Source organism: Lepidochelys olivacea (genome assembly GCF_965140295.1).
Source record: "Lepidochelys olivacea isolate rLepOli2 genome assembly, chromosome: 1".
Classification (NCBI taxonomy): domain Eukaryota; kingdom Metazoa; phylum Chordata; order Testudines; family Cheloniidae; genus Lepidochelys; species Lepidochelys olivacea.
Genome location: NC_140411.1, coordinates 48,835,560 through 48,906,739, shown reverse-complemented (window position 1 = coordinate 48,906,739; position 71,180 = coordinate 48,835,560). Strand labels below are relative to the sequence as shown.

The window sequence follows — 71,180 nt, the reverse complement described above, 5'->3', positions numbered from 1 at the left end:
GTGGGCAGGTGCCAGGCAGTGGCCGATTCCGTGTTGCCTCTGCTGCCCACCCACCGGCCCTTTACGTGCTCCCCCTCTTGCTGTCCTCTCCCTGCTTTGCCCCTTCACTCCCCCAGCCCCACTGCTCCCCCATATTCTGCCCTCCTACCCCCCAGCAGGCTGCATCCCATTCCCAGCACTGTGCGGAGAACCAGCCCCTGGTCGGAGCGCTCAGCTCACCAAGAGTCTGGCCAGCCCGCTCCTTCCTTCCCCCCACTGCCTCTGGCTGGGCTGGCACCCTGGGAAAGCCCAAGACCCTCCAGCCCAGGGCGCTGGCCAGGAGAATCAAAGCCCTGCGTATGCCAACGCCCATGCAGCGCTGGCATGGGGAAGCTCTTCGCCCCCCAGCTAAGCTCTGGAGTGGTGGGCGGGGGGAGTGATTTACAGCTTCTTCATGTCCTGACCCTGCAGGTGCCATAGCAGCCCCCCGGACAGGGTCTTAGCACCCTCTTCACCTGCCTCCCCCCGCCCTGGGTCCTGTCCCCAGGGAACACGGGGCTGCTCCGTCCCCTAGGCACCCTCTGCTGCTGAGTCACCTGTCTGGCTGCGTTCACTGAAGCCCCTGCAGTCTGCTTCCCTGAGCCCTGGTGCACAATGCATCCTTAGGGCTTAACCCCTTCCTGCCCGTGCTGTAGCCAGAGGCAGCTGGGTTATGTCAGTGGCCAGCAGCAGCCTGGAGGTGTTAGCTGCCTTTCAACACTGTGCGGTCAGGAAGGGACAAGCTGCTTCCAGCCATGGGGCGGGGTTGCGGGGAAAAGATGAGCTCTGCAAAGACACTGGCCAGGTCATCCCTCCCGCCCCCTCCCTCCCCGCCCGCTGCATCTGGAATCAGCTCCCATCTCTTCCCTCCCACACTGTGTGGAAAAGTTTCTGCTGGCAACATTCTGGTGTGAACCCTGCCAGAAATCTGGGGAGGGGGGCATGTGACCCTGCATGCCCCCCCACGTGTTGCCTTGGGAAGACATGGCGCCAGGTACCAGGAGAGGTGGGTCTGTCTTGGGGGCCCAGCCATGCATGGAGGTTGGAGAACACTGGGCAGGGAGGGTTGGGTTGGTCGGTCATCCCCCCACCCCCGCCACGTAAGAGAGGTGTACAGGAGTGTGCGTGTATCACCTCTCCCCGTATGAACCCTAAAGCCTTAAAGATAAGAAGGTAAATAAAAAGAATCCAACTACACAGTATTTCTTTTTAACAGGGGCTCAATCAACTTGATGTTAATTTGAATGTTTGTATTGCATAGGGTTGTGTTGCTTTTTAATTGCAATTAGTTCTGCAGAACCAATACATAAGAAACAGAGGAAGTTGGTTCTGCATCATCATCATCAGAATTATTTATGAAGTTCCAGTCAGCTTCACTTATGGAACTGTACTGAAGATCATGAGTCTGCACAGATGTTGCTATGACCATAATTGGAAGACAGTGGGGTTGCTCAGGTGTAACTGGATGTACTTTGGTTTGCAGAACTTTTTGTTCTGAACAGTTTGTTCAGAACTGGTGATGATATGGGAGAAGGACAGAACCCGACTGGTCTCTCAGATCTCAGGTTTAATTTGCAGGGCCAGCAGTTAGAAAAAACAATCATTTTACTCGTACACTGAGCACAACTGATATCGAAGTCATTGGGAAACAATAAACATGAAACCCCCAATGCTATTTTTGCAGAGTCACTTTTCAGATTAGAACAGCACTATAAGTAAACAACACAATTTAGAAATTCTCTGTGGGGTACAGTGTAGGAGAGAGGGCTCTTTTATTTTAGCGAGGTCTCAGTAAGTTGCGTAAAGATGGGAAATTTTCAGATGGGAATGAGGTGGCTTGATTGTACAGCTTCATATATTCTGTGATTTATAATGTAATGCCCCACTTTGAACTTCTCAGTATTCTCCATTATATTTTGATTGGCTGGCAGCCTACATTTGTGCACTCTTCTCTTGCCATTCTCTTTAATGAGCATGAATGCTTTAAGGATGACAGCAGTACTGGCCTCTTCTTGTCTGACTCTGTTCCATTTGTGGATCAAACATTTACAAAATATTATCTAATTGCATGCAAAGAACGGGGGAAGGGCTGTTCAAGGAAGTACTATAAAATTTTCCACTTAAGATAACGCGATCCAAACGTTTTTAGAGTAAAATATCTGACTATGAGAAGACCTAAAAAGTAGGGCAGGTTTGTAACAGTATTTTTAATCAGTAAGCAGTAGGTTAATAATTCTGTTCTTTCTGCAACGTATCACTTAATTTCCCTTGATTTGTAGCACATAGAATTTTAGTGCAAATGCTGTAGAATTTAAAGTCAGAGCAAGAACATTTAACTTGCAATTTTAAAAAGCCCACAAGTCTGTATGGGCAGTAACATGATTTACTGGATAGGGCACTGCACAGAGAGTCAGATGACCAGATTTTTCTTTCCAGTTCTGCACTGGCTTGCAGTGTGACCTTGGGCAAGTCACTTCACCTCTCTGTGCCTCAATTTCTGCATCTGGAAAACGGAAATGACACTCATCCTCCTTTTAAAAGTGCTTGGAAATCTAGGATGAAAAGCACTATAAGAAGCGGTAATTATAATCTATAAATCACAGTGGGACCCCAAAACTAACATAATGTAAATAATTCTCACTGTCAGTGATACTCGTACATACTGCTGGTAACCAAAGTATGCATGTATCGCTGGTGCCCTCCCATGCTGCCTCACAAACTTATCTGCCATCAACCATAGCTGTTCCTGGGATGGGGGAAGACATCATCTGCCTCACCCCACTCAAATATCTGGTTCCCCAGAACTGGTTATGTGCATGATGGGCAAGCAAATTAACCCAGATCAAACCAAAGGCAGTTCTGACTGAAGTGAGAACTAATTTTATTTTAACATTCTTTTTTTTTTAATTACTGATGTAAAATATGTGTAGATCAAACGATATGATCTTGCTCTCTTTTTGATTTCAGTAGGACTACTTACGGAGTAAGGAGTCACTCAATATGAGAATTGAACCCCAGGGATCTGATCCCATTGGAGTCAAAGACAAAGCTACTGGCTTCAATGGCTGGAGAGTGGACCTGTAGGGCTGTGTAGTGCCTTAACCAGCTCTCACTGAAGTCAATGGGAGTCCCAAAACCTGAAAGGAGCTGAGCACCATAACTCCCATGAAAGTCAATGACAGTGGCAGTGCTCAGCACCTCCAGATTTGACCCTAGTTCCCTAGTTCCATTGCTTAGGGACAGAGAGGAATTAGTGTAACCAGCCCTCGCCGCTGACAATAGCAGCACATAGGATAGGATCCTCTTATAACCAGTAAGAATCAGGAGTAACTCCAATGAATCAGTGGAATTACTCTAGCATGACACTGGAGCAAGGGAGTGAAGATTCAGTCCCACTATCTCTGAGAACTAGTTTCACAGGCATGTTATAATTATAGCTACTTAAAAAAATCCAGATCAGAAACAGTTTAATCATTAAAACATTATCCGGAATGGGTGACAAGCTGTATTATAAACGGTTAGCTGGTTAAATGATCAAGTTGAATTAGAAAAAATAATAATGTTCACTTGACTTCCTTCCTAGTGATCAAATCAAACATAAGGGTTTTAAAAGTTCAAAAAGTGTTTGACTTGTTTACACCAAGGTAAATGTGAGGGCAAAATGCAAAGCTAATCAGAGCTACTTGACTGTGTCTGTGTGTTTTGCTTCTTTTCCCTCACCCTCATCCTCCCCCAAGTAAGGCAGAATAATTTCCACATTTTTATTCTAAATTTCTCCAACCGCGCACCTATTTAAAATTATCTCATTCATAGGACGTTAGAGCAACTAGGTCTGTGCAAAATAATACAGTTTCAGTTACAGGTGCATAGTATTTTCAGTGCAACATCCATTTCCGTCCTGCATACAGTAACGGTAATGCTCTTTTTCTAACTTGTTTTGAGTTATTACTCCCATTCAAAATGGTACTGAAATGGCTCGCTTTGTACTCCTGAGAATATAAACTTGTCTGGGGAAAGGCCTCTTTCTGTGTATTTGTACAGAACTTAGCACAACAGGACTCCCATCTTGACTGAGGCCTCTGGGTGCTATGGTAAAATAAATAAGTAATAAAGCACTAGGGGCTAGAGCATTGGGACCTCTGAAGCAGCTTTGTTCTACAGTGACCGTGCTAAGCAGCCTTAAAGGCAGTGTGACAGGTGTACCCTGGCTTGGAGGCAAGTGCTGATGGCTTTTGTAGGTGCTAGCCCTGGTGGGTCCCACCCAGTAACACTCAGACACATGAAAGGATATTTGACTAGGGCTGGCAAGAGAGGGAAGGTTGCAGATATCCTAGGTGTAAAGGCTTAAACAGATACAGTTCTTGCTTTGGCCTTTGGGAGCAGTCCAACTGAGGGTTAGGATTCTTCAGGCCTAGTGCCTGGGGTGCCCTATCCAACCCAGTCTCTATTCCCAGCAAATAGGAGTTTGTAGGTTTCAAGGACAGGGTCAGTTAGTGGTGTCTCTCTCCCTGGGCCCCCTCTGCATCAGCTCCCTGCCCAGCCTCTGCTCTTCCCCGTAAGTCAGTCCCAGCTGCATGTCCAACAATCACACCCTGCTCCACAGTGGTTCCCTGGTTTCTGCTGCATACGACTCCTTTCATTGGTTTCTCTCCGCATCTATCTTCCCTGCAGCTCCTGCCTAGCCATGCTGCTGCTGCTGCTTCCCAAATGTGCCCGGTCACTTCCAATTGCAAGTTCATTGAGTTTCTGTCCCCTCCTCCTACCTGGCTAGGAGGAAGGGGATGTGTGTGGCGGGGTGGGTGGGGGTGATTGGGAATCATAGTCTCCTGGTTAGCAGATCCATTACAGTAGGTCCATCCTATTGGCTCCAAAGCCACCTTCCCTCCTGATCCTTTACATAGGGTACGTGCCTGGGGAAAGGTGCCTTGGCTTTGGTGATTTACACCTACCAGAATGGCCCTTTGGGGCCATGAGCAGCTGAACATGAAGTAGAGTAGCCCTGAGTCTGTGTTTCTGTGCTCTGGGGACCAGACCAACAGTCAGGCTGCCCCAGGATCAGGGGTCACAAAGGTGACAACTTTGCACCTGTACCTCTCCTGAGTTACATTGAACTTGGATGCAGCCCAGGCCCTTACTGCAGATTTGCAGAGAAAATAAGATTATGTAAACATATGCAACACTGTCAAATTGAATTTGGCAGGATATAAGAAAGTTGATTCTGTGCAGATTCTTCATGAAGGAACTCTAAGCTGAGATTCATGTTTAGAAATTCTTGTAAGGGTGTGTCTGCTTCAGATTATGTCAATTTATCCTTCTTGGAGAGTTTTCATTAAATGAGAACATGCTGAGCAGCTTATTGCAGATGTACCGTGGAGCAGAAAGTCTCTTTCCACAGTCAGGAGGATTCTGTTTACACTGAAGAGTAAAAAAAAGAGTGGGGCATTGTGGGGACATTCCCATATGTTTACTATCATCCTAAACTCAACTCTGCCAGAAATCACAGAAGAAAAATGTTTGGAAGTGGAGAAAATGTTGGCATTACTCATTTATTTTCATCCCACAGGAATTAGTCACCATGGAGACTCCTGTTTTCAAGGATGACTCACAAGCTTCACTGGTGGGAAATATGCAATGGAAGCAAAACAACATCATGAGGAATTCACAGAAAAACATTTTAAAAATAAGTGTTTGAGCACTGACCAACACACAGAGAAAGGAAATTTTACACGAGTCTTGCAACTAGGATCCTTTCTTCTCTGAAGAGCTTTTATTTTCTGATGTAAGGCCAATGACATTTTCATTTCTATGTTAGACTGTACTGTAAAGTGGATTTTAAGAAACACAGATACAGCACTGTAGCTAAAGTTTTTGTGCCTTCAGTTGACTGGATCTATATACACTGAAGTATAGCTTCGAAGTCTTTTATGAAGCTGGAGCTGCATGTCTCTGACTTTCAGGAAGTCATACAGCTGAAACCCTCTGAAACTTAAGAGTCTAATAAAATTGTGCAGATAACACAAATTACATGTGTTAGGTTCAATCTGGAGAAAACCAAAGTGAGTGTGGGACTGAGCCAACAGCAAAGAAACAGAAAACTATATGTGCTCCGTGCATATAAGAATGAGCTTAAGTGTGAAAATTGCTCCACCGACTTCACAGGAGACTGAAGTCCTCTCTCCAGACTGACAAAGCATGGGCAATTGCTATCAGTGATCGGGACATGGACCGTCACACCCTGTGGTTAGAACAGGAATCAGGAATCAGAGACAGAGGCCAGATACCAGAGACAAGAATCAGAGCCAAAGGTCAGGACCAGGTTATCTGGAGTGAGGCTAGACAGAGGCCAAACTGGGTACAAGCAAGCAGAGTCAAGAATGAATGCTTCAAGTAGCCACTGAAAGGCTGCTGCTGCTAGGCTTAAAAGCCACTCTGCTGACTTTGGCAACCAGTCAGGCAGGGAGGCAATTAGGCAGCTTTCTATAGGCCAGCTGCACTCGTTAGGTTGCTTGGAGACTCTTTCTGCTGCGGGCCCTGATTCCTGACACCTATTGAATCGCCAGGGATGGGCAGGTGCAAGCCAGCCCACATCTAAACCTCCCCCGCCAAGCCTAAGGGGAGAAGCCACTGGAATGAGGCGTCAAAAGAATTTGGGGGGCAACAAATGAGAAAATGGTGAGGAGTGAGGTCATAGGGTTAAAATCAGGGAACCAGAGAGTATGTTACCTGTACAATTTAAGGATCCCCCCCACTCTTTCTCATTGGCACTCAGAGAGTAAGGGACCCAACTCTACTCCCTCCGTGGGCTCAGGCTAACACCCATTCCCGGTGGACTCAGGGCTCTATGGGTCTGTGGGACCATTTCCCAGAGAAAGAGCCTTACACAGTAATATCCTGTGACATTCTATACCTTGGGGGAGCGTACTGTAACACCCATATTTCTTATTTTCATATAATCATGATCTTACATATAAAGCATGCCTTGTAAGGTATCAGGGGAAAGGTTATGATCTGCTGAAAGTCATTTCTCTATCCATACACGTGTATCATTAATGCATATGAAGTTATGAGAATTGTGTTGTATGGTGGTCACTAAAGCATGCTGTAAATGGGGAATCAGCCAGATATAGCTCCCCAAAGGCAACAGCAAGGAAAGTAATCAACGTCTGGGTGGGGTGTCAAACAACCCATCAACAGCCATTGTCCAGCAAGGGAGCTACATTGCAATGACTCACCTGCATGAGACCACACCAGGGGAATTGCTCAACCTTGCTTGGAGAGACTCAGCAATGCCCCACAAACATGTCTGGACTTGTGTTTTACAAGCACATGGACTGAGGGTATGAAACAGACAGTGTGAACACATACTGGGCCCTTCTCCTGACCCCACCTATGCTGCAAGCAACCAAGACACTGAGAAGAAGACAAGACTCCAACACAGGAGATTGGCCCAGGTTTAAAGGACAAACCTGTATATTAAGGACTGCAATATCTAGTGGGGTGAGAAAAACTGCTTAATCTAGTTGCTGCCCAATCTAATAGGGTTGAGAGTTTAGACTGCGTGCTTATATTTTATTTTATTTTGGTAACCCCTCTGACTTGTTATGCTTTGACTTATAATCACTTAAAATCTACCTTTATAGTTAATAAATTTGTTTGTTGAATCTACCTGAAGCAGTGCGTTTGGTTTGAAGTGTGTCAGAGGCTCGCCTTGGAATAACAAGCCTGGTACAAATCAATTTATTTGTTAAATTGATGAACTCATATAAGCTTGCAGTGTCCAGTGGGCATAACTGAACACTGCAAGACGGAGGTTCCTAGGGTTGTGTCTGGGACTGGAAATATTGGCTAGTGTCATTCGCTTGCAAGTAGCTGGGAGCAGTTTACATGCCAGAGGCTGTGCGTGATCAGCCCAGGAGTGGGGGTTCTCACAGCAGAGCAGGGTAAGGCTGGCTCCCAAAGTCAAGGATTGGAGTGGCCTACCAGACCACCGATGTCCAGATAACACCAGAGGGGACCGTCACATATCCTTAACCTCTATTTATTAACAATTGATCAACAGAATACACATGCTAAGCATACAATGCTCACCATTCCCAATAATGCAGATGAACTTTTCATGATGGCCAGTCAAGATTAGATCATCTGGGGACTCTGGCTTCTGTACAGTATGGTTGGCAGCTTGTTGAGGTCTGGCAGCTTTGATCTTGGGCTGTCCTGGAGTTAGGTTCCAAAGAACTTCCTTTTGGAGCGCAGTTTATATAGTTAAAACTTGGGTCCTACTTAGCTATACCTTAACCAATAATTTTAAACTAAAGTATTATGAAACAATATTTTAACCAATCCTAGCACATTATGAAACAATTCTTTAACCAATCATACCCCATTACCTTAGTTGATTCAAATCGTGCAAAATTAGTTATGCAACAGACAGAAACAATTAAAGAATCAAACAGAGACCATACAGATAAACAACAGAGACATAGGACCATAAAGGCAAAACAATTGAAAAGTATAGATTTCACAATCACAACTGTTGATAAGTGGTTTCTTGCCACACAGAATGTTATCAACATTTTCTTTAAAACATCTTAAGATCTGTTTCTTTATCTGGGGATGGTGGGTGCTATTAGGACAGGAGTGCCTTCTTGACAGACCGATATTACATTGTTTTGGTGCAATTTAGATGGAACGTGAAGATGTGACTCTGCAACTTAGCTCATGGCTGCTGTTTTTACTGCAGAAAAAAGGCCCCAGACCTTACAGGGATACTGAGCAGAGAACCCTGGACAGCGCCCACTGCTCCTCAAAGGCATCCAGAGGGAGCCAGTGGACATGGCCCACAGGAACTCTGCCCAGAGACGTAACCTAAGGGAGGAGCAGAAATAGGCCCCAGAGTTGTAGAGCACCTCGCCTTCCAGCTTCTTCCTCCTGGTATGGTGGATGGCCACCTTGGTCAGTGCCAGGAGGAGGCTAATGAGGAGGTCTTGTGACTTCGTGGGGCCATGGATGGGGTGTGCGTAGATCAGGAGGCACAGGGAGAAGTGCAGCCAGAACCTGAGGAGAAGGTTCTGGAGGAGCTGAAAAACGGGCTGCAACCTGGCGCAGTTGAGGTAGATGTGTGCCACGGTCTCCCTCACCACGCAGAAGGGGCAAGTGTCGGGGAGGGGGATGAACTGTGCCAGGTACACATCTGTGCTCACGGCTCTGCCCTGATTCCTGACAGCTGCTGCGCATGCTTCCCCACACTGCTTTTCTACTGTGCCTCACTTTCTGACTCCCTCTACAGAGCAGAGTGTAATTCAGCCGCCAAACTCGCCAACTCTCTTGCTGAGACTACCACTATGGGGTTCAATTCATGCTAATTTCAGTGGGACTGCTCACGGAGTAAGGGACTTCTCATGGTGTGTCAGGGCAGCAGAGTCAGGTCCTTCATGCTAGATTCTGGTTGGCTCTTGTGTGGGAGCACAGCTGAGAGGGAAGGAAGGAGTGTTTCGTCCCCTGCAAAGCTAGAATGCACAAGTGGGAACCCAGGGCTGCTAATGGGATACTTTCCAAGGGGTAAAAAGAAAAGGAGTACTGGTGGCACCTTAGAGACTAACAAATTTATTTGAGCATAAGCTTTCGTGAGCTACAGCTCACTTCAGCTCACGAAAGCTTATGCTCAAATAAATTGGTTAGTCTCTAAGGTGCCACAAGTCCTCCTTTTCTTTTTTCGAATACAGACTAACACGGCTACTACTCTGAAACCTTTCCAAGGGGTGTGTGTTGCCCCCAGTGAAGTGGAAAAGGGCAAGGATCAGGCTCTGATCCCAATATTCCTTAGTCATTGGAGCTGGTCTAGCCACCTTTGGAGGGGTAGGAGAGCCTGTGCACCCTTCAAAATGTTGTAGCAGTTTGTGCATTTCACCCACACACCAGCAATGTCCAGGAGGCAGCCTAGCCTCTCTGGGTATGTCTACGCTGCAGCTAGATACCTCTGACAGGCCTATGCCAGCTACCCGGGGTAAGGGGCTGTTTAATTGTGGTGTAGAAGGGCTAGGACTGCAGCCTGAGCTCTGGGACCTTCCCACCTCTCAGGGTCCTAGAGCCCTGGCTTCAGTCTGAGCCCAAACTTCTGCACTGCAATTAAATAGCCCCCTAGCCCAAGCCCCATGAGCCCAAGTCAGCTGGCACTGGCCAACTGCGGGTGTCTAATTGCAGTGTAGACATACCCTCTGAGACAGAATGTCTCTGGTGTTCCCCTGGGGCAATGCGACTCTGGCCAGTCCCAGCTGTTCCTAATTGGGACCATCAATCTGGTAGCTAGTGGTGGAGGGAAGTAAAGATAATTTGTGAAATGAATAAACCAAAAAGAGGCAGTAGTTTCTACCTGAAGATTAAAAAAATCATAATTAATGTGATCACCAGCCACTAACTGGAGGCTGAAGCCTGGTCTCTCAGCTGGCTGGTGTGAGGAACTAGTAACCTGTGTGACTATGGAGAAGGGCAGCCATTTTAGCACTCTCGTGGCTCAGAGCAGTGTGACTCCTCTCCCTGGCTAGACTGGGCAGATCTGTCTGGTGGAGAAGGCAGAGAAACACCAAAGTTCTTCTGCTTTTCCCTTCTTCTGCTGCATTCACTTTCACCCCCAACATGCTTCAGAGTAGCAGCCATGTTAGTCTGTATTCGCAAAAAGAAAAGGAGGACTTGTGGCACCTTAGAGACTAACCAATTTATTTGAGCATAAGCTTTCGTGAGCTATCCCCAACATGGCCACTCACCTCCCTATCCTCCAGCATCTCTACCCCCCACCAGCCCCGCATGCCCTCAGGCACATCCTCCTGTTCCCCACATCACCATTTTCCCTCCCATGCTCCTTCCATATCTCTGCTCCCTCACATTCCTGTTCAGTGCACACACACCCCACAATGCTCAGGGTGGTTGCTCAGATATTGTGACATCAAAGAATCAACAGCCTTCCTGTAGAATGCTTGTATGTCTGCATGCCTGAGTGGTCATAAACCCTCATATTCACAGGAAGATTAAAAACCGCAAGAAGTCCGGTGTCCCGTCCTGCAAGGCACCGAGTTGGGATGGCTCAGCATCTTACAGAAGGCAAAGGTGCTCAGATTCTTGAAGAACATAATCTTTCATGTGTACGACATGACCTTATTTCCGCCGACAGATGCTCTTTCAGTTCAGTTTATGGTGGGCAACAGTGACATCTAGTGGTCTGTTTGTACGCACACCTGCTAGAGCGGGGCAGAAAATACAAATCATTTCAAAATTTCAACAAAGAATGGGAACAAAATTAGATGAAAATGGGTGTGCAAAATGTTTTACTCTGTTCTTTTATTATCTCCATTCTCCGTTTAAGCATATCTCTGCTACCCCCCTCTCCTGTTTAAAAGTGGCTGCCAGTGGTGAAAGTGTGTGTCTACTAGGGCTCGTTTCTATTTTTCTCTGGCATGTGTGTTCAAAACCACATGTAAAACATTACGATTATTACTAATAAATAGCAATAACATTGTTGACCACCAGCAATATGCACAGCCCTGTACAAGCCACAAAATATCAGTAGTCCTTGTCCCAAAAAGCTTTACAATCTAGAGAACAGACATAGGAAAATAATAGAGATGAGGATAATCCAACAGCATACTCATAGGAGTTTTCAAAGACTAACTAAGATATGAAGCATCATTAAACAGAAAATAATGAAATAGCCCACCTATGTAAAAAAAAGTCATTTAGCTCTTTGTTTTCATACTATGCACACTCGTTTTTAAAATGCAGATGTGTCAAACCAGCTGTTTTTGAAGACACCCTGATGACATTTAATTACTTGCATATCTAAAATGCCCATATTGTAAATATAATCTGCAGAGATTTAAAATATGTCTTGATAGATGTTAGGATATAGATATTCAGGCCTGACTGTAAAGGCCTATACTCTAAGAATTTAGGTGTATTTTTATCACTTCGCTAGTTATAGAGGTATAAAAGAAAGAATCAAAATCACTGTCTGCTGGTGTAAGGGCCTTCTCTTACTGTGACAGTCTGAGGCACTGTGCTTAGGCTAAGATCTTTGGCTAAGCAGCAGAGGCAGCCATAAGCCTGGAAGCGAACAGTCACGTCCTCACATTCCAACCTAGTCACATTGAAAGAAGGTGCTATTGGGCTGTTAGGAATACAGTCCTGTCCTGATAATGCCTATCGCCTCCAGAGAAAGGGAAGTGCCTAGAAGATGTAAAAGGAAACTTAGTTTGATAGCATCCTGTCTGGCAAGCACTCACTTATCAATAGCTGGGATGTGAAATCCTCATTTCTGTGTTTGTTCTACAACTGTAGTCCCCATTTCCCCATTGTTTGTCTGTATAATCTCTGTCTGGCTCTGTGATTGTTTTTGTCGGCTGTATAATTCATTTTGCTGGGTGTAAACTAATTAAGATGGTGGGATATAATTGGTTAAATAATCATGTTACAATATGTTAGGATTGGTTAGTTAAATTTCAGGAAAATGATTGGTTAAGGTATAGCTAAGCAGAACTCAAGTTTTACTATATAGTCTGCAGTCAATCAGGAAGTGGGTGGGTGGGGGAAATGGGAACGGGGAATGGGGGTGGGAAAATTGGAATCATGTTTGGCTAAGGGCAGGAATGGGAACAGGGACACAGCTGTAAGGCTCTGTGGTGTCAGAGCTGGGAAGGGGGACACTAAGGAAGGAAACTGGAATGGTGGCTGTTCTTGGTCCTTGTGTAGGGAGTTGAGGGAGTAAGTTTCCTTGCACGCTGCCCCCTAAAGCACCCATTCAAGAGGCAAGAACAGTCTAGCCCAGTCACTTTAAAATAGTCCCCGTGGTATCATGTCAGCCAGATGGAGACTGCAATTGGTCTGCTATTTATATTGTGTGAACATCCAGAGGCCCCTGTGGGGGATCAGGGACTCATTATGCTAGGTGCTATACAAACAAGTAAAACAACGACAGTCCATGACCCAGACCACCCACAATCTAGGACAGTGGTTCTCAAACTGTGGGTTAGGACCCCAAAGTGGGTCGCGACCCTGTTTTAATGGGGTTTCCAGGGCTGGTTTAGACTTGCTGGGGCCGACAAAGTACTGACAAAGAGCATTTACACACGCTGACTTTTAGCGACAAGGTGTGTCGACACGGTATAGACAAGCCCTCCTGGAAAGAAGCAGTAGTTTACATTTGCCAGTGAGTCTGGTGAGGCCATGAGAGAAGCAGAGGAAAAAAAGACAGGACAGCTGCTTTTTGGGACAGGGCTGGGGTGCCTGACCAGGGATTTTTACAGCATGCAGTGTGTTCTTACTGCTGTTCAGGGAAACAACATTTATGTATATTTTGTAAATAAACAAATTATGCAAAGAAACTACCCCTGAGTCTATGTCACTGTGTTTTCATGCAAATGGTAGCCATCCTGCAAGGCCCTGAATTTCAGTAACCACTCAGCCCAAGGGCAACAGTATTTTCTTCTTGTGATGAAAGATCTGCAGTATGTTTCAATGAGACATTTACAACCTCGCTTACCTAAACTGTCACATCTTGACAATGAATAAAAGGAACTCCTAAAATATTATGTTCAAATGGAGACATTTTACAGTTGTCTAGTCTTTGTTATTGGGAGGTTTCTGACATAACAATCTCCAGCCTTTTTGACTATTGACTCACTAGTGAGTTCTGAATCATTCAAACAAAAACCATATGCTTTGAATGGGGGAGGGAGGGATGTCGTGGTTATAGTGCTATTAGCAGAAGGATTGCTGCCATCTGTTGGTTAAAATCACATGGGGAACAGGAAATTACATTAAAAAGAAGGTTTAAAGGAACACTGCCAACTAGTTGAGGCCTAAAATGTAGGTTTAGTTAAAGGGGGGAGTTTTTAAAAACAAAATCTGATACGATGATAAATGTTTTCAAATGCGTTATTTTAAAATATTTTTTTAATTTAAATATTCCTCTCCAGTTGTTATTAGTTATTTGCATTACAGTAGTACTAGTGCATGGAGATCGAAGCAAGAAATAGGGCTTCGTTGGGCTAGGTGCTGTACAAACATGTAGCAAAAAGACAGTTCCTGCCCTCAAAAGCTTACCGTCTTGGTTGATGACAACATGCAACAGGTGTGGGAAACAAAAGAGTCAGGATGGGAGGGAGGGAGGGAAAATGAGGTAATGTTGGTATGAGCACTTTTTTGTATGGATTATACAATATATGTCATCCATTCTAAACACGGCCTTGTGGTTTCTCCAGATTTTCATTCTACTGACCACTTCTTAAAAGACAGTTTCACCCCTCCCAAAGCTCCAATCACCCTCTTCCGCCACTGCTTGAGTCTCAAAATACGTTTTACTGCATGTAAGGACTCTGTAGGCCACACTGGACCACAGTTTGAGGACCCCTGTAAGTGTAGGAGAACCAGGAAGTGAACCTGACTGAACATAGGTTAAACTGACCAGTCTAGTTCCATTATCCAGACTGAGTGAAATGAGATTTTAAAAAGGTATTAAATTTTAATCATCTGAAATTTCGCTAGTAGCACAAAGAATTTTTTGTATTTTTTTTTTATCATGACATTATCCCTTTAAGAAGGATGAATAGGTCGGAATATGAACAAGAGGCTGCTCGGCAGCTCTCCAACACCACTTTCTACAAGCCATTACCCTATGATCCCACTGAGAGTTACCAAAAGCAGCTACAGCATTTGCTCAAGAAACTTCCTGAAAAAGCACAAGATCAAATCTGCACAGACACACCCCTGGAACCCCGACCTGGGATATTCTATCTATCCATAAACCTGGAAATCCTGGGCGCCCCATCATCTCAGGCATTGGCACCCTGACAGCAGGATTGTCTGGCTATGTAGCTTCCCTCCTCAGGCCCTACGCTACCAGCACTCCCAGCTACCTTCGAGACACCACTGACTTCCTGAGGAAACTTCAATCCATCGGTGATCTTCCTGATAACACCATCCTGGCCACTATGGATGTAGAAGCCCTCTACACCAACATTCCACACAGAGATGGACTACAAGCCGTCAAGAACACTATCCCCGATAATGTCACGGCTAACCTGGTGGCTGAACTTTGTGACTTTGTCCTTACCCATAACTATTTCACATTTGGGGACAATGTATACCTTCAGATCAGCGGCACTGCTGTGGGCACCCGCATGGCCCCACAGTATGCCAATATTTTTATGGCTGATTTAGAACAACGCTTCCTCAGCTCTCGTCCCCTAAAGCCCCTACTCTACTTGTGCTATATTGATGACATCTTCATCATCTGGACCCATGGAAAAGAAGCCCTTGAGGAATTCCACCATGATTTCAACAATTTCCATCCCACCATCAACCTCAGCCTGGTCCAGTCCACAGAAGAGATCCACTTCCTGGACACTACAGTGCTAATAAACAATGGTCACATAAACACCACCCTATACCGGAAACCTACTGACCGCTATTCCTACCTACATGCCTCCAGCTTTCACCCTGACCACACCACACGATCCATCGTCTACAGCCAAGCTCTGCGATACAACCTCATTTGCTCCAACCCCTCAGACAGAGACAAACACCTACAAGATCTCTGTCAAGCTTTCTTACAACTACAATACCCACCTGCGGAAGTGAAGAAACAGATTGATAGAGCCAAAAGAGTTCCCAGAAGTCACCTACTACTGGACAGGCCTAACAAAGAAAATAACAGAACGCCACTAGCCGTCACCTTCAGCCCCCAACTAAAACCCCTCCAACGCATTATTAAGGATCTACAACCTATCCTGAAGGATGACCCAACACTCTCACAAATCTTGGGAGACAGGCCAGTCCTTGCCTACAGACAGCCCCCCAACCTGAAGCAAATACTCACCAACAACCACATACCACACAACAGAATCATTAACCCAGGAACCTAACCTTGCAGCAAAGCCCGTTGCCAACTGTGCCCACATATCTATTCAGGGGACACCATCACAGGGCCTAATAACATCAGTCACACTATCAGAGGCTCGTTCACCTGCACATCCACCAATGTGATATATGCCATCATGTGTCAGCAATGCCCCTCTGCCATTTACATTGGTCAAACTGGACAGTCTCTACGTAAAAGAATAAATGGACACAAATCAGATGTCATGAATTATAACATTCATAAACCAGTCGGAGAACACTTCAATCTCTCTGGTCACGCAATCACAGACATGAAGGTCGCTATCTTACAACAAAAAAACTTCAAATCCAGACTCCAGCGAGAAACTGCTGAATTGGAATTCATTTGCAAATTGGATACTATTAATTTAGGCTTAAATAGAGACTGGGAGTGGCTAAGTCATTATGCAAGGTAGCCTATTTCCCCTTGTTTTTTCCTACCCCCCCCCCCAGACGTTCTGGTTAAACTTGGAGAGTGGTCAGTTTGGATGAGCTATTGCCAGCAGGAGAGTGAGTTTGTGTGTGTGTGTGTTCCCCGGTGGGGGGGGGGGGGCGTGAGAAAGCCTGGATTTGTGCTGGAAATGGCCCACCTTGATTATCATGCACATTGTAGGGAGAGTGGTCACTTTGGATAAGCTATTACCAGCAGGAGAGTGAGTTTGTGTGTGTGGTTTTTGGAGGGGGGTGAGGGAGTGAGAGAACCTGGATTTGTGCAGGAAATGGCCCACCTTGATTATCATACACATTGTGAAGAGAGTGGTCATTTTGGGCTATTACCAGCAGGAGAGTGAGTTTGTGTGTGTGTGTGGGGGGGGGGGGCGGAGGGTGAGAAAACCTGGATTTGTGCTGGAAATGGCCCAACTTGATGATCACTTTAGATAAGCTATTACCAGCAGGACAGTGGGGCGGGAGAAGGTATTGTTTCATGGTCTCTGTGTGTATATGATGTCTTCTGCAGTTTCCACGGTATGCATCCGATGAAGTGAGCTGTAGCTCATGAAAGCTCATGCTCAAATAAATTGGTTAGTCTCTAAGGTGCCACAAGTACTCCTTTTCTTTTAACAGGAGAATCTATATCTTTGTTGATGGATGAACAGAGACCTTGGGACCCAGCTCTGTGAACATTTTTTTTAGAGCTAAATGTCTTGCACATTTGTTGAGCATGTATCTGTGAAGCAAAGGACAGGTTCAGTTACTAAAAGCTGATGTTCCCCTGAGAATAAATAATGGTTAAAGTCAAAAACAACATGCAGAGGAAATGAAAAAAAACACACCCTCTCAAATGCTTGGTGGTTACTGAAGGCATTTCTGGTAAAAAGCATGACTAATGTTCTTACTGAAACTGGACTGGACTCATGCCAGCAACTATCACCATCTAGTGTATTCAGTTCCACAGTGCTTTCTTTGACTGGTCTTCAGGCAACGGATTATTCAGTAATGCAGTCAGGTGAGTGCCAAAGCCAAACAAACCTTCTGCGAGCCAGCAAAAACAAAAAGATAAACCAATATTGTGCAAGTACTTAAGGGGTCTGTTTAAGCTGTTCATTTACGAAGGATAAACACGGCAGGGAGTACAAAACATTGTCAAGCAGTACAGGCAAAGCCTAGCCCAGCTCGCAGAAGACATGAACCTATTTCTAAGAAGCTCCTTACACATCAAAAGACACATCATACTATCACAGTAACATTTCTAAGGAGAATGGGAAGGGCATGGAGGCCAAATTCTACACCTTGGGGGGTGGGGACATGGGCTGGGGGCTGCTCTTGGGCACCCGACACTCCACCACCCCCCGCTTCCCAGGGCAGGTGGCGCATCCGGAGCTCCCCGCAGCGGCCTGGGCTCCCTGGGCGGCTCTTACCACTGCTCAGCTCTGGCTTCCGGCCTGGCCGGGGCCGGGGCCTCAGGGGGAAGAGGAGGAGCAGGGGTGTGCCCCTTGTGCCCCCCCCCTTCTACTCAGGTTCCAGTGCTCCTGATTTAGGCTCTGTATTGTAGACAAAGGGCTGGTCTACATAAGGGACTTCCATCAGTATACCTACGGCTGAGAGATGTAGCAATACCAACTTGACCCCCAGGGTAAACAACACTAGGTCAATGGAAGAATTCTTCAGTCGACTTAGCTACCGCCTCTCAGGGAGGTGGATTACCTGTGCTGACGAGAAAACCCCTCCCATCCTTCTCTTCTTTACTCTCCCTTTCCTTCTAGCTCTCCCTTCTGCACAGCCTCCTCAACCCTCTCTCTTCTGCTCCTCTCACTATCCCTTCCTTCTGCTCTTTGTGAAGAAGCTGAGAAGAAGCCTGGTGTCATGGACCAGGATAAAGGCAGTCAGACCTGGTCAGAGCAGTGGGGATTAGGCCTACTAGTCAGAGCAGGAGTTGGGAGCAATGATCCAGAGCTGGGACTCAGAACCGGAGAAAGAGTCAGGAGACAAGCCAATGGATCTGGAACAAGGCAGGAAGGCAGGGCTCAGGAGTTGGGCAAAAAGGCAGTGTCCATTGCAGCAATCATACAGAAATTCACCTAGTTGCTCAGACAATGTTTGTGCCTACTTTGGCTTAAATAGCAAGCCTGAGCAAATTGTAGAGGCCGGACATATCTTCCAATCAAAAACTTTGTGGATGGTGCCTTTGGTGAGCTGGAGGTCACCAGTCCACACTCTCTTCTGGTACCAGTGAGCTGCCGGGTGGGGCTGCAGTCTGAGGACTGCTTGGGGACCCACAGTCCCATAATCCCTCACACCTGGCTCTGCAGACCTTTGTTGCCATGAGTAGCCCCATTTCCATGTAGATTTGCATGCACTGATACAACACTGTAACATTTGCAAACACCGCAGGGGAATATTTTGTAAATTGTTTTTAACGATTTTTTAAAAAATATTTAAGTGGTTCCATTGGTCTAAAGTTTTATAAATACATATATATATACCTAAATTTATAAATACCTTTGTTTTACAATACCTAAATTCTGGGCCAAATTTGACTTCAGTGTCCCTTTCATATCTTGATAACTAACCACAGTTGAATAGGAGCAAGCTTTCAGGAACCATGCTCTTCATCAGGCCTTCGCAGAAGAATTGTGTAGGGTGACATTATGTATAATGCAGGGATTTAATTCATAATTAAATTCAAAGATCAAAGGAAAGGATGGGAGGGGAGAAAGGTACAAGGCATGGATTGGAATTCCTCTTCTCAAATGCTCTGTCTGGATTACAAATGACCAGAGGCTCTGTCAATCAAAAATATTATAAAAAACCAAAGGCTCTACAGAGCTCTTTGTCACTGTAATCCAGAGGGAGCTATGAAGGAGAGGAACTCTAACTCCATTTTGATTTGGTTAGCTGTCCACTTTGATTTATACTATCTCTGAATTTAATTATAGGCTCTCATTAATTACCGTTCTATCTGTTGCTCTACCTTCCACCATTGCCACCTCAAAAGCATACACATTTTTAAGCTTGATTAGACCTGATGAAAAGGAGTTTTAAAAACTTATTTTTAATTTTTTTTCTTTATTTACAGGACTACTCATTAGTATAAAGCAAATATTGATCCCAACGATGTTAATAGCAACCCCCCCCCATTTTGACTTAGTTGCAAGAAGGAATGCACCTTACACCTCTATTTTGCAATAGTTTTTACAAGAAATGTCCAAGCAAATTTGCATTTTCCCCTTCCTTGGCAGGATCACTCAGCAGAGAAAAGAAAGATTTCTCCATATCTGATGAGCGCAGGCATCTCCTACATAGGAATGGGGATGACAGGATATAAGATCTGGAGGCTATTTCAAATGAAGCACCAGACCCTGCCACTCTTATACTCTTATATTTCAGTTGGGGTGTGTGTATGTGTGATTTTTGTACCTAAATAGTTACACTGGTAAGAGCCCTACTGTGGTATTCTATAGTGTTCTAATGTAAAGATGACTTTTGCTGGTATACTCCCTTTCCCATATGGGAATATGTTATCTTGGTATAAAAGACCTTTATACCAAAATAATTGTGTCCACACTAGAGTACCATGTTAACTATTCTGGTATAAAGTGGTACAACTTTCTGTATAGACAATGCTTTAGGCCAGGTCTTCACTATTTGCTGGCATAACATTGTTGGTCAGGGATAGGAAGAAGTGTGGTCCCTGACTGATGGAGCGGTGCTGGTAAAAGTACCTAATGTAGACATAGTTACACCAGCAAAACTTAAGCACCATTGCCGATATAGCTTATTTAGCTCAGTGGGGCTGGAATAAGCTATGAGGGGGAAAGTGCAGTTTTACCAGTGTAGTATATATACCCATTGTGACAGGTTGCCCCCCTTAGGATGCCACCTGATGTGCTGAGATACCACTGAGCCCGTCTGTTATGCCAGCCTGGGCACCCTTTTTACCTGTCTTGGTGAGCCAGGCTATTAAGCCTCCTCCAACACACACACAGGCAGGGCCACATCCAACTGCAGAACAATACAGACACTGAGATCAGTTCTGGGAAGACAGCTTAAGGGACTTGCCCCAGCACTCAGGTGTCCACTTCCTTTGGGATGCAGACCCAAAGGTATATTATGAAATCCATCTCCTCCCTCAGTGTGGAAGAAGATACACACAGCCTCTACCCCCTTTTCCCTCCCCCGCATTATGAATTGTACAAACTGGGTTATATTATAAACAAGAAATAAGTTTATTAACTGCAAAAAGTTAATTTTAAGTGAATATAAGAGATAACAGACAGAACAAAGCAGATTACTGAGCAAATATGACAAAATATTCACGCTAAGTTCAGTATACTTAAGAAACAGGTTACAAAATTTCTTACCCTAAACATTATTTTAGGCAGGTTGCAAAGTTTCTGTAGCTTAGAGTTCCAGTTATATTATTTTTCAGACTGGACCCCTGTCTCAGTCTGGTCTCCCCCCTTGTCTTCCTTTCAGGTGTCTTTAGTAGTCTTTCTTCTTGGGCAGACAGGCCATGGAGAGGAGTCCCATTTGCCTTCCTCCCCACCCTTAAATAAGGTTTACATAAGGCGGGAATCCTTTGTTTCCCAAACTTGACCCCCTCCCCCCTTCCATTTTAGTGGAAAGTCACAAGAAGTCCCAGATAATGTTTAATATCAGGTGACCAGAACACCTGGCCTAGTAGTGTCACAGTTACGTCCCAGGACGTCTCCCAGGAGATAGGACGTCTCCCAGGAGATTAGTATCTTCACAGTCTTGTTGTTCCTTCCTAATGGCCCATCAAATCGGACGGCCCGTTGTCTGGTGGGTGTCTTCCCAGTACACACCCAGTTGTAACTGTTACATAGGCCATATTCCTAACTGTAGATACAGAAATGATACAGGCATACAAATGGGATAATCACATTTAGTAAATCATGACCTTTCCAATGAGATCCTTCAAGAGCCATCTTGCATAAAATACGTCTCAGTTATGTCATATCCATATCATAAACAAATTTCCATAAAGAATATGGAGTGTACGTCACACCTGTATACCCCCAGGATAGCTACATACCCAAATATCACCACCCTGACCCTTGTCCAAGTGGCAGGTCTGCGGCTCTGCACCAGGGTGACTATTTGCCTTCCTTGCCTTCTGTTACATCTGCTGCAGCCCCAGGAGTGGATTTACCCCAAAACATACCATGCCTTGGCCCCCCAACGACAGGGGGCCCCAAAACATAGGTGCGGGAATTAGGGGTGTGTGTGGGGGGGTGCTGCAGCACCCCCCACATTTTATGCAGGGCTCCACTGCTGCCCCACGCTTGGGATCCCAGCTCCTGCCCCAAGCCACTTCTGTTACAACATATTGTTAGGAGCACCAAACCGCCGGGGCTCCTGGGGAGACAGGGAGGTGCCCGAGCCCAGCCCCTGGGGCTGCAGCATGGCCACGGCGGCTAAGGGGGATCGCAACCGCCTGCTTTGCAAGGACCCAGCAGCCAGGGGAGGCGAGCAGAGATCAGTACACGGAGGCAGCGGGGCACTCAGGTGGCCGTCGATGGAGCCATGCCCCCCTTCACCTTCAGGTGGGTGTTCAGCCCACATGGGTCTCTGCCTACTTCTCCGGGCCGGCCAGCGCGGGGCCGTCAGGGCATCCGAAGCTGTCTTTGGCCATGAAGATCTTGGTGTCTCCTGTCTCCTTCTCCAGCCCCATGGCGGCTCCGTTCATGCACTGCCTCCAGGGTGCCCGGGGTCCCGGCTGCCGCCCTGCCGCTGGCCGGCCCAGAAAAGTGGGCAGAGACCCTCAGCAATTTACAAGTGATCTGTGAAAAAAAAGTTTGACTCCAAAAACAATCAAGGTACCTCACCTTATTTGCATTTACTTCTTATTACTTATAATATAGGAGGAGGAGGAAGAAAAAAAGAATGAAAAATGTGGGGGAGATAAGAATGTTATTTTTCTTGTCTGGGTCCCGACGGGGACCTGAAAATGAAGCCGTGCACAGGGCTCCACTAACTCTAAATCCGCCACTGTGCAGCTCTTTGATTTTTTCCATAGCGCTGCTGCATGTCCCTGTCATAGCCCTTCTCTTCCGTACCCCGAGCCAGTTCCTGCAATTGGAGTGGAGCTATGCCTGCAGAGCATGGGCGGCGCGTCAACCGCGGGTGGTGGGAGGCTAGGTCCTAGCCCCCTGCCCCTTCAGCCCGAGATCCTGCCCCTTCTGCACCCTCCACCCCAGCCCAGAGCCCTCCCCACATTGCTGCCGGCCCCCACCCCAGGCTAGACTGAAGCGACTGTGCCAAGTGGAAGCAGGAAGGGAGGGCTGGGGGTGGAGCGTGGGCGGGACCACACCTGGCTGTTTGGGGAGGCAGAGCCTCCCCCAGCCTATGGTACCCACCTCCCTTGCTGCAGAGCCTCCTCTCCCCACAGACCCAGGAAATCCACCACCTCCCATGTACTCCAGGCAGGAGCGTGGTTGCTGCAAGGATGCTCGGTTGGGCAGTTGCTATGTGAGCTCTCCACATCGCAAACAGGAAGAGCAATTCCAAAAGTTCCTGGGGCGTTGAAAGGGGAGGAGTGCATACCTGTGTATCTGGCTGCAGGGCAGTGGAGTTCAAACCAGTGACCAAAGCAATCATGGTGGACGTTGTGGGACACCACCTGGAAGCCACTTAGGGTGAATTAAAAGCAATGCAATATCTCTTGTCGAGGTGGTTTTATTATACCAGTGTAGCAGGCAGTGCTTAATTTGTGCGAGGGCTTGCCAGGGTTGACCCCGGCACCTCTAGGCTTGGCAGCTCAGAGCCCCGACACCTCTCGGTTTGCTGCATCAGTTATGAAAATAAAATAATTGCTTGATCCCTGCTGCCCTGGCACCTAATTGCTTGAGCTCTGGCACCTCTTTCATTACAAATTAAGCAAAGGTAGCAGGAGAGTTAAAGCGGAGGGAGAAGCATTGCAGTGTGCACACCTCCATATTTGGGTCAACGTAAGCTTCCTTATGTCGCCTTCACTTTGCACTGTAGACAAGCCTTCAGTGTTTTTCTCCACACACCCCGCCCCACCTCCATCTGATTTGTAATTCACACTGTGGGATGCGGGAGAAGAAAGGAATGCTAGAGAGCTCGCCATGTGTGTTTGTCCCATTCCTATTTGTGTCATTCGGAGTTACGTGCACATCTGGGAGGACAACATATGCTTACGACTCTTTTTCTGTTTTCTTTCTTTTCCTTTTCTTTTGGCTAAGATAAATGCCTGACGACTTTAATACCTGGCAGAGTTCATTTGCAATAGTGGTGCAATGTCTGTGTGTGTCCATCTTGATCTTCCCATTCTTACAGTGACTGGATTTCCAAATAGTTGAATAGAAATTAAGTAATTGCTCCTCTGCCGAATAAGTATTTGTTATGAGGGGGTCATAATTAATCAGAAGAAGTGCTCTTTCAAGGGGTCTTGCTCGATGACTTGTTTCATTATGAGGCCATCATTTATTCAGGACAATCAGGAGCAATTCAGAATAGATTCATCATTTTCTCAGGAGCGTCTGCCTCACCCTGACACCTAATTCCCTGTGTGAATTTATATTTTTTCTGCTAAAGAACAGGTCTGATAATTGCATAGATAAAATAATACACACGAGATAAAATTAATATGTACAGGCAGAAAGAAAGCAAATCACAAATCTGAAACATATTACCGTTCTGACAACAGTTCCTTGAGAACAAAGAACTTATTTATAATGAAATGGCAAGTATAAACGCTCAGACCAAAACCTCAGTAGCTAATTATTCATTCGGATATGCAGTTATTGATCATACATCTCCAAAACAGCTGACTAGGTGCCTTGGGAAATTCCTTAACTGTCATTGCATGAGAAGTTATTTCTAGAGAGGCCGATTGAGTTATACCCTTCCACCAGTGTGTTATGACCGAAACTGCAGTGATTTTCCATTTTTTGCAAACTCTGTCTCTGCAGTAAGAAATGCCCTTGAAATGAATGTTTTCTTAGCGTCGGAATGGCCCCTCACAGTCCCTATATGATCATATATGAATGTCTCTGAAGCGCGATACGTGTCAAAGGTAAAGTGCAAGAGTGAGTGAGAGGAGGCGGATAGAGCACAAAGTGTATGGGCCAGCCACACTCTCCGTTCCTGTCCTTGAACATAAGGAGCAGAAGAATACAGGTCTGATGACATCATTAAACTTTCCAAAAGCCCGGGTCACACCTCCTTCCCCTATGGAGCTGAGCCAGTGCAGGGGGACTACTGTAGTGCAGAACGGACTGCACTCTGGTAAAGGATGTCACTGACATTGTTCAGATGAGCTCTCCCCAGTTACCCTGAAGGAATTCTGGCTGAGACCGCAAGAATGACTCTGGCGCTCCAGCTGGGGTGGATGTTCTCTTCACTCTCCTACCAGCCACAGTGTAGCCCGGCGTTAATTCTGGCCTACTCGTATAATGTTGTGGCACTGCCATAGCAGGTGTGATGTTGTAGCACGTACTGCACAACAGCTTTAGTTCCAGTTCTCCTGAGAGTCTGCTGTTACCATCCTGCTGGATAGCCAGTCCACGTTTTGCTAATTAATTTTGACTGGAACACCAAAGCTGAACAAAATGTTAGCGTGTGACATTTTGTTGCATAAGTTGGACATTTCCTAGCATTTCTTGCAATTTTTTATTTGTCATATAATAGTACTCAGAAACCCTGATCAGGATCAGGGCCCCATTTACATCACTTTAAGGCTGCTTTGAATTTTCAAAGCAGTGCCAAGAGGTCTTAGTGTAAATGAGAAACAAGCCCTATCCATTATGCAGCACCTGGCAAATCTGTAGTGGATTAGGGCTGCATGCAATTATCTAGCTTAATTTTTCCTAAATTTCATGAAGAGTAAGCAAATGCAAAGCACCCTGAGCCCTACATAGTATGAATCATGAGAAGTGTAATCCTTACAGACTTGCACCAGTGAAATGAGGCTATTGAGGCTAGACAGCTGCCTGGCTGCTAGTTAGCCCACACATACTGTAAGTCAAACAATAACTTTACTGAACCCAGAACATTTCCGTAGGCCTAGACACCGATAAGATTTGTAGTGCACGTGGGTGAGGAGCAGATGTAAGTGGGCCACAAGCCAGCGTAACCTGGTTCTCACACTACTAGTAGCCTGCCAAGGAGTGACAGAATGTCAAGGCAACCAGAAAGAAATCAAGATGCCACAGGGACTATCTCTTTATAATATGTTGGTACAGTGCCTAGGCCAATGGGGCCTCTAGATGTGACTGCAATACAAATAAATAACAGAATAGGTGTGGTGGAATGCAACCCACGGACTCTGTAGGCCCATGAAAGACATTCATACAAACAATTTTTACTATTCGCAAATTGCAGAAACAGTTCAGTGTAAAGCTACAAGGTTCTTATTTTCCTGAAATTAGCTAAAACAAAACTTTCACTCTTTGTAATGAAACGTATGAAAAATAATCTACCCTCTACACACCACCAACCACAACTGCTCACGTTGAGCTCTCTGGTGATCATGCCTCCTTCGCTGGTGCCTACGAGGCATATCACAGACACCCACTAGATGGCACCTGCACACTTCTGGTAGCCAATAAGAAGCAAGGAGCGTGTATGTTGAAATTCTTCTTAACTGCACGAAGAGGCAGTTCTAAAGGTACCCTCAAGATGGGAAGAACTTTATAATTGAAAGTGGGTTATTTATTTCTCCTCTACACATTAAAAACAAGAATAAGGTTGTAAGGCCATTGGGACAGAGACCATCTTTTCAATATATGTGGCTAGCTTCATGGGGTGTTGATCTCTGACTGGGGTCTCAGCTACAGTAAGGCAAATAATACGATCAATGGAAGAAGCCAATTTGTGACCTCAGTTACCCCCATCCAACCCCAATTTGATATAACAAACTTATAGAAAAATGTATTCAAATAGATGCCAGCACTGCCATGTTCTCACATGATACAAGACACCCCAGCTCTCCTCAGCATCCACTCCTGTTACAAGGGGCTAGCGTACGGGCAAGAGGCTGGGCACAGTCCGCAGTTAATTGCACACTGTGCCTGGCCCCAGCCCCATGTACTAAAGAAAGGTGAGCCCAAGACATCTTTCCTCCGCTCTATCCCTGTGCAATGGCCATAGCCATTAATAATGCCAGCGCTTGGAGCAGTGCAGGGACTGCTTCCTCCTAGCACCTCATGGGGACCCACATCACCCTTAAAAGAGACAGAAAGGAGCCAGGGCCATGACTATTTCCCGCCCTCTCTGGCCTATGGAACCATCTGACGGCAATGGGAGAAGCAGAGGCTGCGTTATCCAAAGCAATGGTGCAGCACGTACGCTTCTTCCTATATACTGGGAAGCTGGGCGAGGGATTGTGCCCTCTGAGGAGCTCCCACTGGGTCCTTACTGAGCGCCATGTGCATTTTGCACACTCTGGCCCCTGCTGGTGTAAACACGCAGTACAGATGGTTTTCCAGGGGAATTTTAGTACTGCTGTCCAGCCAGTACTTTGGCTGGAACATGGGACTAAGTCAGAAGCTTTACAATCATCCAGGGAATCATTTTACTTTTATTCACATTCTGTATCATCCTTTCATCTACTTTCAAAGCCCTCAGCATTGGTCTAACCCTGATCCCACTGAAGTCAATGGGAGTTTTACTATTAACTTCAACAGGAACAGAGCTAGGCCAACACTGAGCACTTTTGCAAATCCCACCCTGAAGAGGGTGATTTTTTTAAAGCCACTGTTTTTGTTAAATGTATTCTGGCTCCATGGTGAAAAACAAGTCTGAACAGGTAAAAAATAACAAACCAAATGTCCAAGTTCCAATTTGTGTGCTATGCCGCTTCACCAGGCTTCAGAGACTTGAGAAACTTAGCTGAGACAAAAAGAAAAGGAGTACTTGTGGCACCTTAGAGACTAACCAATTTATTTGAGCATGAGCTTTCGTGAGCTACAGCTCACTTCATCGGAAGTCAACTGACTGCATAGTGCAAAGGTTGATTTGCAGAGGATTGGGAAGCTAGGAATCTGGCAAAAAAGGTAGGAAATCATAGTAGCTGGTCTACATGCTGTTTTTTGTACCACTGTAACTATAACTGTTTATGTAGACTGTAAGCTAAACGTTGGGGCAGGGATTGTCTTTTTGTTCTGTGTTTATACAGCACCCAGCACAATGAGGTCCTGGTCCAGGCCTAGAGCACCGAGGCACCACCACAATACAAACAATGATAGTCTGTTTAGAAAACCAGTATGACATAGTTAAACTGTGACCACAGTTATACTGGCTGGCTTCCTCTGGCCCTGCGCTTTGCACTTGCATTATCTGTGGCAAGGATAGTCACTCGAGAATTGGACTTTTTAGCTGCTTGCAATGCTGCACCAAGACACATCGTAACTGAGCTGCTTTGGTGCTTACACTATTGTTTCTTGAGATGGACGGTTGCCACAACGCTGATATGAAGGTGCTTAAAGTTAGGAGAATATTTATACTATACTGATAGAAGCACCTAGATACCAGTATAAATGCATCCACAGTGGGGATTGTACTGCTCTTTCTAAACGGATATCGCTAAAGCGGTTCAAAATCTGTGTGTGGGGCCAGGCCTTTGCTGGACAATCACAAGTGCCATGTGGTACATCAGCTATTGCCAGTCTCCTTCTGAGCCACCTTCTTTCCTCACTTTCTTGAAAGTCCTTTGACATTTAGGGTATGTGTACACCGCAACCACAGGGTGGGATTGCAGCTCGTGGAGACATACCTGAGCAACCTTTAATCTCGCTAGCTCGGGTACCCGTACTAATAAAATCATGGCAGTGCCTGCTTATCAGCATGAGCCGTACACAGCTGCCTGGAATCCTGGGTAATTATCTGAAGCCCATTCTGGGCTATTTTTAGCTGTCAGTTGCCCGAGTTTTTAGCAGTTGCAAATTGTGGTATTTTGGGCTATTTTGCTGCCCTGTTGCCGCTGGCCACACTGAGGAGTTCTCAGGAAGGAGGGAGCCTCCTGATCTGCCCCATCCCCTGCTGACACGCCCCACACACCGCTTGTCTCACGTTGTGCCCCTTCCCCTTAGGTGACATTTGCAGCATGCGCAGAACTCTTGTCTAAGGGAGGCAGAATTTTTTTTCTCCAGAAAATGTACTGAAGATATGCCTTTCACCCATCGGAGGCCACTGTGGCACCAGAACCAGCATGGGTTGAGGCTGACTGGTCTCGTGGTGGCAGCAAACAGCTAGCAGGCGGGTGGCGGGTGCATTTTTTCCTCAAGTGAAAAGTCACAGCAGCCTTCTTGGAGCCAAGTTTGGAGGCAGAGTGGGCCACACAGGGCTGAGGGGGTCACAGGGCCAAGTGGGGACACAGGAGGGGGGTTCCAGGCAGGGCCACATGGGGAGGCAGGGGGGTGCTGAAGATGCAGTGCCAACAGGTGCGTAAGGTGTAAATCCAGCCCTGATCCCAGGTAACTCCACTGAAATCAGTTGAGTTACCCAGGATTTAGATCTTTGTAACAGACCAGAGGTTCAACATCTTCAGGTGCATCAGAGCTCCGAGGAGAGAAGAGGGGCATGGATGGCTTGAGATCTATGGGATAAGAAGCTGAGACCCTTGGTTTCTTTGACAACTGGGACAGGGGACTAACTATGCCCCACAAATGGAAGAATGTATAGGAATCTCAGTGAGTTGCTTCAGAAGCTCCTGGAAGGCTCATGTGGACATCTGAAACTGCCCTTGGAAGCAAATACACTGAACTTGGCTACACTGTTAGTGAAAAACATTCTGAACTTCAGGTTGGCTTAGCACCAGGGTGGACAGGTCTTGACTCCCTTAGGAGTTCTCAAAGGAGTTTTGTTCTACAGGGCCAGAGTTTCCTACTATAATCTCTTCACTGTTTTGTGCTTCAGCTTCTCATCAGAACAAAACCAGCTTCCTATAGCCCCAGTTTCTACCATTGTAAATGGTTTTCTTTGTGACTTGAGAGTGAACTCTTTGGCTTCTTCCTAGTACAACGAAGGATTCAGAGAGAGCCCCGAGGTGGTTTGATATTTACTACAATAAAAAAGGATGTACACAGACTATTTTGATAAGCGTATGTGCTAACAGATAGTTCTATTTGCATTTCTGTATGCGGCCTGGTGCTTCAGGCTTGCTAAGAACCTGGTACAGTAGATGCTACAGCACGCACACTCTGCAAAAGGGTGGTTTGTTTGGCTGGGGGGGAAAAAGCCTGCAGATCTCTCTAGTTAGGCAGGGCGAGTCTGAGTAACAATGGTATTTGATTTTTTTTCACAGAAAGAGGAAAAAGGCAAAACCAATCAAAGGCACGCCTGGAAATGTAAAACACAATGCGCCACTCAGAGCAGAATTTACATAATGAGCTCAGGAGCCTCTTATGTGTTTGTGACCATTGTCAGAATCCTTCTTTATGCGTGCTAGGTCTCTTCCACAGTTAATTTCTTTTGCTCTCAAAAAGGTGCTGATTTACTAAATATTTACTAGTACAAGAGAAATAATTGTCTGGCCATGTCTACACTACAAAGTTAAGTCAACTTCATGTAAGTCAACATCGAGCCTCTGATTTAAGCAAGTTGATCTGGCGTGTCCACATTATGCTCATTGTGTCGGCAGAGTGCATCCTGACTAACAGGGCTTGCATTGACGCATGGAGCACTGCACTGTGGGTAGCTATCCCACAGTGCATGTAGACACAGACGAGTAGAATTTTGGGTTGGGCTTGCAATGCCTTATGGGACCAAAACATTGGCATGGGTGGTTATGGGAACATGGTGTTAGCCTCCCATGATGCACTTATCTCCCCCACTCCCTGAAATGAACAGCAAACAAACCAAGCCTTTCTTCATAAGCCTGGGTTACCTGCATGGACGCCATAGCACTAAAAGCATGGACACCGTTCAGCTGTACACTGTTGTTGTGAGCATTACAAACACCGCGCGCCGTATCCTGTGGTATTTACACAGCTGATGCAGGAGCCGCCACGTGGAACAATGTGATGCCACGTAAGAAGCCCTGCTGGAAGACATAGAGCAGAGCAGTTCGCAGTTGCTGGCGACCATCACGCATCACCTTGACACGGTTGAGCGCCATTTCTGGGCCTGGGAAACAAGCACTGACGAGCAGTGGCTGCAGAACTTTTGAATGCATAAGGCCACTTTCCAGGATCAGTGTGAAGAGCTTTCCCCAGCCCTGAAGTGCAGCAATACTAAAATGAGAGCTGCTCTGACAGTGGAGAAGCGAGTGGTGATCGCTGTGTGGAAGCTTGCAACGCCAGACTGCTACCTGTCAGTGGGGCATCAATTTGGAGTGGGTAAATCTACTGTGAGATCTGTTGTGATGGAAGTTTGCAGGGCCATCAACAAACTTCTGCTAAGAAGGGTAGTGACTCTGAGCAACGTGCAGGACATAGTGGATGGTTTTGCCTCAGCAGGGTTCCCTAACTGCAGTGGGGCAATAGACGGAATGCACATCCCTATCTTGGCACCAGACCACCTTGCCAAAGAGTACATAAACCAAAAGGGGACTTCTCAATGGTATTGAAAGTGCTGGTGAATCACAGGGGAAGTTTCACTGACATCATGGTTGGGAAAGGTGCATGACACACACATCTTTAGGAACACAGGTCTGTTCAGAAAGCTGCAAGCCAGGACTCTCTTTGCAGACTTCAAAATAACCATTGGTGATGTTGAAACGCCAATTGTGATCCTGGTAGACCCAGCCTACCCCTTGCTTGCATGGCTCATGAATAGGGTGACCAGATGCTAAATCCAAAATATCAGGACCGCTGCAGGGGGAGTGCCTTTTCAATTGTTATACTCAGCTGGCACATTCGGTGGCGGGAAATAAATCTTGCTGATGAAGAGTGAAGTACCCGCCGCTGAAATGCCGCCGAAGCCCATCAGCCGCTGAAGTGCTGCCGAAGACCCGGGCGTGCTGGGTGAGTGTAACAATTGAAAAGGCGCTCCTCCAGCCTGTCACCGCCGCGTAACCAAAAAAAAAAGGCGCGCCCGAAACAAAATATCGGGACAAATGGCGTCCCGACCGTACTTCGGTTGGGACGCGGGACAAACTGCTCAATATCGGGACAGTCCCGATTTTATCGGGACGTCTGGTCACCCTGCTCATGAAGCCGTATACAGGCAGCCTGGACAGCAGTAAGGACTGGTTCAACCATAGGCTAAGCAAGTGCAGAATGGTGATGGAATGTGCCTTTGAACATTTAAAAGGTCGCTGGCATTGTTTGCTTACTAGGTTAGACTTCAGTGAAAGCAATATCCCCTGCCTGCTGTGTGCTCCATAATGTCTGTGAAACGAAGGGAGAAAACTTTCCACCGCGGTGGGGGCTTGAGGCAGATCACCTGGCAGCCAATTTTGAGCAGCCAGACACCAGGGCAATAAGAAGAGCACATCAAGGAGCTCTGCGTCTCGGTGAGACTTTGAAAACTAGTTTCAGCAATGAGCCAGAGTAATGGGACACTTATCTGTGTTGTTCCTTACCAAACTGTCCCCTCCATTGCATCTTCTCCCCTGTAAACTCCACCCCCACCAACCACCGTGTGTTGAATGAATAAAGAGCCCTTTCTCCTCAGTCTGTTTAGTTTTATTATGCACACAAACACACAGAGACAGCAAAGAAAAGTAAGATAACCTGGGGCAATAGGGCTGATAAAGCTGTGGGGGGAGAAACGAGGAACGCTTGCTTAGAGATGCACTGCAATAACAATCAAAGGTGTGGAAATGGGCACCTTCTGGTCCTTGTACCCTCCCCTGGTGCTGAGTGCAAGGGATACCGAACACCTCCCCATCCCCCTCTCCCCGGCCTCATAGGACCGTTGTGGGGAGGAGGATATAGCGCTGGGCGATGACGGCAGCATGTTCAGCATAGGCTGCAGAGGGACTCTAGCATCCAAGGTTTCAGCTGCAAGGAATGCAAAGCACAAGGGTAGCACTGACAGTGCATGCATTGTTTCTGGTGCAAGGTTAATTTTTTTAATAAAAAAGCACCTCTCAGTACACTTCACTGCAAGCCACAACGTAATCACAGCCGCTGGCTATTGCAAGAGTTGGTTTGCTGCTCCAGCCGTAGTGAGTAAGGCCACGAGGCATGGGCGAGAGGTCTTGTGCTGCTGCTTTTGTGAAGACATCCTTGGGAGCACAGGTTGGAATTTGAGAAAAGCCCCTTTCCCCTAGAAACCTGGATGGTGCTTGAGGACAGGCACCACTGTAAAGCCCCCCAAATAGTTTGTTTATTTTACAAAAGTGGTTGGGGGGGGGGAAGGGAGACAAACAGGAAACTGCCTCCCTCTCACCCCTTTTTTTTTTCAATGCTGCTGGCAATGCTCAGTGATTCCCTTCCAACCACAGCCACGGCACGTTTGGGAAAGCGTGGTTGTGTGACCCAGATTTCACCAAACAGTGGAGGGATTACTTGTTGAACTGTTTGCGGTTTAAGGTCTAGCATTGAAAACTTCCCCCATTTCCTCTAGGGGATCCTATGCGAAATCACTCTCCTGAGGGTAACAGAGGTGGCAAAGGAGCAGATGCTGCAAGTGTCTGGTGTGACAAAGCTCTATCCTTGCCTCCGTGGGTCCCGCGTTTCTTGGCGGATTTCGCTAGCCTCAGAGGCTCACTGTGACCCTCCACATAACCCTTCTTTCTCTAGAGACAAGGGTCACAGTCTACTGAGCCATTTTCATCATAAGCCAGCGAGGGAGGTGAGGAGAAGTTATCCTTCCTTGCAGAGTCTCTGTTGTCTCCCAGTCTCAGTGATTAATCAGGGGGCAAAGGTGGTGGTGGGGAGCCCGGGCCCACCCTCTACTCCGAGCTCCAGCCCAGGGACTCGAATAGTATCAGCTATGATAGCTGACCTTTAGAAACATGACATGTACAATTTCCTGGGCTACTTCCCCCACAGCAGCCCCCACTTCCTTAGGCTCCACTTCACCCTTATCTCAGGGCCTCCTTTCTTGAGTCTGATATGGTGTGTACTGCTCAGTCTCTCCAACAGCGCAACTTCCTCCCACAGCTCCTGACATGCACCCCCACCTGACTGACTGGGAGGCTTTTAACTGGTTTCAGCCAGCCCCTGATTGGCTTCAGGTGTCCCAATCAACCTAGCCTTCTCCCTGCCTTCTGGAAAGTTCTTAATTGCCCCCAGGTGTCTTAACTGACCTGGAGCAGCTGCCATTTCACTGAACCTGGTACCAGGGATTTGTTTAGCCTGGAGCTAATATATCTATCTCCCACTACTTTTCTATAGCCATCTGGCCTTGCCCCGTCACACTGGGTACAGACCTGGTCCTTATGCTGCAATGATGTGTGCTGCAGTGAGGCCAGCAGAGTTAATACTGGAGTGGTGTGGGAAAGTGTCCTACCGTGGTGGACAAAATAAGGCAGCCTTTCCCAGAAACCTTCCGCAAAGGATTGCAGAGTACCTCCATGAAAGCTTCCTAGAGATCTCCATGGCGGATTCCTGGGCCATCCCCCTGCACATAAACAGTCTTTTCCAGAGAACACCCTCTGCGTAGCTAGAGTGGCCTCCAATACCCACTGCACCTACTTTTTTGTTCAGATTAAACATAAAAAATAATAACATGTAGCCCCTAGGGTTTGATTGGAAATGTGCACTCACCAGAGGTGCCTTCCCCGGCACGCTCCACCGCCAACTGATTCTGTGAAGGGATGGGCTCCAGGGTTAAAAATAGTTCTTGGCTATCGGGGAGAATGGATCCTCTGCTTGCCTGCCTCACATTCTCCTACTCCTCCTGGTCAACGTCTCCCTTGTTGTTGCTCGCGGTCGCCTGTGGCTCCTGGGAGGTATCCACAGAGTATCCAGAACAACTGTTCACCTCCCTTGTCTTCTGGTATGCTTGGCGAAGTTCCTTTATTTTCACATGGCATTGCTGCGTGTCCCTGGTGTAGCCCTTCTCCCCCATGCCCTGTGTGATCTTGGCATAGATGTCAGCATTTCTTCTGCTGGATTGGAGCTCTCCCTGCACAGACTCCTCTCCCCACACAGCAATAAGATCCACCACCTCCTGTGTACTCCATGCTGGAGTGCGTTTGCGGCCTTGAGTCTCCATGATCAGCTGTGCTGGCGAGCTCTCTATGTTGGTCAAACAGGAAATGAAAATTCAAAAGTTCCCTGGGCTTTAACAGGGGAGCAGCTGTTTCCTGTGTACCTGGCTGAGGTGCAGTGGAGCTGAAAGTGCTCTCCAGAGCGGTTACAGCGGAGCACTGTGGGACACCGCCTGGAGGCTAATTCATACAAATTACACAATGCAGTGTCTACACTATTCCTATGTTGACTCATGGATGTCGAATCAAGCGCTATGCCTCTTGTGGAGGTGGTGTACAGAAGTTGACTTTACAGGCCACTTAGGTCAGTGGAAGGGACTTGGTAGTGTAGACACACACATTACTACATTGACTTAACACGGCTTATGTCAATCTAAGTTTGTAGTGTAGACCAGGCCTGATGTGCCTCACTTCAGTCTCAGTGAAGACAATCTGTTCTGCCTCTGGAGAAGGCAGTGCGCAGGAAACTCTGTGCAAGCCTGGGACCAAGCATTAGTCTGTTTCTCCCTCTGGATCCCTGGGCTCTGGGAGTGGGATGGGTGTCTGGGCAAGGGGGTAGGCGAACAGCTGGGCTCTGGGGGGCCGGGGGGAGGATGCGGGTACCTGGGCTGGGGGAGGGGCGCTGTTGGGCTCTGGGGAGGAGAGGGTTTGGGTTTATTGGCTGGGGGGGGGCGCAAGTGGGCTCTGGGGGGAGGGGTTGTGGGTGTCTGGCCCCCCTGGAGCTGGGCTCTGGAGGGAAGAAGGGGGCAGAGAAAGAGGAACTGGGTTGTCATAGGGGTTTCTTTAACTCTCTACTGCCAGGGGAATTTTTGTGTGTGTCTGTATTGTTACAGTCATACTTACTGACAGGTATTTTGAAATAAATTACCAAAATAATTGAAATGGATGTGATTGTGTAGTGTTATTTTGAAAATTATATGTGAAGAATTTTAAAATATTATGTGCAGAATTTTTATTTTTTGGAGCAGAATGCCCCCAGGAGTACCCTAATGATGTGACTGCAGCTGAGGTAATGTGGTATGGGGCAGCAGAAAAACTGACTGTGAAGCAATTATCTGAAGAGTGTCATGAAGTTTTGAAGCTAAGGAAGGGAAAGAAACATTTGCACTATACCAGGAGGTAAATTTTCTAGAGCTGTAAGCTCAAAGTGTTTAGATTATGTATGATCAATATTATACATGCTGTTCTGTTTTGTCAATGTGTGTGTGTGTGTGTGTGCGTGTGTGTGTGTGTGAGGAGAGAGAGGGGGAGAGAGAGACAATAAATCAGTCGCTTAACATTTAAAATTCCTGCACTGAGTGGGAGAAAAAAATTATGTAGTGTCATAATGCTGCAAATGGTTAGCTACACAGATGCCTCTGATTGACTTTAAAGAGATCATAACATATTTTATAAGTAAAATGGTGTTAAATGTTTAACATGAAAGATCTTTCCCCCATAAACAAGGAAAATATTACATTTGTAGAACAGTCCTTTGGAAGCTACTAAGCCAAGCAATTTGATGAGAATAAAAGTCCTAAGCTAATATGCATTAGAGAGAGCTGCTTTCTGGGGATTTCATTTGTAAAACAGCTCAACTCATTCTCCCCCTCTCTCTCTCTCCACAGCAAGCAGTCTCTGCCTTTCCCAGTGGAGTTATAAATAGAGCTCTACTCACCCTGAATGCCGTCATCAGACAGCTTTAAAAGCTAAGCATTCATATGGTAGCAGTCTTTAAAAAGTGAGAGTTTTGTCTGTTTGCCTACATTGGCATCTTATCAAACCATCCCTTGATATTGACTTGTAGGGGCATGTTATTAGTGTTGTAAGCAGGGAATTAAATCCACTAATAGGGCAGGAGTTGTTCAATATGCCTTCTTTAGATTGTGCTCATAGCTATTAGCTTACAGTGTGGGCTCAGTCCTGCTCCCGCCCTTCACTTCACTGGGAGTTTTGCCATTGATGGATCAAGCACTAAATGAAGACGACATGACAAACCACTTTCATCTTTTTAGATTGCTTTATTAAAAACAAAAACAAAACAATCTCAGAGATAATGGAGTCTCATTTACACTAACGCCCCTTTGCATTCCTCTGGCAATTTGCCCTGCTCTGGCACTGTACAGAGGCTTTCAGGTAAATCAGATTCCGGTCCAATCTGCAGTCATGCACTACTAGGGGTTTGGGTCCCCCTGAGTGCAATGAACGTTGTATATAAGTGAGGATTGCAGGATTGAGCTCTGGGTTTTCATGGCAACTGAAGATGAATGAAATTCGGCTAAAACATTTTTTGGCTGGAAAATGACGATTCAGTGACACCAAAACATTTTGCAAATTCATATCAATTTCCCCAATTTTTTGGTGTAAAAAAAAAAGAAAAGAAAAAATTCCAAAAAAATTGATGAGTTTTGTCTCAATGGTTCTGAAATGAAACAGGTTGATTTTTCCATTCAAAATGACTTTTCATTTAGAGATTGCCTTCAATTTTAATTTTAAAACATTTAAAATGTGCTTGAAATCAGAATGGAATGTTTTGTTCCACCTGAAATGGTTTTTTGGTTGTTTCATTTTTTTAAACCTTTTTAATCTGAAGATTTAATTGGAAGTTATTACCCTTCCTGGGGCACACTGACTGTTCACAATAAACCATTTTAGTTGTAGGAAAAAGGTTAAAATCAAACCACAAAGCCCATAGAGCCTGAGATTTACAGCAGTCTAAAAGGGTTTGTAGGTTCATTTCGTAAACAGCTGAATTATATCTGCTTTTGGATATTGGTCTGTAAAACACACTGAACAGCTAATGCTGCAAAGAATTAAGGAATGAGTAGCAGTGGGGAGATGGTGTTGGTTACAGTTTTTATATACACTTCAAAGTCACTCCCAAAAATGAGGACAAGATAATAGTTGAGGATCCCAGCAACAGACATAAAGAACAGGAATGATATAATGCGTTTTCCAAATATGTAACCAGGAGTGCTGGGGAGAAAGAGAGAGAGAAAAGTAATATACCAAGATTTATCACCTTCCTTGAAAAGTGCTCAACCTCTATAACTGTCGTTCAAACCACTTTAAATAGACTTCAGAAGCTCAAATCCATGGGCCAAATTCCACATTGACTTGCACCCTTTCAACCCCTTTAATTTCAGCAGAGATGCACAGGTATAAATCAAGTCAGGCCCCCAGTGCTGAATTCATGCTTCTTCATACTAATGAGTGCTCCATTTAAGAGACACGTTTTAGCCATTAGAGATGGTAATTTCTGATCATATTTAAAACCTAATTCAATAACCTTGTATTTTAATGGGATGTAAAATTTACAGGGGTCAATTTTGTACACCTGGATATTACTCACATTAACCCTGATTGGAGCTGTGTAGACATCAACGGGAGAATAGACCCCTATTCTTTCACTTTGCAAATGGAGAGAGATAATCACACAGGCATATATTGAAATAGCACTGTGAGCAGAAGTTGTCTTCCCACCTGCTCTGCAAACACAGTCCACACTGTGTGTCAACTCCAAACTCCCCTGTTCCCAGAGTTTTGCTTTATTAACAAAGAAAAGAATAGTAAGATGATAGAAAAATCAGCTCCCTTACTCCACTCCAGCATCGTGGGGCTCTACCCAGCCCAGGTGCTGCTCTGTGTAATTTTTCTATTCCAATATGTACTTGAGCATCTGTTTTTTTGGTTTTATTTACTTTATGTGAGATAATCCAGTAAACAAACCTCTTCTTTCTTTAAACTACCAGTGGGATCAGACTGTCAATGCAGGTGTGTAAAACTAATGGGAGATAGCGATGGAAAAGTGGACCCTGTACTTTGTTTTATTTATTCCTTTAGTTGTAAACTCTGGGCACTTATACACAATTGATCAAAAATGCAATAACCTACTGCTACCGATCCAGACTGGCTCCAGAATAGATGGACAAGACCTGAAGGTTAACAAATCCAGGCTATTTTAGCACCAGGGCAGGGGTATGTGTGGCAGAGTCAAGAACCCCACATGGAAAATGTTTTGAAACAGCCCTCTCAAACCAGGGGCCCATTAGCTCTAGCACCTCTACCAAGTGGAACACAGGGAGAGAGAGGCGGCATCTCAGTTAGGCAGGTTCCAGGCCATTTAGGATTTCATCGATCAAAACACCACCTTAATCTCCAGGCCTGACTACAGAGCTCTAGGGTGCTCCTAACATGAAACACTGCTTAAGAAGCAGGCAAACATATTCTGCTCCATCTTAAGTCATTCAAAATAGACTTATCCCTAATCTTGTCTGGGTTGAGCTTCAGCCATTTTGCCCTCATCCAAGCTCAGTCTCAACCAGACACTGGGTAAGTCATTCAAACACACCAGGTGGGGTAGGCAGAAATAGGGCTTGTCTTCACGGCAAAGCTAACTCAAGTGATAGCTCGAGTGTTGCCTCTAACTACTTCCATCCACACGCACAAACCCTTAATTTGAGCACAGCGGTGTTTTTAACTTGAGTTGGCTGGCCTGCCAGGGAGTACAGTATAAAGCTGGAGTTAGCACAACTCATCTGCTGCTAACACAACCACTCTGCAGTGTGAATGCGGGCCGCTTGAGTGCTGCTCGTCCTCCGATGCCTTCTCACAAAGTACCCCTTTGTGCCCAGAAAGGACAGACAAGTTCAGACAAGAATTCATAGAGTGTTTCATCTTACTACAGCGCTAAGAACCATGGGATGGGCCCCCAGAAGTCTTAGTGTCATAAATGAGTGAACATAGTGCTAGTGTGGACACAGCAATTCCAGTGTTGTTTCACAGTGTGGCCGCTATCACTTGAGCTAGACTAACTTGAGAGGAATAACTCAACTGTAGATAACTCAAGTTAACTCTGGAGTGAAAATGTACCCACATACATACTGAACAAGAACGGTGTCAAGATGCCCTACCCATGAAAATGTTTATCACCCAAAACACTTGTAAAAAGCTCCAGTGAATTCTTACCTTTGTGTCCTCTCTCCCAGATAGCCAACAAAGTACTTTTGTCTCACAAACAAGTACATCATTCCAGCAAAGGCAGCAGCAGCTGAAAGGAAGATAAAGCAACACATATTGCAAACTACCATCCAAGTCTCCCATGTAGGCCTCATTATCCATAGAGGTCCATATTGCTGTTCATGCTGGATAGGAAAACTGGGGAAAGCCTGTATTCTGAGAAGCTGGACGAGCAGTGGGACCCAGAAATTGAAGAAAATAAATTCTGTGGAGAATTGCATGATATTTCCCGCCATCTTTGCAGAAAATATTGTGGGCCAAATTCTGCCCTCAGTTATGCCCATTAAAGTCAATAGGAGTGCTCCCGCGTGAGGACCAGTGCCGGGCCCACACGCAGGGCCATGCTCTGCTCGTCAAAGAGCGCTGCACTGCACGTGCCCAAGAGCACAATCTGGCATATGTTCTGGTTTCCCCAGAAGCCCCGAGTATGGGGCAGCAGGTCACTGCACTACCCCAGCAGCAGGCCAGGCACCGTATGGTCCGAAATTGAGTTTTCAGCACAAAAAGGGTTTTCTTTGTGTTTTAACACTGGCTTTTCCCAGGCCAGCAGGCCAAGCCCCTACCTGACCCCAGCCAAGAGACTTCTGTCACTCAGAAACAATGACTTACCCCCGGGTTCAGCAAGGCACTCAAGTGCGTGCTTGACTTTAAGCATATGAATACTCCTACGGAATTCAATGGGACTGCTACTCACGTGGTTAAAGTTAGGCACATGAGTAAGCCCCTTGTTGAACTGGGCGCTCAGAAATGAAGGCTAGTCTAGAAGGCAGCAATGAGCAATGCAGCTTTCGCAAACACCCCTACATGCTGGGCACCATTTCCCTGACAGCACAAATCTCCTCTGGCAGTGTCCTTCCAATCTTCCACCAGTGGTGGATTATAGAAGAGTGAATGGATTGGCTACTCTGGGCCCGGTGCTCTGAAAGGGGTCTCCCAAAATAACCACGCTTCCATTAGAAACCCTCACTGCCTCGTCCACCCCACAGCTAGGAACTGGGACCCCAGGTTCCTGACCAATCTGGGCCATGTTTCACCGTGAGACATCCCTGTCTGTAATGCAGCTCACAGGAGAGTGAACAGCTAATACGTTAATAACTCGAGGCTGCAGGCCTTTCCTCTCTGCAGTCTGGCAGAGTAACCTCAGTCTGTCCCTTGCTGAAGTGTGGGGAGGAGGGGTCAGGTCACGAGCCTTTTTAAGTGACAATATTAAACTGAGCCTCAGAAGACACACAAATTATATATGTTTATATATATATATAGAGAGAGAGAGAGAGAGAGAGCTGAAGTACATGTTACCTTGGCTACAAAGCAGCCCAGCACACCAAAGCACAACAAGAAACGTTGGGTATGCATCTCTGCAGTTTTGGCTAGGAAGGAATTAAAAAGGGGGAGTTAAAAACAGACTGAGAACAGGAAAAATATCCTTCTGCCTCAGAAACACAGCTACCAGCTTACATATGAAGCATCTGGAGATTTACCTCCCTGTTACATCGGGACAACGAGGGGTGGCATCCATCCACCACGTCAGAAATAGACAGCAGTGCAAAATGGATGGCGTGTGTGAAATCCATCTCCTGAACTGCCATGGTTAATCATGTCTCATATATTCAATGCCTGATGCACTGTATCAGCTTGGGCAACTCTTGTAGTCCCGGTCCATATTAATCAAATTACTGACACTCAAAACTCAATAATAAGGCAAAAGAGAGAACGGGAATCACAGCAAAGACGAGGCTCTTGTGAAATCTGCCTGTGTTTTTTTCTATAGCTTAATAAAAAGGAATTATTTATGCCACTTTGTTCATAAGGGAATGTCGCTGTAGAGGGAAATATTCCTTTATAGGTTCTGGGATACACACCCACATGGGGTGTATATTTATGCATCGTAAAGTACAGAGCACATTGCCAGTGCTTAACAAATAATAAATAATTATTTAATTTTCTTTTCTTTCTTGGGTGGTAGTGAAATTCCCCTTTTCAAAAACGATCACAAGTGACCACAAGAACAAAGCAGGCTCGCCTAGTGGCTAGAGCACGGGTCAGGGACTCGAGAGACCAGAATTCTATTCCCCACTCTGCTACTGACCTCCTGTTGGTCAGTTCACCTCTCTGTACCTCTATCTTGCCTGTTTAGCCTGTAGACTCTTTGTGGCAGAGACTCTTTCTCACTATGTGCTTGTGCAATACCTACTACAATAGATTCCAGATCTTGGTTGGCGCCCTGAAGCACAATTATAAAATAAATAATAATGATAATAAAGTACAAGGGCCTGATCCGACATCAGTGAGGCCTTTCCATTGACTTTCAGTGGACTTTGAATCAGGCCACAAACGAAGGCAAAGATTAAACTCAACAGCAAAGGTCTTGCTCTCTTCCCTGCCCCTCCTACGTGGTTTGCATACTCACTTGGCAGTGAAGACACGGTCAAAGGCAGAAGATCCAACCCGCTGGAAACTCTTGCCATTATAGTTCTTGCTTTCATGCTCCACTTTGGTTGCAAAAAAGGCTGTTAAAGAAAGGCAGGGTTTGGTTTGAGGGTTAAACTGGACACGTGCATGCTTAGTATAACGGGCTGGGTTCTTCACTCGACAGCCCTGTATCCCTCTTGGCACCACAAGGTTGTGCTGGTGTAAACAGGAGCAGAATTCGGGCCAACACATTCTCGTCTAGGTTTAACCAAGTGTTTTAGTTCACAAATGTGACATGGAGTCCCTTCTGAAGTGCCTACACGTTTTTCTGGGGGGCCTCACTTCTGAGCCTGGTGCTCACAAAGGAAAAAGTTTATTTGCTATTTTGTGTCCACATCACACAGCTTCATATCCAAACTGGAGGAACATGCATCAAACCCTTCCCTGAGTTACCTTTCACATTCCTGACATGTTCTGTAAAGCCCAACTCTCACCTCTCATTGGAAGAGACATCAGATTTTACTGAGATCTGAGAATCCGTCCCCTCCCCGGCAATATGGAGGGTTTTTTGCCCTTTATCTCATTGGCTTCCATATGGGATTACTAATCACTGCACTGTCTCAAGGCTGGATTAACAACACAGCTGATTTGAGCTGGTTTTGCTAAGGCAGGCACCTGCAGAGGAAATGGCCATAACTGATGGAGTGAAGATCAAAGCTTAGCTATATCACAGTGACCAATGTGTGGTAGATTCTCATTTCCATTCATTTGGGTGGAAACCGGGGTCTGAGGAGCAGCTATACTCAGCTTTTACTTAGCCCTTAATCTGGGAAATTTCCACATAAATAAGTGAAAGTTCCTCTCAGTAAGGGGTGAAGAAAAGCTGAGAAGGAACCTGAGGATTTGGCTCTTAGGTATCAGTAATCTGTGTTCTACATCTATGGTACAGAGATCTCAAACACACATCCCTGAATGATTTTGGGCTTTTGTTGGATCTCAAAGGACCTCTACCATGAACCCTTCCAAAAAAGTGGAACAGATTTTTCTTTTACACGTCCTCACTTGTCCCACCCTAAAAATTTTGCTAATTTATAAACGGACACAGATTTAAATTTACTACTAGACACTAGAGTCACATCTAGCTTTTTGCAATATCAGGTATCTACCTGCCTGAAAAGCCTGCTTTCCATGAGGATCAAAGATCCAACTGGTTTTTAAATGCTGACGCTTGTACATCCTGGGAGGGCATCCACTGCCACACTTTGACATGAGTCATAAGAGAAATTCAGCAATGACAGATGGATGTAGTGTTATGCCAAAAAGGTGCTGGCTGGCCTGCCATCAGGGGCCTTGTATGGAATCACAGACTTCTTAAAATAAATGGGTGTGCTAAAGCACTTTCCTTTGTTCCCAACATTAGGCACATCTGAAACCCTGGAGCAGTGCACAACATCTGGACACAAAGGAGGGAGCTAGGTCCATGTGGCCAAGGGGAGGGTATGGTGCTAATGGGGGTTCCCAGGTCAGAATGAAGTGATGCTGGCTGGAAAGGTGAAACACTTGGCCCAGACATTGTCTCCACTGAAAGCATGCAGCTCCTATTCATGAAAGTGGTGTGAAGCCTCTGGGTCCTGGCCAACTCCTCGCTAAGCGTGGACGACCAGATAGCATCAGTTGCCAAGAATACTTTCTTTCATCTCCAGCTTGCTGGGAAACTTCACCCCTTCCTCATGAATCAGGCCACAATGATCTGTGCATTTGTCGTCTCCAGGCTGGATTTCTGTAACTCACTGTACATGAAGTTGAATATGAAGACAATTTATAGGCTCCAGCTGGTGCCGAATGTGGCTGCCCCCCTACATGGCACAGGCCACTGTGAGAACTTCAGGCCTGTGCCCACATTTGACCACTGGTGCCCAGTTAGCTTCCAATGCCAGTTTAAGGCTGTGGTCCCAATTTTCCAAGCAATTAATGGATCAAGCCCCAGACACATCAAAGAATTAATTTCAGTCTTGAACCTCTGTGACTGATACATCCTTCTGGGACACGGCAGATCTCAAAGCCCAGGATGAAGCATGGGAGAGCTGGGGACAAAGCTCTCTCTGTTGAGGGGATTCATCTATGAAACACTTACAAAGGAGATCAGATGAATCCAGAGTCTGATCATCTTTAGGAAATACTGCAAAACCTCTCTCTTTGAGACAGCCTGTCCACCACAAGTGACATTCACAATACAAACACCTTTAACAACCCATTGAACCCCCTTCCTCTCCTTCCCAAAAAGTCCCAGCCCAGCCTACCCCAATTAAAATTCTGCCCCCGTAAAGGCAGAAATGCCAAAGAGACTCCATTGAAGTCCACTTGGGACTTCATTATTGCTATCTATTTTACATGGAAGGTGTTCAGGTGCTGTGGTGATGAGTGGCAATAGAAAACTCTAAGATAGATAGACACAGTTGCCATATGGCCTTGTTAAGAAGCAGAGGCAGAGAGACTGCCTCTGCTTGGGCACAGTGCTGGCTGAAGAAGCTGGCTTGGGATTTCTGGAACAGCTTGTGTAATGTATGTTTCTACTGCTGTTCAGGGAAACAGGACTTTTCTATGTATATTTCTGTGTGAAACTGATTTATCATCCAAATGGAACCACGCAAACATGCCTAAGAACTTTGCTGGACTGGAACATTAACATAACTTCTCCCATGGGTGTTGCTTGTTTTTTTTATCTCATATTCCTATTAGCTATTTTTACTACATTTATCATCACTTTCATTATAGGGCTATCAGTCCAGGTTCAAAAAACCCCATAGATAAAAGACTTTGGGGGAGGAGGAAGGTGTGCAAGTCTGCCCTTACACAGCCCTTGACTGGTGGCAGAGAGCTGCAACAGAACACAGAGACGGAACCATTGGGAGTTACACACAGGGGTCAAGTACAGTGTGCTGCGTGCCCTGAGTATGTGATAATAATATCTGAACACGTTCCAAGGAATCCCATTTTCCTTTGTGTGACCTCGTAGGTAACTATGGGGTAGTGGTGGTTCTGGGTATGAAATGCAAATTTAGCTCACTTTATCACTTTTATGATTATGCATTTATTTTTACACACACACGGGTTACACACCTTGGTTCCTGCTCCGTCTCCTTTGTGACACTTTGTGAAGCAAAGAGGATACAGGGGAAGACTCACCGGTAGAGATCTACTGCACACCCCCTCACCACTTGTCATATGGCTGTGCCGGGGTGTGCCAAGGTGTGACCATAGCACCCTTCACACAGTTCTAATTTGCACCAGGAGCCAAATTAAACCCTGCCGCCCCCAGGAGCAGGGGAGGGGAAAGATGGCTTTCAAACCACATTTCCCCTTCCCGCCCCGCAACTTGTCTTACCCTAGATCCTGTGCCAAGCATAGTTCTTGCCAGACCCAAGGATTTGGCTCAATAATCTGATGGTCAGATTTCAATGCTATATAAAATGTGCATGGAGTGGAACAAGAACAGACAAGTTTCCTGGATGGATTAACTAAAGGAATTGTATTGGAAATATATAGGTCATTAGACTATGGCTCCCCAAACTCCTCTGGTAAAATAACTGGAAACACAGCTGGGCACATGTATTAATGGATGTGCCAAATTTGGCCATGAAATGTGAATGCACATCCACACTTAATGATGGTAATTTACTTGCTAGTGCTGTACAAAACAGAGCAAGGCCCTGTCCCTGCTCCAAGATCATCATCTGAGAGCCTGTTCCTGCAAGTGCTTAGTGCCTTCCTCTGAAGGCAGTATTTGGGTCTAACCCACAAACGCTTTGCTTTTGTGAGAGATAAGAGCTCCCTGTAGGGCTGCTCAGCTGCATTTTCACTCCGACTGTTCCACCCCTGCTTTTGCTGCACCCGCCCCTGCAGCCCAAGAATGAACTACCCCGACATGAATCCAGTTCCTAAAGCTGCACGCGGTGCCTGATCCAAAGTCTATTTAGCACCAGGGTTGTCTTCCTACTGACGTCAGAGGGCTTTGGATCAGGCCCATAATGAGGAGTCCAGGTATCCACATCTCAGGTTGCCACCTCACAATTCTCCTTGAACGTGGGGCAACATAAATGAAATCGTTTTTGTAAAAAGTCACGCATCTGTGTGTATCCTGGGTCAAGTTTTAGGGGATCGAATAGGTATAAGACATGAGTGCCAAGTAAAAAGTTTGCAGAAGAAAAACATTTAGTTTGCCTAAGGAACCTTAAAAAAAAACTGAGCTAAAGAGATAGAATAAGATAAGCTCTGAAATATCAGATTCCTCTGATGAAGGACATTTAGAACATTCTCAGCCATGAAAGGGTTAAAACTAGCAAACTGAAAGACTGAAGAATGAGTTTCAGGAAAGTAGGGTAACTAGTTAACCTGAAAAAGTAACCAGGCTAGAACTTTTGCTGGTATAATTCAGTTCAGTACGATTGATCATACTCATTTACACCCGCTGAGGATCTGATCCATGTTTCATGTCAGTCGCTCAATTGCACAACCTCTTCCACATCCAAAACCAGGTCTCTGCTCTTGAACATATTTACAGAGGTGCAGATAGTGGCTGCTAATACTGATATATATTTAATAAACTTACTATAGTAAACCAAAGATCGGTATCATGTCACTGCTAATATAGCCAACCACTAGCACAAAAAACAGTCTGCTAAAAAGGGAAGCTCAGAAATCAAGCTTGCTCATATAGACACACACACATATATACCCACAGAGCCATATACAATAGGAGAAAAAAATGTATTAAAAATAGGTCAATTTACATTTCATATTCAATGCATAATAGATACTAGGAATTCTTTACCCTTTTTCTCAGCTTCCTCTTTCCCCTAAAATAAATGGTTCTCTTTTCTTACCATTTTGGAGAACACTGATAAGGCTGACTATTGCTAGGAGGACAATGCTCCCCAGCACTTCATGGTCCATTTTGGCAGCAGGCTTGTCAGAGTGGACTCTGTAGCCTCTTCAGCAGCACAGCCCCAGAAAGCACAAGAAGAGGAAGTGACGGTCTATCTTATCTTGCATCATGAAATCTTTCTGATGGCTTCACAGCTCGACACCACAGCCCCTCTTATTTAGAAGTATATCAGGGCAGCATGGCTGCCGATCATATTTCACTAGCTCTTTGGCTGCCTTTTCCTCCATGTGTGGATTAAATTTATCTACAGATATTGCCCATAGCAACCTAAGGCAATTTGTCCACTGATCCATGAGGATAAATACTGTAGAGAGACATCTCCTCCTTCGAAAAGCAGGGTAGCCAGGTTACCTAAGGTCATCTGTTTGATTAGCTGTGACAATTCTAGGAAATCCAGTCGAAAGCAAATGGAGCTCTAAGGCTGCAAGAAAGCAGCCGCGGTTGCCATGTCAGTGTCTTCTGGTGTCCCAGTACTATAAGAGATATTAGGAGAAAAAGTGTATTATTGAACAGTCAGACCCAGTCATTACTTCATTTTCCCATATACCCACCTCACCAGCCTTGAATACAAATCCAGCAGTTGTGTTATGAATCTCTCACTACTGCAGGGACTTTCATGGGAATAACATATAGACCTCAGAGTCATAAACCAAGAGCAAGTTGGATTTTTTCCATCCACATGCCCAACCAGAAAGGAGAAAGGTGTGGCAAGCACAGGTGTGAGAAATGAACTACAGTTGTTCTCAGAAAGAGAAAAGGAGTACTTGTGGCACCTTAGAGACTAACCAATTTATTTGAGCATGAGCTTTCGTGAGCTACAGCTCACTTCATCGGATGCATACCGTGGAAACTGCAGCAGACTTTATATACACATAGAGAATATGAAACAATACCTCCTCCCACCCCACTGTCCTGCTGGTAATAGCTTATCTAAAGTGATCATCAGGTTGGGCCATTTCCAGCACAAATCCAGGTTTTCTCACCCTCCACCCCCCCCCACAAATTCACTCTCCTGCTGGTGATAGCCCATCCAAAGTGACAACTCTTTACACAATTTGTGGGGGTGGGGGGGTGGAGGGTGAGAAAACCTGGATTTGTGCTGGAAATGGCCCAACCTGAAGATCACTTTAGATAAGCTATTACCAGCAGGACAGTGGGGTGGGAGGAGGTATTGTTTCATATTCTCTGTGTGTATATAAAGTCTGCTGCAGTTTCCACGGTATGCATCCGATGAAGTGAGCTGTAGCTCACGAAAGCTCATGCTCAAATAAATTGGTTAGTCTCTAAGGTGCCACAAGTCCTCCTTTTCTTTTTGCGAATACAGACTAACACGGCTGTTACTCTGAAACCTCTCAGAAAGAGAGAGATTCTTGGCAACTAAAGTGTCAGAAGAAACAATCTGAACAATGGACACTTAAGCAATTATGCAATAGAGTCAGATATTCTGTGTCACTGTATAAAGCAGGGGTGGGCAAACTTTTTGGCCTGAGGGCCACATCTGGGTGGGGAAACTGCAAGCAGGGCCATAAATGTAGGGCTGGAACAGGAGGTTGGGGTGTGCGGTGCGGGGTGTGGGAGGGGGTGCGGTGTGCAGGAAGGGGGTGGAGCACAGGAGGAGTGCAGGGTGTACAAGGTGGCTCGGGGGGGTTGGGTTGCAGGAGGGGGTGTGGAGTGCAACAGGAGGCTTAGGGCAGGGGTTTGGGGTGCAGGAGGGGTGTGGCAGGGGGCTCAGGGCAGGGGGTTGGAGTGCAGGGGGGTTCAGGGTGCAGCAGGGGACTCAGAGCATGGGGTTGGGGTGCAGGAGGGGTGCGGCAGGGGGTTGGGGTGTGGGTGCAGGAGGGGTTCGGAGTGCGGGCTCCGGCCCGGCGCCACTTACCTGGAGCGGCTCCAGGGTGGCAGCGGCGCGAGGCGGGGCTAGGACAGGTTCCCTGCCGGCCCTGGCCCCGCACCGCATCACTCCCGGAAGCAGCTGGCACCATACCCCTGCGGCCTCTGGGGGAGGGGGAGCAGAGGGCTCCGTGCGCTGCCCTTCCCTGCAGGTACCTCCCCCGAAGCTCCCATGAGCCGTGGTTCCCCGTTCCCAGCCAATGGGAGCTGTGGGGGCTGGTGCCTGGAGGTGAGGGCAGTGCACAGAGCCCTCTGACCCCCCTCCCCCAGGAGCCGCAGAGACGTGGTGCCACTTCCAGCAGCGGTGCAGGACCCGCGTTGCCAGGGGGGTGGCAGTCCCGCAGGCCAGATCCAGAGCCCTGACGGCCGGATCCAGCCCACAGCTTCCCCAAGCTCCTGGCGGGAAAGTGGCGGGGGGGGGGGGGGAGGGAGGGCGAGAAGCCCAAGGGCAGCCAGGCTCCTGGCAGGAGCTGCTGGTGGCGCTGAGAGACCGGGCTCTCAGCTTCTCACACTGCCGCTTATGAGGACACACACCACCAACCCAGGGAGGGCAGTGTGGACATGCACCACCGCAGTAAATACTGCTGTGTCTGTAAGTCAACCTAATATAGGTCGACTTCGGTTTGTAGTGTAGACATGCCCTCAAATACTTTTGCTCTACTCTGACAGTAGAATTATAGGATCCAAAGTCTAGCTAGGTGTTTTTATCCAGACTAGTTACTCAAATGCAAAGTATGAACTGGCACTTCAATAGCATCCCTTGTACAAAACACCACAGAGAGCCCCAGAATGGTCAGGTATGCAAATGATCAGCTCTGCTGTGGTTCTTGCAGCCAGAGCTGTGGTAGAGAGGGAAGAGTTGTACACTACCCGCCCTGAGGCAGTCACACCACTTCTGTGAACAGTGCTTTTGCACTTCTTTATAGAGGCGCAGCATGAGGATGACTGATATTTGCATCCCAGTTTTCCACGACAACAGCCCCATTAACTGTCCTGCACAGTAAAGCACCCCAGAATGTCCACTGATCCCTGGCTTGTGTGGGTACCTTTGGAAATCAGACCCATTCTCTGCAGTGAACTGGTGCTGTGCAGAAGGAATGGATCCTGCCAACAGATGGGCCACTCTCCCAGGACCTGGTTGATGGGGAGCATCCTGCATTATACCTGAGCGGGAAACTCTTTCCCGCAGACAGAAGGAGTGCTAGATCCTGTAACACCATGTCCGAGTGGATCATCGCCAGCAGGCACTGAACCTGGGATCTCTGGATCTAAAGCCACAGGCCTCTGTTGGCTGAGAAAAGTACTCCTTTTCTCTGTGTTAGCCAAGAGCTCTGTAGATTCAGTGACCTCTTTACATGGCTCAGAAGGGGACAGGGTGCCACACTGAGTTGGTATAGGTTACACAGTAACATAGGTGGTCAAGGCCTTGAGGTACTTCCCGGAGCACCATTTACCTTGATCACCAACCATGGGCCTCTGGCTGTAAATGATGGAGACCAACCCCAGCTGACGTGGTGGTATGTGGCTCTGCAGCCCTATGCTTTCTCAGTGCACCACACAACAGGCACAACCCACAGGAGTACAGACTACGTTTCCCAGGATGAGGGAGGCTTGCTGATTGAAGTCTGTCAAGGCCATCTTCCAGTGGGTGGGGAATATGTACATGCCATGGTAAATGCACAGCAGCCTGTGAAGGGTTACTATGTTGCTGCCTGTCACATGGCTCAGTGGAGAAGGGTATATAAGAAAGAGGAAGCTGAGTTAAAAGGGGTTATAGATGAGGGTGTATCCTCTTCCCCTACTTTCGGCAGGGAAAGCCTCTGGGGTTTGTTACCCTCATTTCATCTGAGTTTTTTGTCTGTGACCATTTTTTCTGGCCAGTGAACACTGTGGAAAGTGCATTACAAAGGATGTGGGTGTGGAGTTTGATTCCCTTCTTTGATTTATCTGTTTGTTACAGGGGTGTGTGTGTGTTGGTGGGGGCAGTATCAGTGTTGTGAGTATATTTTTTGATATGGTGGAAAGACTTTTTTGAAGAAAGTTTTGAAACATTTTAAAACCAGGTCCCAACTCCTGAACACGGCTGGGCAGGGAGCACGCTGCAGCCTGGCTGGCACTTGTGTCCTGCTCTGTGTTGTGCTGTGCATGCAGCATATCGACCATGTCTCTCTCCACTGCTCCTTGTTCAGTGGGCAGCATGCCAGCCGGGCTCCGCTGTACTGTGCTCCGTGCCATGAGCACCGTGCCAGCTGGCTCCTGTTCTGTGTGCAGCGTGCTGCTGGCGGCTGGAACCAAGGCGGTGGCTCCTCGTGGTGCCGGGGACAGCTGGGCCTGGGAAGCAAGATGGATCCATCAACTGAAGGCCAAGATCTCACCAGCAGGAAGGTGAAGTGTCACATTCTGGGGCGCAGTGCAGAGCAGTGAGGGGTTGTCACTGCCTGCCCTGTAACTCTGGGAGCCTGAAATGCTCTGCTGCTGTAGCTCACAGACCGGACACCAGCAGACAGGCATGCCGGGCACACCCTGAGTGTCTGTGTGCTGTACACCCTGAGATCAGCAACTCTGGCTCCAGTAGCCTGCCAATGTCACAACAGCGCCACAGGCTTGGTTACTATTCCAACACGCTCCCACTCCTGAATTTTCCCAGAACCGTGTGCCCTGAAGTGTCCAGCTCTCTTTTGGATCACTCAAAGAAATAATAAGGTTTGTTTGCTACTTTAAAGAGACAAAAGCACATCACAGCTTATTAACTTAACTGGGATAAATACATCAACTCCCCCGACAGGCCTTGCTTAAACACATTTTAGTCTTAATTCGAGCATATATCCATAACTCTTAGTACACACTCTGTACATACATCACACAAGAATGTTAATGATTGGTGAATTATTAGTTTTCCAATGATACATTACATGGCACAGATTAGATACAGATTATGACAGCAGTGAATTGGGGTACCCTGAGCTGGTCAGGACAGCTGAATTGCATTACCTGATACCAGTTACCCCCTTTCCCTCTGGCACTGGGATGCTCTTAAGGTGACAGAAAGGTAAGGAGTTGGGGGTTGGGGGGAGGTACATGCTCTGGGAGAGTCGGGCTAGTGATGGTGGGGGGAGGCAGGGGCCCCAGCAGAGTCAGAATGGAATTTCTGATACAAAATAACAGCAGGGACTAAGATCATGGGGAGGCCATGATACTATGCTGTGGTTCTCCATGCTAGATTCTTGCTCCTACCACTCATGCTCCTGGCCCACCATGTTGACAGACCTTTGTCCTAGTAAAATGGACCAGAGACGCCTTTAAATTCTACTGGTCGGGAAGAGTTCAAAAACCACTGTGGTGCTACGATTGGGATTAGAGACCAAGATAGTTATTAGCAGGTGTGGAGTTTTATCTCTACCTGCTTTAAAACTTTAGTTTTGTCCCCTCCTGAATGGATTCTCTCCCACTCCCCATTTCACTGATGGTGCAGAATGGGAAGTATTCGCCTTCTGTGTGGAGAGTTGGGGACCAAGTTGAAGTATGGAGGTGGGAAGGTGTTCCCCTTGCCTTCCCCTTAAGTCCCCCTCCCCCCCCAATATAAAGTTGCTTCAGGGAAGAGCAGGAACTGGTTCAGTTGCAAACACTGGCAGATCAGGGAGAGGGAAGTAGAGTGACACTCTCTAAGCAGGTTTCAGAGTAGCAGCCGTGTTAGTCTGTATTCGCAAAAAGAAAAGGAGGACTTGTGGCACCTTAGAGACTAACCAATTTATTAGAGCATAAGCTTTCGTGAGCTACAGCTCACTTCCTCAGATGCATATCGTGGAAACTCTCTAAGCACTCACAGAAGGTAATATAGCAGTCTGAAGTGTATGTGCACTACAGCCAGGGAACAGACCCAGGCTAATCAACCTTTGGAGTAAGAAAAGAGGTAAACGTTATGGAAATAACATGGATTGATCACATCTACTCTACCAGGGAATCATAAAAAGGGGCCAAATATGTTGAAAAGATGTCAAAGTAAATTTGACTTTTAGATTTCAAGTTACATCCCTTATCACCTGAAGTATCCATCAGATCATCTTATTCTTCAGGACAGGTGAACTGGTTCTGATTCATAGGCTTGGAGGTGAAGTTATCGTATTGTATTGGGAGGGATTTAGCTTTAAATGCAGCTTCCTTTATATGCCATCATGTGCCAGCAATGCCCCTCTGCCATGTACATTGGTCAAACTGGACAGTCTCTACGTAAAAGAATAAATGGACACAAATCAGATGTCAAGAATTATAACATTCATAAACCAGTCGGAGAACACTTCAATCTCTCTGGTCACGCAATCACAGACATGAAGGTCACTATCTTAAAACAAAAAAACTTCAAATCCAGACTCCAGCGAGAAACTGCTGAATTGGAATTCATTTGCAAATTGGATACTATTAATTTAGGCTTAAATAGAGACTGGGAGTGGCTAAGTCATTATGCAAGGTAGCCTGTTTCCTCTTGTTTTTTCCTACCCCCCCCCCCAGATGTTCTGGTTTAACTTGGATTTAAACTTGAAGAGTGGTCAGTTTGGATGAGCTATTACCAGCAGGAGAGTGAGTTTGTGTGTGTATGGGGGTGGGGGGGATGTGAGAAAACCTGGATTTGTGCAGGAAATAGCCCAACTTGATTGTCATGCGCATTGTGTAAAGAGTTGTCACTTTGGATGGGCTATCACCAGCAGGAGAGTGAATTTGTGTGGGGGGGTGGAGGGTGAGAAAACCTGGATTTGTGCTGGAAATGGCCCACCTGATGATCACTTTAGATAAGCTATTACCAGCAGGACAGTGGGGTGGGAGGAGGTATTGTTTCATATTCTCTGTGTATATATAAAGCCTGCTGCAGTTTCCACGATATGCATCTGAGGAAGTGAGCTGTAGCTCACGAAAGCTTATGCTCTAATAAATTGGTTAGTCTCTAAGGTGCCACAAGTACTCCTTTTCTTCTTCCTTTCCTTGTACTTATTAGAACCACCATGTGAATTTGTGATGATGCCAACGGAAAAGAGAAAACTGTATGGAGCTTTGTGCCCTGTCAATCCACCGTTGATTTTGAAGTACCGTATGTTATTTTAGTGAGTGACTTATTTTGTGAATGTGTCTTCCTAATTGCTGAGTAGTTCTTAGTATACGTTTTACTGCTTCAAATGTTGTATAGTACTGGCTGAAATTAAAATACGGGTGTTTTGTTTGCTATATAAGCAGATTCCACTTGGAGGATCTTCACATAAGAACACTACAATTTAGCATCATTTTGTTAACTTGTTTTAAACCGTGCATTTGCATTTGGGGTTATCAGCAGAAATAATTAATAAGATTAGGTGCAATGTATAAACTGTACCTCCCTTGCCGTTTACTGTGACAGCCATAATAGAAAGCAGTGTTACAACACTGTCAATATTTCATTGAAATCTATTTTCATTTGGGATTTTTTTTTTTGGCAAGCCTGACAAGGAAAATTAAACAGCAGCAGATTGGAGAGTCTTTATCCTTATTATAAATGATAAATCACAGGAAAATAGACAATAGCCAAATTTTACTTTTTAAAATGCCTAAAAATCCAAGGTTTTTTAAGGGTTTAACTAGCCCCTGGACTTCTGGAAGGTTGTTTGTTTTTTAAATAGCAACATCCAGGGCCCCCAAAATACCCACTTCCCCCCTAATAATGGGACCCTAGAATCAGCCTTGATGTTGGTCTGTGCATAAAGTTGTGGCCCAGAACAAATTTACCATGGGACGGTGACATTTTCGGATGGCCTTCAATGCAGACAGGGAGCTAAGTCTAGATACGTGTGCTAATGTAAGCAGCTGGTGCATAAAAGTATTTCATATCTAACTGGCCATCTGGTTTTTTTCGGGTTTTATCTCTTGGTAAATTTGGGTTTTAAAAAAATCAGGTGAAATAACAATAGCAATTTGAGAGGGGTTTTTTTCAGGCTAAAATTCTTTATTTTTCCCAGGAAATATTATCAGCTACATTAGGCCTCAGTGGTTATCGTTTGTAGCCTATAGACTCCCAGACTGCAGATGGTATTTAGGGATGGAACAAGTTTGTTAAGCATCCTTTTATCTTAGAGTGAACAAACAAGCCCATTGCTTAAAATGGGTATGAGATTAAGTCAAAAGGATAGTTTTGTAACCAATATATTGCCTAAGAGGAAACCAGTGCAATGAACAGGAGGCAAGAAGTGTATATAGAGATTCCTCAGAATTGTTAAACAAACACCCTAGGAAGTAGCTACAGATCCTTATCAGGGGAGGAAGCAAATAGAGTTACAATAGCTACAGAACACATTCCATGGCATACAGCAAACATGCATTAGAGTGCATTTAGTTATTCAGTGAACAGAACAGCATAACAAGAAACTCACCTATGTTTTTACCATATGTGGCCTTTGTTAAGATCATCTGATGTGAGAAGGATGTACCTTGGGATGCAAAGACAAGAGAAGCCCCAGAGTGCAGGAAAGACTTAATGGAGTCACAGCTATGGGACCTGGGAGAGGGTTACTGTGTCTCACTGCTCCACATTCTGCCACTGGCTTCCTATAGAATTTCAAATCAAGTTTCAGGTCGTGGTTCTTATCTTCAAGGTGCTCCATGGCCAGGGCCCAAGGTATCTAAAAGATGACTGAAGCTCTGAGATTAAGACTGTGTTCAACAACGTCCCTCCTCTGGCACAAGAGAACTCTCAATAATAAGGGTAAAGCTCATGTGTTGGAGACAGAGGCTCCAACTTTCTCAGTGGCTGGTCTGAGACTAGGGAATAAACTCCTCCGGGAACTAAGACCATCACAAACCTCACCACCTTTTGCTCTAAGTACTGGGCACATTCCTTTGAACTTGCACATAGCAACATGCATATTAAAAAAAAAATCCTAAAACCCTACCAAACAAGAGGCTGAGAGAACAACCAACATGTGGCAGGTGTGTAGTCATGTTTCTTAATGCCCTACTGGAAGGCGCTCAGATACTACAGTGATGAACTTGGCATAAAAAGCTACATAGAACAGTATAGAATATTGGGATGGGGATGTGGAGTGAACCATCTGACCACCTACACGTGTGAGGGCATGATGGGAGGAGATAGAAGCAGCTGCCTCCTCAACCAAGAAGCTCCTTCAGGTGAGGGTTCCCACACCATGGAGGCCCAAAATGGAGAAGCCTAGTGCATTTTCCAGGAGATGAGGGAGTGGGCCAGTTAGCTGCTCCCTGCGAAGACTTTGGACTATGGTAAATGTGGTGCTGAGAAGGGGACTTAACAAACCCTTTCTGAAATTCAAGAAGTGTTTGGTTTGTGCGATGGGCATCAAGCAGATTCTTAGTCCCTAATATTTGCACTGAAGGGCATGAGCTTCTTTACAAATATTATGGATGATTCTCAGAGGCATGGACAGTGTCTGGCAAAGGGAGGGGTCCCATTCACCAGAATCAAGTCAAATGCTGTCTTTGTAACAGACTGCAGCTCAGCCTGTCTTTACTTCAGATCACAGAGCTCAGCATTGGCAGTGCTCTTTCACCATCCCCAGCCCCCTTTCTGTGCTCCCTATGATTTCACTTCACTGGGGATTTCACTAACCAGAGGAATTCCACACGTTGAGCTGGAGGTGTAATTTCCAGCAGGAATAAACATCCCTTGAATTGAGCCAGCACACTAACAAGAGAAGTGCAGCTCCAGCATCACAACCTGCAGCAGGGGCTAGCCACCCGGGTACGATCCTGTCCGAGATTCTAGCTAAGTGCGGGGGCAGCGAGCCCCTCCCACAGCCCTGACTGCACTTCTATTTTTAGCATGCTAGCTTGATCAGAGATAGCATGGGTGTGTCTACTTGAGCTGGACGTTACACTGCCAGCTCAAAGTATAGACATATCCCAAGTTACAACCTGCCAATCTGCTCACCTGTAGCAGCTTTATCTTCAGGACCTGAGAGCAGGGCTTGAGGCAGGTACAGCTTTCACAGTCTGGAGGAGGGTGTGACCCTAGTATGACCTTGAGGCAGCCCTTCCTACAGCCAGAGGGCCTGACTCTCCTCTCACTTCTGCCAGTTTGACAGTGTAGCTCCACTGATTTCAGTGCAGTTACTCCTGATTTACATGGGTGTAAATGAAAGTAGAATCAGACTGATTTAGGGACTGTAAACCTCATGCACCAGAAACTCACACCCCCTGCTGCTTTCAAAGAGTTGCACAGGGCTTAATTTTTGGCAGGATGTTCCCATGAAAGGGGAGTTGGCCTGTTAAGATGTCAGGGATTTGGGCTCGAGGCTGCTCTAATTTACCAAAGGGGCTGAACTAGGTTTTATGCATGGCCAAGGACGGAGCCAATATCTATATGTCCAGATCTCTTTGTGTATTTTCTCCTTTCTCTCACTGCTCCCTGTTTGCTCATTTCACACCCTTTCCCCATCACTTTCTCCTACCCCTGGGTTTCCTCTCACTAATTTCTTTTTTTACCCTTTCACTCTTTCCCTGTTTCCTTCCTTCCTCCTCTTATTCCCTTGGTTTACTTTAAGGGTCTGATCTTTCAAGGTGCTCAGCACTTCCTGCAAACTAGTGAACACCCCAGCTCTCCCTGAAAGCTCAGTGTGACAGGAGAAAGCTGTCAGCACCTTTCAGGATTGGGCCCTTAACAAGGAGCAGCCGCTGTGATACAGTTGCTCTTCCTTTTTCTGCCAACTTGGAAACTAGACCACTCACTTCCTCTTATTGAGGTTTCACTTGAAATCATTAGTCACGTACACACAAAGGAAATGGGGCTTTCCAAACTGCCTGTTCAGCACTAGGACAGGAAGCAGGGCTACATACATTCTGTGGCTGACACTCATTGGTGTGACAGAAAGAGACTGTGCCGTTAATGCCAGAAATACTCACCGAGGAAGCCAAACCGGCGAGGAGCCATGGGAATACTCATTCTTTCCCCCTTGCAGCTGTATGATTTTCCATTTTAGAACCAGGCATTGAGCCTTGCTGGGCTAGGAATTGCTGCTTCTCTAGAGAAGCCCGGTACCTAATGAAGGCTCTGCTGCAAATGGATTCTCAGCAATGACACTCGCTGGGTTTGATTCAGAAATGGGTGTGTTGTGCTTTCAGAAGTGACTTCTATAACGAAGAAAAACAAAATGGGGGGCTATGCAACCAGAATCAAGTGGATCTAGATTTGCTAGCAAGTCTTGAGAGAGGTTGCAGCACCTAGCGTTGCTCTCTAGTTAGCCATTCCAGGAGCAGAGCTGAGTGGTTCTAGAGAGAACCCCACATCCATTCTTTCAGACTCAGAAGCACATGCTGCTCCATGGATGTGGAAGATCTTGCAGCACCCTTTCCACACACCAGGCCTTGGATTCTGTTTCCATTTAAGTCAATGGCAAATATCCTCCAACTCTATTTGACGACAGCAGGGTTAGGTCCAAAGAAAATACTAAAAATACTGACACTCAAACACAAGATGAAGACAACAGACCTAGAGAAGTTTCAGAGTAACAGCCGTGTTAGTCTGTATTCGCAAAAAGAAAAGGAGTACTTGTGGCACCTTAGAGACTAACCAATTTATTTGAGCATGAGCTGTCGTGAGCTACAGCTCACTTCATCGGATGCATACCGTGGAAACTGCAGCAGACTTTATATATACACAGAGAATATGAAACAAAACACAGTTTCTATTCTGGAACTGCCTGAAGGGATTCCTATGCATACAGGGAGAATGGCTGAGATTCATTCCCTGTGTGGATGGGGGCTCGCCTGCACCAAGAGACAGCAAACAAAACATTTAAGTCAGGATCAGCCAGGGAGATTTGAGAGCAGAGTTTCGCCCTAATTATGCATTATTTCCAAAGGAGCTTAACAATAAATTGACAATTTCCAAAGACACTCACACAGCAGAAGAAAACAAGATGGTGTGAAAGACTGTAATACTGACATAGAGAACCTAAAGATTTATTGGGATGCTGCAAACAACAACTCCAGCACACACAGGCAGGACTGAAACCTCCTACCACCACCCTGCGGCCCAGATCTGGTACAAGGACATACTAACATAGAAGCCAGTTTAACACTAAGGTAATGATACAGCACCCTCTGTTGGTGGAGGTTCTGCTTACACTGATACTCACAAGATGGTGAGGAGCAACAGGGCCAGAGAACGGTTCTAATTCTCCACACCATTACCTCAATGGAGTTATGCTCGCCTAAAAGTGGTGTAATCAGAGGTGAAAGTGGGTCGGTACAGGCCGGTACAGCATACCGGTAAGAAGTGGCAACCGGTACCGGCCCCTGCACAGCCCAAGGACCTTCCTTAAAGCCCCCGACCCTGTTCCCCGGCAGGAGCGCTGGGCAAGCGGGGCAGGGCAAGCCCCCATGCCCCAACCCAGCTCGCAGGCAGGAGCGCCATGGGGATGGGGGTCTAGAGGGGGACTGCAAGCGGAAGGGGTGGGGAGGGGCCCCCGCTTACTCTGGCCCAGGGCCCCACAAACCCCTAATCTGCCTCTGACTGCATCTGTGCTACTCATGCCAATCAATAGCCTTTGCTCCTGCTGTTCCAGAATCACTCTAAGGTAGTTTGATGCTTTGTTCATTATAGCTAGAACCCAACTCCTGTGGATGCCTCAGCTGCTATTTGAAATCCACTTTTTCCTGTTTGAGGGAGATAAATTTGGCAGTGTAGGGAGTGGAGCCCATGGAAATGTATAATGCTGGAGAGCTTTTGTTGTGCTGTAGGATTTCCAACACATTAATCCCCCTTTTTGGACATCTTCAAGAGCAATTCAAAATAATTCTTTAATGTAAGTACTTTCATATCTAATAGTAACACAGAATATGGACACACAGACCTAAAATACCTACTGGAGGTATTCATCCCCTCTCAGCTTTCATGTGCTACTACTTGATAATTAGCTTCAAGGACTCAGATAAGATGCTTGTGTATGACATTAAAATATGCTCAGTTGAATTTATTATAATTTCAAATGGTTTGCAGGCATCATGTTATATCGCAGATATAATGCAATGGACCCCTGACTAATTTTTTTATGTTTGCATAGTGCTTTGAAAACATAAATCAACATGGAAGGGCCAAGTACATAAACGCACTCTCCCCTTATAGCCTAGCTTGATACTACCCAAATCATCAATAATAACTTAGGCCTTTACAATGTATGACGCACACCCAGAATGAGGAACATGAGAAAAACAGTTGTAGTGTAACATGAAATAATAGGTGGGGCTATTTCTTTACACATAAAGTCTTTAGTGGCTGCAATATCCAGGCTCAGGAGTCTCTGTGTCAATATGTTGCACAGTATTGAAAACGAGGTCTTGTGTGGCATAGCAGGAAATCTGGGTCTAACATGAGATCGATCTGTTATATTGGGGAATAGCTGTGAGGGATGGCCCTACATCCCTTCCAAAAAGTACCCAAAGCTGTGGTTAAAATGTAGCAATGCCAAAAATAGATGCTTGGAATCTGGTTATAGTCAGAATGTATACTATGTAAAAATGGTACCTTCTTACTGAGTAGATCTGGGGCCACGTTCCATGCTCCTGTCATGCAGCCAGCCATGGGAGGGTCACCCCAGGAAAAAGAAGGAAAGAATTAATATCTGGGTACAAAAAGAGATGTAGGAGAAGATGTGAAACTACAGGGCTAAATTAATCCAGGGGCCCCAGCAGCAAAGAATTCTCTAAGGGGCAGTTTTTTGACAAAGCTTTTCCACTTCCCCTCTCCTGCTAAACATGAGTGGCGCTGGGCAGGGAGGGATCATATGTAGGCCAGCCAAGATGCATTGGTTCAGCCCATCCCCATAGCAGCTTTTCGCAGTGGGGTTCCTAAGCCCTGGATGTAATTGAAACCATCCACAAAGCAGCAACAAGGGAATATGTGGCTGGTGTTTTCTGAGGGCTTGTCTACATTACCTGCGGGATCGACGGGCAGTGATCGATCAAGTGGGGGTCGATTTATCGCATCTAGTCTAGACGTGATAAATTGACTGCTGAGCGCTCTCCTGTCGACTTGGGTACTGCACCTGGGTGAGAGACACAGGCGGAGTCGACAGGAGAGCGTCAGCCATTGATTTACCGCAGTGAAGACACCACAGTAAGTAGATCTAGGTACGTTGACTTCAGCTATGTTATTCACATAGCTGAAGTTGCGTAACTTAGATCGATCGCTTCCCCTCCCAGTGCAGACCAAGCCTGAGACACTGTCAAAAAATAAAATCCAATCAGAGAGCCATGTAATTTTTTTAGGCTAACGTACCATTGTTACAAGTGACACCTAAGATTCCTACAACTAAAGGAAGGACATTAGAGAAAAAATAGTCCCTCTCTTTATTTCAGTTGAGTATTTGACAGAGCTTTGTGTATAGTCAGTTTCATTGTTTTCTCTATATATTTTTTAGGCCCTGCGCCAGAAAATACTTAAGCAATATGTAGCTTTACTCATCGCCAGAGTAGTCCTATTGACTTCAACTATTTACTTGCTGGATTTGTTCCAATGCCCCAAACTGTAAAATATTTGCAAGATTGAGGTCTTCGTTTCTCCTGCTGTTTGTGTGGCTTTTTAAACCGCAACAGGGAGAGAAAAACAGGTTAAAAAATTAGAAAAATGTGGTTTCAAAACCACAACAATTGGTAGGGTTGCTCATAGTCAGGTAACTGAAATTACTTTAAACTAATTGTTTTTTTATGGACTAGATTTCAAGTTGATTGTGTCTCTTTCCACTAATCATAGTGCTATAAAGACTTCCCCTGCATTTACTTTTACCAAGCAGATTGTTCACAGAATGTTTTCTTGGCCTAACTAATGAAACAAGCATCAAGTATTTAAATTAATCATTCTAAAAAGACTTTAAGGAATGTCCCTCCTTTCAGTTGTTCCCTTTCTTTCCAGGGTTTTTGTGATGCATTTTACATCATGGGGCTTGGTCTACACTGGCACTTTGCAGCGCTCATTCAGGGGTGTGAAAAAACACCCCCCGTGAGCGCAGCAAGTTTCAGTGCTGTAACGTGCCAGTGTAGACCGTGCACCAGTGCTGGGAGCCGTGCTCCCAACACTGGGAGCTACGCCCCTCTTGGAGGTGGGTTTTTTAGAGCGCTGGGAGACCATACAAGCCACGTTAAAGCACTGCCATAGTGTAGACTAGCCCTAACTCATTCAGAGGAGAGGGTTGAAGACCATTGATAAGGGCTAGTCTACACTGGCAACGTTAAAGCACTGCTGCAAGAATGCTCTGTGGGCTGGGATATAAATTCAGGACTTCATACTCGTCTCAATCCTTACCAGATTTCTCAGTCATGTCACTGGGAGGTTTGCACAGGGATTAATGGGTGAATACAGCCATTATGTAGCGACTACTCTTTTATTTATTATTTATTCAGTCTCTTATTGTCATGCTTAATACTCTGTGTAAACATAGGCCTCTGCGACTTCTGCCTTTTGTTTTTCTTCCTTCCCCATCTTCCTTTCTCTCCCTTTTTCTATCTTCGTGAATCTCTTCAGTCCTTCCCTTTATATTTGCTTCCCTGCAGCAACTTCCAATTCCCACCCCTGTGCCTGTTCCATTCCCCAAAATGATCAGAAATGATACTGGTAATAATGAAGTGTCCTCACTGTCCTTTAGAGTTGCCTCAAGACTGAGATCAAGAGGGTAAGGGTGGTTTACCCCTCTGAATCACTGCTTCGGGTGGTCTGGACTCCAGCAGACACATGACATTAGTGTACATGTTCTCCATGCTTGGTAGAGTCACCCTGCAGCCCTAGGAGCCTAGAAAGGTGCTTTTCTTTTTTATAAGAAAGCTTCTGCATAAGCTGAGTTCCAGTGTAGCCACATGTAATGCTAAAACCTTGTGTACTGTTTGCCCCTTCAGAGCCACACTTGTAACCACAGCTGTGCCAGAATTCAATTATCTGCGGCCTGTCCTCCCTCTCTGTCCTTCTGGAGTATTGTGACTCACTCACTAATCATTTCATCTGAATGAACACCCACCTCACTATTTTCTGGACCACTATGTATGTACTTTTAGAAACATCTCAATTTTTACATTTCTAAAGAGTTGTAAAGCATTCTGCTATCTCTAAAGCCATCCATTCGCTCATCGCAAATCACAGTTGCTGTAATGCTGTGTGCCTCAGATGTGAGGGAAAGGACAGGGACATGGACAGTGTATTGTTACTATGCTTCCGGCATGCACAAAAGAAAAAAACAAGGACATCAATTTTCTCTTCCAAACAGCAATGCAGATCTGTACTGAATACACAAATCTCATGGCCATCTTTGGACCTTGTGTTTGCAGGCTGAAAGAAAAAACTCAGAATGAAGACTGTCAACATGAGGAATTAGAGCACAGGATTAGGAGACAGGACATGACAGTTGGTCTCTGTTTGGGATTATGTCACTGATTTACTCTCTGCCTCAGTTTACCCATCTGTGAAATAAGGATACTGATTCATAAACATTTTTTTAAAGCATGCTGGCACCTCTGGATGAAAAATACTACATAACTGCAAAGCAATATTTCTGCATTGCCACCGTTTGCTAAACACTTCCTGTAGGATTGGACAGTCCTCAATTTCCATACAGCCTGTCTCTCCTTATTCAGCATGTCTCCATGATTTTGAAATGTGTATCCACACTGCAGTATGGATAAATCAGATTGGAGAGAAGGCGTGTTAAGTGCTTCATATCTATAAAGGACAAATTCCTTGCCTAAGGAAGTAGTAATTTATTTCTTAACTTCCTGACTGGGTGTGTGTGAGACACAAAGCCTCAGCAGGGTTTCAAAGACCCAGACGAAGAGTGTAATTGCCATGGAGTGAGCAAACAACAATGCGGATCGCCCAGGGCCCTGGGGCGGTGTGACACAATGGACAGAGGAGGGAATTTCCTGCCTTTCCCTGCAAGTGCCTGGCGCTGCCGGAAAGCTGCACTGAAGCCGCTAATCGCCAGGGGGCGGCCGGCTGAGACACGCGTAGCCCGCACGGCTCGGTATTTGCCCCCTGCCGGTAAAGACGCTGCAGCGGGGCCCCCACTGTGCGAGCACCTCTCGGGGCAGGGGAGTTTCCCCGCAGTGCCCGGGGCTGTCCCCACCAGCAGCGGAGTGTCGCTTGGAGTCACCCCCCTCCGGCTGCTCCGCTCCCCCAGACCATGGCGCGCTCCCGGCCCTGCGCCCCATTGTCTTGCCGGGCCCCGTTCTCCCCCCATGGGCCCCCCTCTCTTGCCCTGGCGCCCCCTGCTTCTCCCTTCCCTGGGGCTCCCCGCTCCTCCGCAGGAGCACTTCCAGCGCTGCCCCGCGCTCAGCCGGCGCCAGCTCCCAGCATCGCTCAGGGCTCGCGCGGCTCTGGCAGCCGGGGCGCCTCTTATTACCCCTGGCGCAGAGCGCTTTTCCACACAAGTCTCTGTGGCGCAATCGGTTAGCGCGTTCGGCTGTTAACCGAAAGGTTGGTGGTTCGAGCCCACCCAGGGACGACGCGTGTTTTACTCCCGCGGGGGGGGAGCTGCTGAGAGGAGGGAATCGGGGGTCGGACCCTGCGCAGCAGGTTGCACGGGCCGGGTGCTCCTGCTCCCGCCGGGACGCTTTTTACGGCAGAGGCTGGGATTGCAGCCAAGCCGGGAGCCTGGCCCGGGGGCGCGCAGAGCGCAGGCCAGACATTGCCCCGCTGCCGGCGGCCTCTCTCCCGCGCTGCCCGCACGCACCGGGCCGCGGGGGCCGCGCGATCAGTGCGCCGCTGGGGCAGGCAGCCGGTGCAAACCTGAGCCGCGGAGCGCCCCCGCCCGCCTGCCTGCCTCGCGCCCCAGCCCTCGCCTCGCGCCCGCCTCGCGCCCGCTTTTCCCTCGCGCGCCCCCTGCGCAGCCGCGGGGCAGAGTTCGCTTCACAGCCAAAGCTCCCGAGCCCGCTCGCTGGGCCGCGCGCCGCCTGCGGGGGGCGCCGCGGGGGGGGGCGCTCGGGGAGCCGGAAGGGCATAGATGCAGCCATTGCGTTAGGTGTGAGGCTGGAGAAGCTATTCCTGGGCACCCCGGGAAACTCTGTGGCAAAGGAAAAGAAGCCGCGGGACACCACGGAGCTTCTGCATCCGGCGCGGAAGGAACCCACACGCCGGACGGCGGATAATAGACACCCAGGCCTGCGTGTAACCTATAATAGAGAGCACCCGTCTGATAAAAACAAGTCGGGTTTCCGTAGTGTAGTGGTTATCACGTTCGCCTAACACGCGAAAGGTCCCCGGTTCGAAACCGGGCGGAAACAGGCTAGTGTCCATTTTCCTAATTCCCGCCCTGCATTTTTAGTCTGAGAACAGACCACACCCTGAAATTCTGCTTTGAATTCTGTCAATGATGAGTTAAATAATAGGGAAGCTCTGTCTAAGTTATAGCCCCCAGTTCCTGTCAGAGTACCCTGTCAGCTGCTCTGATAAATTAACATTTTTGTTAGGGGTGGGGAAAATGTTCATGAAGCCTTTTATAGGGGCTAAAGGTTATGTACCACTCTAAAATAACCTGAAGGTGGCCCATAGCCCGCAATCCTTTGTTCCAGATTTGTCATTCCATAAGCTGTCGCACAAAAACCAGGCCGTGTGAACCCGATTTTAAAAAGAATGAAGTCGAGTTATTTAGTATGAATTGTGGGGTTTTTCCAAATGGCATCAAGCAGCAAAGAGACTTTAGCACAAAGCTGACCGGGTCGTGCATCAAGTTTGCCCATTGCCCGTGACCCAGTATTGTAGATCAGCCCATAACAGTGGCACAGGCCGCTCAGCGTTTACAGGCATTGGGTTTCTTTGTTGTTACTTGGGCAATCACTGATTTTGCTGAAGCAAAATGTTGAAATGCAGCAGTGTGTATCAATTGCACAACTAGGTTTGCTGGAATCCAAAAGATGTAACTTTCCCCCCCTATGACCATGGTTAAAATAGGGCAAAAAATGTTATTAATTACTTTGTTAAAAGTTGTTTTAAAACCAGCTAAGGCTGAAATGGTACTAGTATGGGTATCCTTTTTTAAAAAGACAAAGCAAATAGCAGCTTTACAGTCCGACCGCGGTGCTTGGCATAATTTTCTCCAGTTGATTAATCTCTGCAGTGGAAGCAATGCTGCTCAGCTACATCCCAGGAGCTCAATATAATGGAATTACCTAACCAGATAATTGCTCTTGCATATTTTGAATTTGCCTACCTCCAGGCTGTGAACTTTCACTTAAAAAAATTAAATCTCTGCTCTTATCATTAGGAAGATAACACTCACAAGAAGAAATTAGTGTAAACTTAAGTAGTGATGTCCGCCTGACTCAGCAGACATTTTGGGACAAGAGCCTTCAGAGAGAGAAATTGTCTCCCTAGCAGCAATTGTGTTTTTACTTCAAAGCCTAATGTCAGCACTGACCATTTTATGGTGATTATTTCACCAGATTCCTAGCTAATTAACTTAATTCTGGCTGGGTGTAGTGAAGGATACTGGAACTGAGGACAAAGGGAAAGATTGTTGCTACTGTATTACAGTGTACTGGGGTGGGATATGAAAAACGAAAACTTTTTCTTAAATTTACAGTCATCGCTGCAGGAGGAAGAGACAGAGAACCAAAAACGTTAGCTATTTCCAGGGCGCCAAAATCCACAGTTTACTTCCATTTATTTTGCGTACTGAGAACCCCAATTGTTCTCTCCTTCCCCTCCCCCAAACCCACAGCACTGGCTACCTGAAAAAAGAATTGAAAAATTGAAAATTTGGAGATAATAAAAAATAAGTTGAATTTAATACAAAAACACACACAAAAGGATGCTGTAGTGGCTAGGGGAGAAGAAAACTAGAGTAGTAGGAAGAATTGATACATACAGTATTGACAACCACACAGATTCTACAGTTATGAGTCAGGTGGGTCCCCCAACATCATGAGATTGGCTTAAGTAGATATTTTCAATGTCGGGTTCTTTTAGTCTTCTGACATTTGAGCCTTTAGGTTATATTTGGGTCACGTTTTCCAGCTTTCTCTGAAAGCATGAGCACTGGAAAGGCACTTTCTCAAAAGATGAAAACTGAAAACGGGCTCAACGGGTAGTGATCAATGGCTCCATGTCTAGTTGGCAGCCGGTATCAAGTGGAGTACCCCAAGGGTCGGTCCTGGGGCCGGTTTTGTTCAATATCTTCATAAATGATCTGGAGGATGGTGTGGATTGCACTCTCAGCAAATTTGCGGATGATACTAAACTGGGAGGAGTGGTAGATACACTGGAGGGGAGGGATAGGATACAGAAGGACCTAGACAAATTGGAGGATTGGGCCAAAAGAAATCTGATGAGGTTCAATAAGGATAAGTGCAGGGTTCTGCACTTAGGACGGAAGAACCCAATGCATAGCTACAGACTAGGGACCGAATGGCTAGGCAGCAGTTCTGCGGAAAAGGACCTAGGGGTGACAGTGGACGAGAAGCTGGATATGAGTCAGCAGTGTGCCCTTGTTGCCAAGAAGGCCAATGGCATTTTGGGATGTATAAGTAGGGGCATAGCGAGCAGATCGAGGGACGTGATCGTTCCCCTCTATTCGACATTGGTGAGGCCTCATCTGGAGTACTGTGTCCAGTTTTGGGCCCCACACTTCAAGAAGGATGTGGATAAATTGGAGAGAGTCCAGCGAAGGGCAACAAAAATGATTAGGGGACTGGAACACATGAGTTATGAGGAGAGGCTGAGGGAGCTGGGATTGTTTAGCCTGCAGAAGAGAAGAATGAGGCGGGATTTGATAGCTGCTTTCAACTACCTGAAAGGGGGTTCCAAAGAGGATGGATCTAGACTGTTCTCAATGGTAGCAGATGACAGAACGAGGAGTAATGGTCTCAAGATGCAGTGGGGGAGGTTTAGATTGGATATTAGGAAAAACTTTTTCACTAAGAGGGTGGTGAAACACTGGAATGCGTTACCTAGGGAGGTGGTAGAATCTCCTTCCTTAGAGGTTTTTAAGGTCAGGCTTGACAAAGCCCTGGCTGGGATGATTTAACTGGGAATTGGTCCTGCTTCGAGCAGGGGGTTGGACTAGATGACCTTCTGGGGTCCCTTCCAACCCTGATATTCTATGATTCTATGATAGTCTCCCCAAACCCCATGATTCCACAAACCAGTGCTTTAAGAAAAACACCCACTCTCACAATAAAACTGCAAGAGATGGCAACATGTTGTATGTTCCTATATAGTGTTAAATTTATGTTTTGCTCCCCTCTCCCATTCTTCTTACACTGCTAAGATGGGGGCAGGATTCTATCCCTCTCCTCACCCTACCCTGGGGCACTGTGCAAGGCCTATTGCCTCAGAATTTTCACAACCATTAAGCCATTCCCTAAGGAGAAGTGGGATTAGTAAACTTATCCTGGGCCGCTCACTAGAGCAGGAAGGGAATTACACTGGGGCAGTTATTCAAAGCAGCCCCACTTGCACTGCTAGCACTAGCCTTCTGGGTATAACCCAGTGCACCTGGAATAACATCCAGCCTGTCTCAAGCCATCAAGGCAAGGGGGTAAACTGGGGGTCACCTGCCTCCATCAAAGCCAGTGAGTAAACTCCTGCTCTTTTATGTTCCCTCCCTATCACCCCTCCTCCTCATGACCACCCCTTGGAACCTGCTATATGCACATGTATTGACCAGTCTCCGTACCCCACACTGGATAGTTTGAAAAAGTTAAATGTGTATGAAAACCATGGAATGAGCTTGTTACACACAGTGCAGACTTAAGCAACCTTGTGATCTTCTTAAACATGTCCTCTCTTAGCGTGTTGTATCTCATGTTCAAACATAACTTGTAAACTCTTCGGAGCAGGGACTGAGTCTTAGTTGACTTTAAAACCCCTTGTATGCTTTTGCAGTGCTTAATTTGTACTGAAAGAGGTGCTGCGTCTCAAGCAATTTTTTTACATTCATAACGGATGCAGCAAGCCCAGAGGTACCAGGGCTCAGCCCTGGCAAAAATTAAGCACTGTAAAATTTATGGAACTGGATATGTAATAAATTGCTTGGAAGGTAACCTGCTGTGCCCTTCTGGCAAACTGATTTACATTAGGAACAGTGGCTAAGAGAATAGGGCCAGAGAGAAAATGACTTTATAGTCTGTGGGTTGGGGTACATACCTGGGAAGTGGGGGATCCCAGATCCAGTCCCCCTGCTCCCTTATTTAATTATTTATAGCCAGTTGATCAGCTTCCCCAGAAGAGATTGAGATAATCCCACATCACAATATCCCAGTGGTTAGAGCGCTCTCTTGAGAGTGGGGAGACAGCTGTTCAACTCCTTTTCCCCCCGGGCAGAGGGTGAAATTGAACCTGCATCTCCCACATCCCAGGTGAGTGCTCTAACCATTGGGCTAAAAACATAAGGCTGGAAGTGCTATTAGTGGTTTAGTGTGGAATGAGGCAAGTGCTTTCCTCGTTCTCACAAGAAACAACTTATGGGTGCCTAAACCACCCCTTTGAGAGGGATTGCCAGCTGTGGATCACAAGTAGTCTGGGCTTAGGCCAGGAGTGGGCAAAATATAGCCCGTGGGCCAGATTCGGCCCATCTATCAATCATTTCTGTCCAGGCCGGCAGGCTTTTTGGCTGCCCCTCGTGATCTCAGGGCCGCCACTCAGGCAGGCTGCATGCCTGTTGTGGCCACATGCCGCTCCCGGAAGCAGCTGCTGGCACGTCTCTGGCGGGGGAGGTGGCTCCTTGTGCTGCCCCCACCCCCAGCAGCATCCTCACAGCTCCCACTGGCCGGTTTCCGTGCCAGCAGCAACCATCCGCAGCCACTTGCAGGAGTGGCATGGGGCCATGTCATGCAGGCAGCCTGCCTGAGCCCTGCTGTGCTGCTGCCCGTGAGCTGCCTGTGGTCAGTGCCTCCCAGCCAGAGCCTGCACCTCGCACCTCCTCCTCCACCCAAACCCCCTGCCCCAGGTCAGAACCCCCTCCTGCACCAAACTCCCTCCTAGACCCTGCACCCTAATCCTCTGCCTCAGCCCGGAGCCCGCTCCTGCACCCAAACTCCCTCCCAGAGCCCACACCCCTCACCCTCTCCTGCACCCCAACACTTTGCACCAGCCTGGAGCTCCCGCCTGCACCCAACCCCCATTAATAGAGTAGAAATGTGCAGCCCATGACGACTTACCAAAATTCATGGAGTGACCCCTCTGCAAAAATTATTGCCCACCCCTGGCTTAGGCACTTAACTCCATGAGAGAGGGAGGTCTTAAAGTACACCCCCTCTCACTCTCAGCACCATCTCCCGTGGGTAGGTTACGTGGCTCCCCACCTTGGCTTTTGTGCATTGCATTCTAAAGCATCTCTCTCCCCCCCTTCAGGCTGTGGGGACTGCACTGTTGCTCCTGTGAGTTTCTAGGAGCCTAACTTTTAAGCAATGCAATGCTCACCCTAGCACGGCCGCGGTCCCTTTGTGGATCTGGGCCTGACACATCCCAGACAGAAAGTGTTGGTCCTGAAGGGTGTCATATTGGGAGAACCACATTTGCTCCAAATTCCCCAACCATGAACATTATTCATTGTTCCACATAGAGCATTAAGTGCTTCTGTACAAAAGGTGGCTACTCATCTCAGCTTCACAGGGATGGTTTTACGCCCACCTAATACACTTGAAGCTGCTTTGGAAGAACATGGTGCCTGTGCTAATAATCAAATGGCCCTCAACTGCAGAAAACTAGAACTCTTTGTTTTGTCTGTATTTTAAAACTAATCTGAAACAAAAAGGAATGCAGCAACGACTAGCCACTAAGGGGATGGGGTTCGGGGGGGAAGGTAGGGAAGAGAATAAGTTCTCATCCTCTAGTGGAAAGTCTGGCTGAAGGGGGTAAAATAAATACATAGAACAGGTTTGCTAAGGCAGCTTACCCATGCTTCGGTTTAGGAAAAATTGTCTACTATAATGTTGGCCAACACTTTTGGGAAGATGAGGTTAAAAGGGCTCTATGAACTTGACTTTGCCCCTTGACTATAATTTAGTTTTATATGTTTCTGTGTTTAATTTAATCCTGCTACTTTTAATTATTTTTTTTATACCCTTCATGATTCCTTTCCAGCTGTATTGTTTACACCCTTGCACATAGACACTTACACCTCTGCGTTGTCTTTTAGAGAAACTACACCTTATTTACTAACACCACACCCTCTTTACTAACCCCTCCAGGGGTGGTTAGTACCATTTTTCTCAACAGTGCAAATCTCAGACAGGTGAACACTGCACCAGGTATTTTCATGCTACTTTACATTTATTTATTTACATTGCATCCGATGAAGTGAGCTGTAGCTCACGAAAGCTCATGCTCAAATAAATTGGTTAGTCTCTAAGGTGCCACAAGTACTCCTTTTCTTTTTGCGAATACAGACTAACACGGCTGTTACTCTGAAACTTTACATTTAAAGTCATTGGTGCTTGTTTTTTCCTTATCTCAACACACTAGTAAAGATACGTAAAACCAAGGAGAAGCTCATGTCC

At 46.4% G+C, this 71,180-nt stretch overlaps 1 protein-coding gene across 1 annotated transcript; it reads right to left on the bottom strand.

The window, feature by feature from the left end:
- Window positions 1–36,951: 36,951 nt before the first annotated feature.
- ALOX5AP (arachidonate 5-lipoxygenase activating protein) lies at window positions 36,952–47,215 on the bottom strand. Its single transcript, XM_084617997.1, has 5 exons — window positions 46,765–47,215; window positions 41,880–41,979; window positions 40,769–40,839; window positions 39,422–39,503; window positions 36,952–37,429 (listed from the first exon to the last, which is right to left on the bottom strand). The coding sequence occupies exons 1-5, from the start codon at window positions 46,832–46,834 to the stop codon at window positions 37,267–37,269; spliced, it is 486 nt and encodes a 161-aa protein (XP_084474123.1). The 5' UTR covers window positions 46,835–47,215; the 3' UTR covers window positions 36,952–37,266.
- Between the last annotated feature and the right edge of the window lie 23,965 nt (window positions 47,216–71,180).

Coding starts and splice junctions, on each gene's coding strand:
- ALOX5AP (XM_084617997.1), bottom strand. CDS start 46,834: ATGGACCATGAAGTGCTGGGGAGCATTGTCCTCCTAGCAATAGTCAGC. Junction 39,504..40,768: donor TGGGCTGCTTTGTAGCCAAG/GTAACATGTACT, acceptor TCTTCCTTTCAG/CTGCTGCTGCCTTTGCTGGA. Junction 37,430..39,421: donor CTGGGAGAGAGGACACAAAG/GTAAGAATTCAC, acceptor CTTTCTCCCCAG/CACTCCTGGTTACATATTTG.